We start from the raw sequence: 71,672 nt of genomic DNA on the forward strand, positions 1-71,672 counted from the left end.
GTTATAAATGAGGGACAGAGATTTAGGATACTTGGTGAGACATCCCCCTGACCTCACCCTGCAGGGAAAGTTTAGAGGTGATCAGGAATGGATATTAAGAATTTCAGAAGGGACACTTGCTACAGTGGGGACTGGTGGCTTCTTTACCCTTTAAAAGAAGAAGCGGGGAGACTTTGAGAGGTTGCAGATGACCTATTTATGGGCCCTTGGTCAGGTAAGGTCACCCTGCCAGGACCTATGGCAAAAAGAAGGAAGCATCTGCTCAGCTTTGGCCTCTGTGGCTATGGGAAGGTGGTCCAGGGGGTATGTTCTTTTAATTTTTCAAGAGAAATCAGAAGTATGTGAAATCAGATTTTCAAATACTGGCAACACTTAAGTCATTAAAAATTCATCAAAATCAAAAGCTTCTGCACAGCAAAGGAAACAGTCAAGAAAACAAAGAAGCAACCCACGGAATGGGAGAAGATATTTGCAAATGACAGTACAGACAAAAGGTTGATATCCAGGATCTATAATGAACTCCTCAAACTCAACAGACACAAAACAGACAATCAAATCAAAAAATGGGCAGAAGATATGGACAGACACTTCTCCAATGAAGAGTATATTTTTTAAGATTTTGTTTATTTATTTGACAGACAGAGATCACAAGGTGACAGAAAGGCAGGTAGAGAGAGAGGGGGAAGCAGGCTCCCTGCTGAGCAGAGAGCCCAATGTGGGACTTGATCACAGGACCCTGAGATCATGACCTGAGCTGAAGACAGAGGCTTCAACCCACTGAGCCACCCAGGCGTACCCTGAGCTGAGTATTAAAAAGGAAGAGTCTGCCAATCACAGAAGCTGGGAAAGGGCATCCCAGGCAGAAGCATAGGACAACTCAGGATGATTTGAGGAACATAGAACATAAGCCCCAGAGGGAGGATGTAGCAGAGAGAGACAGAGCGGGAGGGCTAGATCACCAAGGGATACACATGCTTTGCTCAGAAGAATGGATTTTACCCAAAGTGCAATGAGGCACCATCAAGAATTTTAATTAGTATGGGATCTGCATATGTTTTAGGAAAGCTCCTCGGACTGTTACATGAAGAATAAACAATGATGGGCCAGGGGAAGGAGAGGAATAGGGGGCAAGTTCCTGAGAACAAGGAGCAAGTGTAGAAATACCCAGGGGGGAGGTAAATCAGACCTAGAGACCTCTGAATGGGGCCCTGAGAGGGAGGAAGGAGTCAAGGAAAATCATCTGCACAGAGTTGCTGCTGTTCTGCCGGCCCAGCGACCAGGATTTCCCTTGGAAAGCACCTCCTCCCTGAAAACTGGTCCATGACAAACCCCTAATCCTGAAGTGAGACTATGACTCAGACCTGGATGATCAGAAATCTTCTCCTTGGGCAGCCACTGATGCAGGAGTGAGCATGTGACCCAAGACAGACCAATGGACCTCCAGTATGGGATTCTGCCAGAATAGCTGAGTTAGCTACCTTTGCCATTAACCAAGAAGAGGCTTCTGACAGCAGGACCAAGAGATAGGCACAGCCGAAACAAATGGCCCTGGACCCAGCTATACCTGAAGCCACTAGACTTTCAGTAACATGTACCAGGGGATCCTTTCCCTTAGGTCAGTTGGAGCTAAGAGTCTGTTATTGGTGACTAAAATAATTCTGAACAAATCATTAAAGAAGACAAAGGTGAGCAGGACTCAGGCCCGGCCTTCAGTAGTAGTAGTAGTAGTAGCTGTTTGGACCAGAAGTCACAGCTCTGATCACCTAGAACATAGAGCAGTAAGACCCTAGGTTAGTGTCTAAAGGAGGTGCAAATGTGCTACTACACAGACATTCAGAGGAAGGCAGAGAAAGATGGATCCAGAGAGGAGGTGATATCTGGTTAGGCCTTGAATGTGATGTTGGCAGTTGAAGATGGACAGATGTACAAGGCAGAAAAGAAAATAGCAAGAGAATAGATGAAGAGTTAGAATCCCAGAGGAATTTCTGTCCCAAGAAGCACAGGGTTGGTGCAGGGTGGGCTGGAAGACGTGGGCCTTAGGAGAGGCTGTCCTTGCCTGAGTAAACACCTGCCTGCCCTGGCCTCACCTAGTCACAGAGAGAAAATGCCCAAACCCTGCAACTCCAGAGAAGCAGGCACCCCAAGGAGGCTGCTTAGCTCTGACTGGGGCACTATCTCCAGAGGAGGGACCGACTGCCATCTAGATGAGTTGGCAGAGGCTGCAAGCTCCATGCTGGGCCCGACCTCCTCAAATCAGCCTTCCAGGCTGGGAACATGGGCTGTTACAGCCTGGCCTGTCTGTTTCCAGAGATGCTGAGTTTCCCACAGCAACAGCACCTCTTTGGTAAATAGTAATGGGGAACAGAAGCATCCTGGACAGGGAGCCTAGCATGCAGTTTAGAATTGAGGCGTGTTTCTATGAGTCACCTGATCTCAGGAAACTCATCCTTTCTGCCTTTTTCCCCAGTACCACACACTGCAGCTCCCAGGAGCCCTGGCCCAGTCTCCAGCACCAGCTCACTTGAGCAACCTTCACCTCTCAGAGGCCTAAATGTCTTCACCTTACAGCTCTACCCTGGCTGCTTCCTGAGGATCTTATTAGGGCACTGAGTGAAACTTGGTAGGAAATTGCAGGATCTGACCAACTACAAAAATAAGAAAATGATGCCATCAGGTTCTGTGTCATTTGTATCCTTCATGATCTGGGTCTAGGAGGCCTAGTCTGCTGGGGTGAGGCTATGGGAGTTGAAGGCCACCTGCCTTAGAGAGAAGCTTCCACCATGAAACATGGAGACGAACTGCATCAAAACGTCAGAGAGTGACACCCACTAGTCACGCTGGTCAGGCTGTGGAGAAGTCAGCCTCATACACTGCTGACAGGAATAGACAATATTTCAGCAGCTTTGTAAAGCAGTCTGGCAGCACTTCCTATATTAAATATAAACGAACCCAGCATTTTAGCCAGCATCTACCCAAGAGATGAAAGCACATGTCCCCACAAAGACCTGTACACAAATGTGGAAAGTAGCATATTTGTACTAAGAGGTGGAAATGGCCCAAATGTCCCTCTGGACAAGTGGATAAACAAAATTTGCCATCGCCACATAGAGGAATGCTCTTCAGTCATAAAAAGAAATAAAACCACATCGAGATACCACCTTACACCAGTTAGAATGGCCAAAATTAGCAAGACAAGAAACAACATGTGTTGGAGAGGATGTGGAGAAAGGGGAAGTCTCTTCCACTGTTGGTGGGAATGCAAGTTGGTGCAGCCACTTTGGAGAACAATGTGGAGATTCCTCAAGAAATTAAAAATAGAGCTTCCCTATGACCCTGCAATTGCACTCCTGGGTATTTACCCCAAAGATACAGATGTCGTGAAAAGAAGGGCCATCTGTACCCCAATGTTTATAGCAGCAATGGCCACAGTAGCCAAAGTGTGGAAAGAACCAAAATGCCCTTCAACAGATGAATGGATAAGGAAGATGTGGTCCATATACGCTATGGAGTATTATGCCTTCATCAGAAAGGATGAATACCCAACTTTTGAAGCAACATGGACAGGACTGGAAGAGATTATGCTGAGTGAAATAAGTCAAGCAAAGAGAGTCAATTATCATATGGTTTCACTTATTTGTTGCATAACGAATAGCATGGAGTTCAAGGGGAGATGGAGAGGAGAAGGGAGTTGGGGGAAATTGGAAGGGGAGGTGAACCATGAGGGACTATGGACTCTGAAGAACAATCTGAGGGTTTTGAAGGGGCGTGGGGTGGGAGGTTGAGGGATCCAGGTGGTGGGTATTAGCGAGGGCACGGATTACATGGGGAACTGGGTGTGGTGAAAAAATAATGAATACTGTTATGCTGAAGAAATATAAAAATATTAAAAAAAGAAAGAAAAAGAAATGTGACCACGCGAACAAGTTGAAAACATTATGCTAAGAGAAAGAAGCTAGTTACCAAAGACAGAATACCACATGATTCCATTCTATGAAAAGCCAGATTAGGAAAACCCAAAGAGAGAGAAAGTAGATTAGTGGTTCCTTAGGGCTGGGGAGAGGGGCTTAGGAGGATAACAGGAAATGGGTTTTGAGGAAGTGACAATGTCATAGAACCAGCTATGGTGATGGCCACCCATATCTGTGACTGTGTTAAACGTTATGGAATTGTTCACTTTATATGGGAAAACTATAGCTAAATAAGCTAAAAAAAGAAGTAGTTAAAGAATTCCAATCATCAGACAAATCTAGAGTGGACAATGTTCTACAAGACAACTGGCCTGGACTTGTCAAAGAACCAAATCATGAGAAGAAAGGGGGTGGAGATGAGAGGAGTTGGGGATTCTATACAGAAGGAAACCAAAAAGTAGACCCAAGAAGCAAAATCAAGGCAGGGACTTTGATTGGATCCTGACTGAAAACTGGTATCTGGGATAATAGGAAAATTTGACAAGGATTAGATATCAAATGGCATCATCTAATTCTGATGTATCTGGATGGAGGAGAAAGACCATTTATCTTTGCCCCTTTGGCTGGTGGCCTAGAAAGAGCCTACCAAGTCTCAGAGCTGTCAGCTCATGGTCATGGACATTTGGCTATTCCTGCTTTAGGGAAAGGAAGATGTCACGTTAGCACAACCCCAACTGCTGGTTTATAAATGGGTCATGGCTGAGTTAGTGGTATGGACTGTGTTGGACTTGGAGACACACCCCTCAAGGCCCCCTGTAGGAGGTGCTAGTTGCCCCAGTTGTAGGGGTGTCCCCAGCATTCAGCCTCCAGCTACCAGCCTTCCAGGACTTCCTCAGCCTTGCCAGGGCCACATGCTGCTACACAGTAGCTGGTGGAGGCAGAGATAGAAAAGTCTGGTCACTTTAGCCAAAGCAGGACAGCCCTAGGGTCATGATCGCTCCAGGGCCCTCTGGCCACTCCTACTTCTACACTCCCCTGTTCTTAGGTCATGGCTTCTCGGCAGTCCCTCCTCACCTCCCACATGCTCCACTCTGTTTCTGAGGTCCACACACTGCCATGTGCAGTTTCCCACTATTCTAGGAGAAGGCAACAGGCCACTCTCACAACGAAGATGAAAAGCCATGCCACTGCGGGCTACATGGGAATGTGTGTCCTTGCTGGTATGGGCAGCACCACCCTTCCTATGCCAACTGGGGTGAACGACAATCAGGTAGACATTGGAAAGGGCTGGCTAACACCACAAGGCTTCATGCAGTCTATCAAGAAGGATCCTCCTGACGTGCCCCTTGTCCTGTGTGATCCCAGGCAGTGACTTCCTCTCCCTACACTTCCACCTGGCAGGAGAATGCCAGTGATGTGTCACAATGCTTATGACCATGGAGGTGAGGGGACAGGAAAGGAAAATCAGGCCTTCCATGGGGAGTGACACAGATGGGGCTCCTCACCTGCAGAGAGCAGGGAAGCTGTATTTTCACATCTCTGCCCAGTTATACTGCCTTGGTCCTTGTCAGTCACCATGGACCCAAGGTCATGAGTCTGCATTCTCAGCAGGCAATGGGCAGCCCTCCCACACTTATTTGTAAACACATCTGGCCCCTGTGACCACCGCCATCCTGCCCCAACTTTGGCCAATCTGCCATCTTGTGTGGCTTGGGCAACTAGCCTCTAAGACACCAGGATATGCCTGCTTCCCCATCCAAACCTCCCTCAGCAGCAGAGTGATCCATAAACATGTAAATCAGAGGGGCACCTGTGTGGCTCAGTGGGTTAAGCCTCTGCCTTTAGCTCAGGTCATGATCTCAGGGTCCTAGGATCAAGCCCTGCATTGGGTTCTCTGCTAATCAGGGAGCCTGCTTCCCCCACTCTCTCTCTCTCTCTGCCTGCTTCTCTGCCTACTTGTGGTCTCTGTCTGTCAAATAAATAAATAAATAAATAAAAAATAAATAAATAAATAATCTTTAAAAAGGCATATAAATCAGAGTAGTTACTCTTCTACTTCAAACGCTTCAGGTCTTCTAATAGCACCATAGTAAAAGTCAAACTCCCTACAAGTCTGTAAGACCCTGATTCCTCTGTCTCCCAGCTATCTTGTCTTGTCCCACTGTCCCTCTACTCCAGGCTTCTTGCAGTTCCACTAAAGTACTAGTTCATTCCCACCTCAGGGCCTTTGTACATACTGTTCCCTCTGTCTGGGCTGCTTTCTTCACAGCAATTCTTGCTGGATTTTCATCATGCTTCAGAGCTTGGCTCTACTGTCTCCTCCTGAGAAAGGCCTTCCTGAAGCCACCTTATCCTTAGTGACAGGCCTCTGTTTCACTTGCTATCACATTGCCCTGTACTTTCCAGGAATTCTCATAACTAGAGGCAATCATGGTGTCTTTCTCATGTATTTTGCTTACCTATGTCCTGACCCCTTCTCCCTTCTTGAGGACTGACCTCTGCTAGTCTTTGTTTCACTTTCCTGGTGAAGGAACACTTCCTGGCCCATTACAGGAATTCAAAGAATATTTGATGAATGAATGAATGGAATGAATGAATGGATGGATGGAAGCCAGACGGCCTTGGCTGGGACACGCAGGCCGGAGAAGCCCATGGCTCTGGCTTGCAGAGGCAGTTCTCCAGATGAAGGCAGAGATGATGCACTTCTGTTGCCTTCTGATCCATGTTTTTGCCATATGGCTTGCTGCACACTGGGCTGAATCACATATGCTCTAACTTGGAGCTTTCTTGCTTTTGTGTGTTAATAACATAAAGATGGAACATAGCTTACCACACATTTTGTGTTTGCTGACTATCTATATGTGTATAAAACAGATTTCGGTGTTACTAGCCAACCCACTTTTGAAGTGGAAGGAAAACAGAGCAATTAGAGAGGGAGGGAGGAGGTGAGTGCTGCCTGAGACCCTGGCCAAGTCTCCAGAATTATGTGTGCCTCCCGTGGAGGGCAGGCTCTACCCAGGAGAACATGGCAGGGCGGGGCTTGGCACAGAGATTTTACAGCCTTACAGTTCCCATGATAGGGTCCAGCTCCTCATGAAGCATGGCACAGAGTGTGCTCCCTGCACTCCTGCCCAAGTCTTCCTCAGCCTCAGTGTTTTCCTTTCCCACCTCCACTCAGCCCCAGACACACCTGCCGACTGTCACTTCCAGGAGGGACCGCTCTCTCTCTAGCCTCTGAACACCCCACCTCAGACCACAGCCCGCTCACCCCTCCTGGTGTCACTCAGCAATCTTTCACTCAAATGTTTGAGACTGAGTGCCTCCCACGTGCCTTTGTGTAACGACCTTCTGAAGGGGGGAGGGCTCCAAACAAATAAACAAATGCACAAAAACAAAGTGTCTCACATGCAATGAAGAACAAAATATGGGGCTTATTTAAAAAGACAGAATTAAGCATTTGTGCCACCATGGTAGCCACAATGCAGGGCAACCAAATAGCCCTAATTGATATAGAATATTTCTTTGAAGAAGATTCCAGTGAGTAGACTCTGAAGAGTGGTATGTCAAGGCAGGGGTGAAGCAAGGGTCCTGGGGCCCAAGGAGGAGCAGTATTCCATCAAGGATATTGCTTGGAATGGCAAAGCTGTGGGAATGATACAAACAGATGACTCTTAGTCCATTTCTCTTTTTTTAAGTTCTTCACAGACAATGTAAGACAGAAGTAAGAATAATAAAGCCACGAGAGCCAAGAGGAGAGCCTGAGGGGAAAGCCAGGAAAGGGTTTTCACCTCCTGGGGGAGACCGGACTTGAGGTCCAGCCTGTCCTCTCAGGCCCAGCGCCCATTACAGTCACCCCAGAACCCAGCTAGTCCACACTGACTTCACTCAGCAAGATCTGCTCCATCTGACCCAAAACTGCCCAGAAGTTGGGTCAGGGTTTTCCCCAGGAATGAAGGCAGACCGGCCAAGGGAAGGACTTCAGTGGCCATCAGGGCAGGACCACTGACTAGGACCCCATGTTCCCAGGTCTGGGGGAGTTGGACCCAACCCATGAGCAATGAATGGGTGAAGCTTCCCCCACTCCCAATCACCTCTATGAGTTAGGAAAACCATCTTAATGGCCCACCACCCTGTGGAGAATCATCTAAATGAGACCCCTGCTTTCTAGAAATAGTTTTGAAATCAATATACTGGACTTCAGCCTTTGAGGCACTTTTCCAGCATGGCCAGCAGCTGCATCTTCAGGTCCTCACTGCCCATGACCAATGTGGTCAGGTGTTCAGTGTCCCTCCACTCCAGGTCCTTGAGGATGGTCATGGCTTCATTATAGAGCTTTTGCTTCTTATCAGGCGGCAGCTCCATTATGGTCTGAGAAATCGGCTTGAACTCTCCACTTATCATCCATGTACCTAAGAGAGTCCCAATAGCCTCCCCTAGAAAACAAGGAAGGTTCAGTTAGTTGGTTCAATGTGTGCTCTTGCCAGGAGCACGTCCACTGCCTTGACGAGTGAACACATTAACGCACAGGCCAGAATGGGCTTGGCTTCATGCCTGCTCTACCCCTTCGTGAGGGGGCAAGTGTTTCTGGGGTCCTTGTTCCATTTCACTCAGATAACTGACACCCAACATGCCTTTTCCTAAATTGTGCATTCACAGATGCAGCACAAAGTATCTCTCACCGCACAGCTCTGAGAACTGAAATCTTCTCCAGGGCCCACATGTTTCCTGCTTCCTAGAAATATCTCTCATCTTAAAGGACAGAGCTGAGAATCCAGTGCCTTTGCAAGGAGAATCATCTCAGTGGTGAGGATGAGTTTTCTTCACAATATGCACTTTGCCCCTGAACTTTGGAAATTTTCAGTGAAATCCTATGGTTAAAGGACCCTGTGGACAAAAAACGAGACTATATCTCTGGGAGCAACTGTTTTTCATGCCAGCCCTCCAGAGTGGTATGATGATAACTATCAAATAGAGCTTACTCAACTGTACAAGTAAGTGAAACCATATATTAATTGACCCTTTCTGCTTGACTTACTTCACTCAGCATAATCTCCTCTAGTCCCATTCATATTGATGCACAAGTTAGGTGTTCATCCTTTCTTTTTATAAAAATTTCTTTTCAGTGTAGCAGTATTCATTGTTTTTGCACCACACCCCTTGCTCCATGCCATCCGTGACCTCTCTAATACCCACCACCTGATTCCCCCAACCTCCCACTCCCCTTCAAAACCCTCAGATTGTTTTTCAGAGTCCATAGTCTCTCATGGTTCACCTCACCTTCCAATTTCCCTTAACTCCCTTCTACTCTCCATCTCCCCTTGTCCTCCATGATATTTGTTATGCTCCACAAATAAGTGAAACCATATGATAATTGACTCTCTCTGCTTGACTTATTTCACTCAGCATAATCTCTTCAGTCCCATCCATGTGGCTACAAAAGTTGGGTATTCATCCTTTCTGATGGAGGCATAATACTCCATAGTGTATATGGACCACATCTTCCTTATCCACTCGTCCGTTGAAGGGCATCTTGGTTCTTTCCATAGTTTGGCGACCGTGGCCATTGCTGCTATAAACATTGGGGTACAGATGGCCCTTCTTTTCACGCATCTGTATCCTTAGCGTAAATACTCAGGAGTGCAATTGCAGGGTCATAGGTAAGCTCTATTTTTAATTTCTTGAGGGATCTCCACACTGTTCTCCAAAGTGGCTGCACCAATTTGCATTCCCACCAACAGTGGAAGAGACTTCCCCTTTCTCCAAATCCTCTCCAACACATGTTGTTTCCTGTCTTGCTAAATTTGGCCATTCTAACTGGTATAAGGTGATATGTCAATGTGGTTTTAATTTGCATCTCCCTGATGGCTAGTGATAATGAAGATTTTTTCATGTGTCTGCTAGCCATTTGTATGTCTTCATTGGAGAAGTGTCTGTTCTTATCTTCTGCCCATTTTTTGATATGATTATCTGTTTTCTGTGCGTTCAGTTTGAGGAGTTCTTTATAGATCCTGGATATCAACCCTTTTTTTTTTTCTCTCTATTGTCATTTGCAAATATCTTCTCCCATTCCATGGGTTGCCTCTTTGTTTTCTTGAGTGTTTCCTTTGCTGTGCAGAAGCTCTTGATTTTGATGAAGTCCCAAAAGTTTATTTTCGCTTTTGTTTCCTTTGCCTTTGGAGATCTTGAAAGAAGTTGCTGTGGCTGATATCGAAGAGATTACTGCCTATGTTCTCCTCCAGGATTCTGATGGATTCCTGTCTCATGTTGAGACAGAATAGGTCCTAGCAACAGCAATAAGACAACAAAGAGAAATAAAAGGTATCCAAATTGGCAAAGAAGAAGTCAAACTCTCTTCATAGATGACATGATTCTTTATATGGAAAATCCAAAAGACTCTATCCCCAAACTACTAGAACTCATACAGCAATTCAGCAACGTGGCAGGATCAATGTACAGAAGTACAATGTACAAAGTCGATGTACAGAAATCAGTGGCTTTCTTATACACTAACAATGAAAATACAGAAAGGGAAATTAGAGAATCGATTGCATTTACTATAGCACCTAGAACCATAAGATACCTGGGAATAAACCTAACCAAAGAAGTAAAGGATCTGTACACAAGGAACTACAGAACACTCATGAAAGAAATTGAAGAAGACACAAAAAGATTGAAGACCATTCCATGCTCTTGGATCAGAAGAATAAACATTGTTAAAATGTCTATACTTCCTAGAGCAATCTATACTTTAATGCCATTTTGAGCTTATTTTTGTGTATGGTGTAAGAGAATGGTCGAGTTTCATTCTTCTACATATAGCTGCCCAGTTTCCCCAGCACCATTTATTGAAGAGACTGTCTTTTTTCCACTGCATATTTTTTCTTGTTTTGTTGAAGATTATTTGACCATAGAATTGAGGGTCCCTATCTGGGCTCCCTACTCTGTTCCACTGGTCTATGTGTCTGTTTTTATGCCAGTACCATGCTGTCTTGGTGATCACAGCTTTGTAGTAAAGCTTGAAATCAGGTAACGTGATGCCTCCAGTTTTATTTTTGTTTTTCAACATTTCCTTAGTGTTTCCAGGTCTCTTCTGGTTCCATACAAACTTTAGGATTATTTGCTCCAGCTCTTTGAAAAATACCGGTGGAATTTTGATTGGAATAGCTTTAAAAGTATAGATTGCTCTAGGCAGTATAGACATTTTAACAATGTTTATTCTTCTGATCCAAGAGCATGGAATGGTCTTCCATCTTTTTGTGACTTTTTCAATATCTTTCATGAGTGTTCTGTAGTTCCTTGAGTACAGATCCTTTACCTCTTTGTTTAGGTTTATTCCCAGGTATCTTATGGTTCTTGGTGCTATAGTAAATGGAATCGATTCTCTAATTTCCCTTTCTGTATTTTCATTGTTAGTGTATAAGAAAGCCACTGATTTCTGTACATTGACTTTGTATCCTGCCACGTTACTGAATTGCTGTATGAGTTCTAGTAGTTTAGGGGTGGAGTCTGGTGGGCATTAGAGAGGGCACGGATTTCAGGGAGCACTGGGTGTGGTGCAAAAACAAGGAATACTGTTATGCTGAAAATAAAAAAAAAAAACCACATTGAGATACCACCTTACACCAGTTAGAATGGGCAAATTAACAAGACAGGAAACAGCATGTGTTGGAGAGGATGTGGAGAAAGGGGAAGCCTCTTACACTGTTGGTGGAAGTGCAAGTTGGTGCAGCCACTTTGGAAAACAGTGTGCAGATTCCTCAAGAAATTAAAAATAGAGCTTCCCTATGATCCTGCAATTGCACTACTGGGTGTTCATCCTTTCTAATGGCTGTGTAATAGTCTGTTATATATATATATATGGACCACATCTTCTTTATTCATTCGTCTATTGAAGGACATCTTAGCTCTTTCCACAGTCTGGCTCTTGTGGACACTGCTGCTATGAACATTGCGGTACAGATGGCCTTTCTTTTCACTATATCTGTATCTTTGGGGTAAATACCCAGCAGTGCAATTGCAGGGTCATAGGGTAGCTCTAGTTTTTATTTTTTGAGGAAAATTCACACTGTTTTTCAAAGTGGCTGTAATAGCTTGCATTCCCAACAACAGTATAAGAGTGTTCCCCTTTCCCCACATCCTTTCCAACACTTGTTTCCTGTCCTTTTAATTGTTGCCAGTCTAACTCGTGTAAGGTGGCTTTTCAATGTGGTTTTGATTTGAATTTCCTTGATGGCTAATGATATTAAACATTTTTTCATGTCTCTGCTAGCCATTTCTATTCGTTTTCTTCCTTAAATTACTTTTATTTATTTATTTGACAGAGAAAGAAACAGCTAGAGAAGGAACACAGCAAAGGGAGAAGCAGGGCGCCTGCGGAGAAGGGAGCCCAGTGTGGATCTTGATCCCAGGACCCTGGGATCATGACCTGAGCCAAAGGGAGATGCTTAAGGATTGAGACACCCAGGTGCCCCTCTATGTGTTTTCTTTTTTTCTCTCTTTTTTTTTTAATTTTCAGCGTAATGGTATTCATTGTTTTTGCACCACACCCAGTGCTCCATGCAATCTGTGCCCTCTATGTGTTTTCAATACGATGGATTAGGAACACAAAGATCATGTCATGGGAGCAACCACAACTCAGCAAAAAAGTCCCACAGGACAGAGACTTTTGTGAGGTCTCTGTGGTATCAAAATCTAGCTCTCCCTGCAAGGCTTACCAAGAGTAGCTCCATGTGGACCTCCAACCATATGACCGATCATTCCACCCACAGCTGGCTTCAAGCTCCCCTTTTCCCTCTCCTCTGCGATGCGGCACAGCAGCCTCATGATGTCTTCCACCTTGAGAGGTTTCTTGGCGAGCCTTGAAGGAAGCCTTTCAAAGGGAGAGTTATAATGAGTGTCAGAGTATTTGCACCCAAATGTTGCTTTTGCTAGAGTTTGGAGGACAGCCTCACGCAGAGAAGAGGAGCTCTGCTGTATGCGGAACCAACAGCACCCAGCAATGTGATGGGTTCCTTGACACAGAGGAAGTTGGGGAGCCACTAGTTAATAAGCACACAGAACCTGCAGAATGCACGAGAGGCCTTCCTTGCCCTCTGCATAACTTCTCACTTATGAGAGATTACGGAACAGGCCCAGCCACAAGCTGCATCTGTTCATCACAAGTGAGGCAAGCGTGTCCTCTCTCGCATCTGCAGCCTTCATGCCGGCTCAGGCACCCCCAGTGCACAGAGCCTGGGAGAGGGCAGATTGTCCCAACCTTGAGTCCTCTGTCATGTGACAGGGCAATAAAGCTCATGCCAAGCCCAAGAAGGGGGAAAGTACTGGGCTCTGTGACCCCCCTTACCTGTGCCCTCACATGCCTGCCACGTGACCCTGAGCAGATTCCTCACCTGTAAAGGGAGATAAGCCACCTACAAGCTGGATTCTGGAAAGGTCTGGGGGGAATGGATGCAAAGTACCTGTTGTGAGTCTGGAACACACGGACCTGAGACCAGATGCCTCTAAATGAGTCTTCTGTTAATGATACACACCACTGGCTTTTCTGTAAGCAACCTCTCTTAATGCCCATCCAGTTCTGCAAGGGGGATAATAAAGGCAGAGACAGGATGGCCCTAAGGATGACCAGTAAGATGGAACAACCAGAGAATAAAATAAACCAAAAAATTCCAGAGGTTTGCATGTGTTTGCATAGACAGACAGACGGACCTTTCGAACAATGACCTTTGAACAATACTCTGTGGTCAGGAAAGTGTTATCCACACTGGTAGGAAACTGACAGGTACACAGGGCAAAGGCAGGGGGTGCTCTGACCCAGAGTCAGTGGGCATGGAGATCCACAACACTGACAGGACACCTGACAGGACCCGGAACCCAAATCAAAGTGGCCATGAGTTGGTGCTTCTCTTTTTGGCTCCAACCGGACCCAAGGCTGGAAGGGCGCTTTCTTTCCTTCACTCCCCTTTTCATGAAAGTAGTTCCTAAAGTATCTTGACATAGTTTGGGGCAGCCCCTTTGCTCAAGAACTCTTGGTTACCTCTCTTTTGACCCAAGGAAAATCCAGAACCAGACACTCTTGTAGAAATCATCCTCTCAATACTGGGGGAGAATTTTGAGCCCCAAGAACAAGTCTGTAGGTCTACTGGATCACCACAGTCGGGGTTCAGAACATCTTTGCCATTCCAGAAGTGATAAGTTAGTGTCCTGGACTCTGGCCCCTGACATGTTCTAAATCAGCGATTCTCCATAAGTCGACCCCACTTTGGACAGCAAGACTGGAAGAGAGCATGACCCAAACTTCTGACATCGGCTACTTAGTCCTCAAGTTCAGAAAATGCAAACAAGCAAAAAGTGTCTGTTTGACCATGTGGGGTGTGGAGGCCTTGAAGGGGCAGGCCCTGCAGGGGTGCTCAAGTGACTGGAGGAGAAGTCAGGAGGACGTGGGGAGTTAGAAAGGAGAAGGGAGTTGGGGGAAATTGGAAGGGGAGGTGAATCATGAGAGACTATGGACTCTGAAAAACAATGTGAGGGGTTTGAAGTGGCGGGGGGGTGGGAGGTTGGGGAAACAGGTGGTAGGTATTATAGAGGGCACGGATTGCATGGAGCACTGGGTGTGGTGAAAAAATAATGAATACTGTTATCCTGAATTAAATTAAAAAAATAAAGAAAAATAAAAAAGAAAGAAAGGCAAAAATTAACAATGTAAGAAACAACAAAAATTGGCAAGGATGTGGAAACATGGGAATCCCCCTACACTGTTGGTGGGAATCCAGGCTGGTACAGGCACTCTAGAAAACAGTATGGAGGTTCTCCAAGGTGTTAAAAATAGAGGTACCCTAAGACCCAGCAATTGCACTGATAGGTATTTACATAAAAGATACAGATGTAGTGGAAAGAAGGGATATGTTCACCTCAATGTTAATAGCAGCAATGTGCACAATAGCCAAACTGTGGAAGGAGCTGAGTTATCCTTCCACAGATGAAAGGATAAAGAAGATGTGGTCCATATATACAATGGAATGTTACTTGTCCATCAGAAAGGATGAATACCCACATTGCATCTGTATGGATGGAACTGGAGGGGATTATGCCAAGTGAAATAAGTCAAGCAGAGGCAGACAATTGTCATGTGGTTTTACTCATATGTGGAACATAAGGAATAATGTGGGAAGGGAGGGAAAACGGAATGGGAAGAAATCAGAGAGGGAGATGAACCATGAGACTCTCGACTCTGGAATACAAACTGAAAGTTACAGAAGGGAGAGAAAGGTAGGGATGGATTAATTGGGTGATGGCTATTAAGGAGGGAAGATCCTGCAATGAGCACTGGGTGTTATACGCAGCTAATGAATTGTTGAACACTACATCAAAAACTAATGTACAATACATTGGCTAATTGAACATAATAATAACAAATAATAATAAAAAGAAATATCATAGGACCCAGTTTTCCATTTCTGGGTGTTTACCTAAAGAAAACAAAAACAGTAATTGAAAATTAGTGTTGAATATTGCAGCATTATTTACAATAGCTAAGATATGGAAGCAACTCAAATGTCCATCAGTCCATGAATGGATAAAGAGTATGTTCAAGTTGAATTTTGAACAATGCAGAGGTTAGAGATGCTAAATCTCTGCACTGTAGAAAATGTGCACCTGTACTCTTTGCAACCCCAGAACTTAATTACTGAAGTCTCCTGTTTCCCAGGAGCCTTACTGATAACATAAAGTCAATAAACATATTTTGTAAGTTATGTATATTATATACAGTATTCTTACAATAAAGTAAGCCAGAGGAAAGCAAATTACTTAAAAATTAAGGAGTACAAAATACATTTAAAGTACTTCATTGTATTTATTGAAAAAATCAATGTATAAATAAACCTATATAGTTCAAATCTGTGTTGTTCAAGAATCAACCATGATATACAATGGAATATTACTCAGTTATAAAAAAGGATGAAAACTCATGATTCTCAACAAGATGGATGGATCTAGAGGGTACAAGGGTAACTGAAATAATCGAACAGGAAAAGACAAATACCATATGATTTCATTTATATGTGGAATCTAAAAAAAGGCACAGAAAAAACCTGGACTATTAAATATAGAGAACAAAACAGTGGTTCTCAGAGGGGAGGGAATGTGGAGAAATGGGCCAAATAGGTGAAGGAATTAAGAGTTACAGACTTCCAGTTACAGGATGGAAACTACAGAGTAGGAAATATAGCCAATAATGTAACAATTTTGTATGGTTACATATGATGGCTATACTTCCCATGGTGAGCATTTTGTAGTGATTGATGAATCACCATGTTGTACACCTGAAACTAGTATCTTGTAGGTCAACTATACTTCATAAAAAATACGATTGTAAGTACATTGAATAACTTAGAGGAAAAGAGGGACAAAGTGGGTAAAAAGAGGAGGAGTTTCAGCAGAAAATTTCCATAGCTGAAAAATATTTTCAGCATTTCCTGTGATGGCAGGGTCTACTTGTGCAAACTTAACCTTTTCATAACTATTCAGGCTATATCCCTAGACCACACACACTTTCCTTTTTAATCATTTGATAAATAGATATTTGTCTGTTGAGTGCTCTCTGGGCCCCTGTGTCTTGCTTGTTAAATGAAAGGTGCCCTGGGGACACTTACCAGCCCCCCTGAAGCCCCTACTGCCGTACTGGAGAGAAGTCATCTCCCAGGAAATGGTCTCTGTGAGCTCTGGGTCCTGAGAACTGTGTCCCAGAGCCTCAGGCATCTGCAGAGCTGGGATGTGGAGCTTGCCAGCTGGAGAAGAGCTCCAGGGCCAGGCTGGACTCTGAGTCATTTTCTGTCTTCTCAGTAGCCAAGTCTGACCTCATTACTGAGGGTCGTTAGTGTTTGTCCATGAAGTAATAGGAGGACCAGCTCCACTTTATCCCCGGTGCTGGCCTGCAGAGCAGTCAGGACCTGAAAGGGGACAGCAGCCTTCTTTGGGAGCTTGAAGGGGCTCCTCCATTTATCACAGTCCTCTGGACCCAGTGGAGACACCAGGGAGCTGTGAGGGTATTGATGGTAGATTCATCTCTAGCACTCCTGGAGGCCTGCTGGTCTTTGCTTTTGGTGCACTGATGGCTGTGAGGGAGACCCCCACACCTGGCTCATGGCCAAGAGCAGAGCCCAGCCCTTTTGACACAGGGTTGGGTGGTCTGAGGTGCCAATGACAGGACTCACTTCAGATTCTTGACAAACATTGAGTCAGCTGTGAAATCTCTTTTCCTATATAATGAGGTTCTTTGATGCCTGAAGAAGAACTGATTTTAAATCAACCATTTAGACAGGTTATATTGGCATCTGTTATTTATTGGTTTGCATTTTGGGGAGGAGGAAGGTTTTAGAATGTTAGATAGAACACGAATATAACATGCTACCTTGGGTCCTCAGCTGCATACCCCAGTGTGTCACGAGATGGCAGCCTAACGCAAGGATTGAGTCAGTGGCTGGCGGCCTCCTCCAGAGTCTTGGAGTCCTTTTCCTCCTAGCCTGTCAAAAACCCGGTTTACCATCCACTTCAAAGAATTGCAGCCTGGGTACTAAAAACCACGACCATCCAGGAGATGGCGTTATTTCTCTCTAAACAATGTAGCTTGATTCTGATCAACACTTTCCCTGCCAGAACGGATGGTGACCGAGTTAAGTGGTTTAAACAAGATAGAGATTAAAAGGAGAGAAGAATGATGAGATCCTGGGGAAGAGACGTGATTATGGCTGACATTCAGAAATTGATGGCACAGCAGGTGAGGAGCAACTCTGCTCGCTGGATTTCGGGTAGATTGCAGCGAGTTCTAGGTGGGGCTGCTTAGAGGAAGGTGCAGTGGGGTTTGTTTTTTTGGGGAAGTGCCTTTTTTTCTTTTACTGTGGAATGATTTTCTGTCCAGTGTCCTTGTTGTTACCATAGAGAGAAACACTCCTACCCACAGAGTAAGTGATACAATATGGGGTAGTGATGTTTAGATATGGGCTCATGAATTTCATGTGATAATTGTCCTTTTCTTATTTTTTTTTAAAGATTTTATTTATTTATTTGACAGAGAGAGAGATCACAAGTAGGCAGAGAGTCAGGCAGAGAGAGGCGGAGGGGGGAAGCAGGCTCCCTGCCGAGCAGAGAGCCCAATGCAGGGCTTGATCCCAGGACCCTGAGATCATGACCTGAGCCGAAGGCAGCGGCTTAATCCACTGAGCCACCCAGGTGCCCCGACAATTGTCCTTTTCTGTGTTCATTAAGACAAAGGGAGCTCAAGCTACTTAGCAAAATTGCTACCAATTAAGTTTTATTATTTTTATAATTTTTTTGATGTTGGACTATCTGGTGACATTTGTTCATGACATCTGGGTTAGGAAGAATTTGATTGTAGTTTTCTCTCCTCATCAAGGGACATCAAGTGTTTATGGAGGGGAGGCAGAAGGTGGTGAGGGCAGTGGAATGGGATGCTACCCCTTGTTATTGCAGGCTGCCTGTGGGAATTGCGGGATCCACAGTGTGGGAATCCCAAGGACATGCAGAGAGTGTCTTTGAAGAGATGCATGAATGACTGTGTGTCTGCAATCCACTGAGAGGCACAGAGAGGGGCTGCTTCATGCTTAGACAGAAGAGGTTACTTCCTGAGCAGTGGGAATCCAGGGGTACCATAAAATGTCCCTGTGGGTACCCCCACTCATATAGTAACAGGAATATTCCTGCTTGGAATTCCAGTGGGGAGTCATTCCTTCAGGGGAGCATTGCTTTCTCCAGAGTTTTATTTTGAAATGTAAACACTAATTGAGGGTAGTAAAGAAACTCTGCCATGTTACAAGTGAGCCCTCACCTGGCAGCTGAGTCTGGTCTAAGGAGTCAGAATGGGATGGGGGTGGGGACAAGGGAGGAGATAAAAAGTGAGTTGGCTCATTTCACCCTTTTGCCTTCACAGTGAAAACGTACTTAGAATTTTCATCTGATGGAGCACAGTCCTTAGAGCTTGACTTATCTTGGTTGACTGTAACTGGGGAGAAATAAAATGTTTTCCTTCTTTATTATTTCCTGGCCTTGCTTCCACTGAGGATCTTGATAAAACTGTATGCAAAACCACTACAGGTGGAGGTGTGGGTAGCCCTCCTATGCCTGCCTCTTCTTGTAAAGTGGGCCACCTTGCTTCACCTATCTATTCCAGGCACTAAGTTCTGTGTGCCCCAAGGCTGACTGCTTTAGGAGGTGATTTCCCCTCCCTCTTGGAGACACACATGATTTCCTTGAAAGAACAGAGCACAAATTTCTCATTGTGCATGAAAGTTATCTGTTCTTATGCAGAGTCCTGAACAGAGAACCAGTCCTGGGGTATAGGTGTGCTGCATTGGAGGTATATAAGTTCATACAAATGCTGAGGCCCTTCTTTTATTTTTCTTTCATTAGGTAATTGACCAATAGAATTGATCAGGAAAATTATGCCTTGTTAGTTATATTCTCAGATGAAGATCACTTATTCTTAGTACATCAATACCTGCATCAGGCACTAATTGGAAGGGATAAAGCTGTGCAATGTGTTACTGGATGAGACCTGGGAGAGCCACACCTTCAAAAAGTTACCAGGAAATTTGATTTTATCAACTTATAATAAAACGGAAATTGTACCTGGTGGATCGAGGTTTAAAACTGTTCCAGTCCTTTACATGAATTCTAATTGATGTTCCCTAGGCATCCTTTCTGAGAAGGAAAAATGACAGAGCTGGGGGCAACCCCTTCTCCTTGTGTTGTAGATACGAGCCTCCCCTACCATCCCCTCCAGCATACATTTTCTTTTCTAAACCCCATATCTTGTCATCATTGGGGGAAAACTTTATTTTTTTTAAATTTTTATTTCTTTTCAGTGTAACAGTATTCATTGTTTTTGCACCACACCCAGTGCTCCATGCAATCCATGCCCTCTCTAATACCCACCACCTAGTTCCCCCAACCTCCCACCCCCACCCCTTCAAAACCCTCAGATTGTTTTTTCAGAGTCCATAGTCTCTCATGGTTCACCTTCCCTTCCAATTTCCCTAAACTCCCTTCTCCTCTCCCATCTCCCCTTGTCCTCCATGCTATTTGTTATGCTCCACAAATAAGTGAAACCATATGATAATTGACTCTCTCTGCTTGACTTATTTTACTCAGCATAATCTCTTCCAGTCCCGTCCATGTTGCTACAAAAGTTGGGTATTCATCCTTTCTGATGGAAGCATAATACTCCATAGTGTATATGGACCACATTTTCCTTATCCATTTGTCCGTTGAAGGGTATCTTGGTTCTTTCCACAGTTTGGCGACCATGGCCATTGCTGCTATAAACATTGTGGTACAGATGGCCCTTCCTGTCACTACATCTGTATCCTTGGGGTAAATAATAGTGCAATTGCAGGGTCATAGGGAAGCTCTATTTTTAATTTCTTGAGGAATCTCCACACTGTTCTCCGAAGTGGCTGCACCAACTTGCATTCCCAGCAACAGTGGAAGAGGGTTCCCCTTTTCCCACATCCTCTCCAACACATGTTTTTTCCTGTCTTGCTAATTTTGGCCATTCTAACTGGTATAAGGTGGTATTTCAGTGTGGTTTTAATTTGAATCTCCCTGAGAGCTACTGATGATGAACATTTTTTCATGTGTCTGATAGCCATTTGTATGTATTCATTGGAGAAGTGTCTGTTCATATCTTCTGCCCATTTTTTTTTTATAGGATTGTCTGTTTTGTGTGTGTTGAGCTTGAGGAGTTCTTTATAGATTCTGGATATCAACCTTTTGTCTGTACTTTCATTTGCAAATATCTTCTCCCAATCCGTGTCTTGCCTTTTTGTTTTTTCGACTGTTTCCTTTGCTGTGCAGAAGCTTTTGATCATGATGAAGTCCCAAAAGTTTATTTTCACTTTTGTTTCCTTTGCCTTTGGAGACATATCTTGAAAGAAGTTACTATGGCTGATATCGAAGAGATTACTGCCTATGTTCTCCTCTAGGATTCTGATGGATTCCTGTCTCACGTTGAGGTCTTTTATCCATTTTGAGTTTATCTTTGTGTATGGTATAAGAGAATGGTCGAGTTTCATTCTTCTACATATAGCTGTCCAGTTTTCCCAGCACCATTTATTGAAGAGACTGTCTTTTTTTCCACTGTATATTTTTTCCTGTTTTGTCGAGGATTATTTGCCCGTAGAGTTGAGGGTCCATATCTGGGCTCTCTACTCTGTTCCAGTGGTCTATGTGTCTGTTTTTATGCCAGTCTATGCTGTCTTGGTGATCACAGCTTTGTAGTAAAGCTTGAAATCAGGTAATGTGATGCCCCCAGTTTTATTTTTGTTTTTCAACATTTCCTTAGTGATTCAGGGTCTCTTCTGATTCCATGCAAATTTTAGGATTATTTGCTCCAGCTCTTTGAAGAATACAGGTGGAATTTTGATCGGAATGGCATTAAAAGTATAGATTACTCTAGGCAGTATAGACATTTGAACAATATTTATTCTTCCAATCCAAGAACATAGAATAGTCTTCCATCTTTTTGTGTCTTCTTCAATTTCTTTCATGAGTGTTCTGTAGTTCCTCAAGTACAGTTCCTTTACCTCTTTTGTTAGGTTTATTCCCAGGTATCTTATGGTTCTTGGTGTTATAGTAAACAGAATCGATTTTCTAATTTCCCTTTCTGTATTTTCATTGTTAGTGTTTAAGAAAGCCACATATTTATGTATATTGACTTTGTATCCTGCCATGTTGCTGAATTGCTGTATGAGTTCTAGTAGTTTGGGGGTGGAGTCTTATATGGAGTTTTCCATATAAAGAATCATGTCATCTGTGAAGAGAGAGAGAGAGTTTGACTTCTTCATTGCCAATTTGGATACCTTTTATTTCTCCTTGTTGTCTGATTGCTGTTGCTAGGACTTCTAATACTATGTTGAACAAAAGTGGTGAGAGTGGGCATCCTTGTCGTGTTCCTGATCTCAACGGGAAGGATGCAAGCTTTTTCCCATTGAGGATGATAATTGCTGTGGGTCTTTCATAGATAGATTTATGAAGTTCAAGAATGTTCCTTCTATCCGTATACTTTGAAGCGTTTTAATCAGGAACGGATGCTGGATTTTGTCAAATCCTTTTCCTGCATCAATTGAGAGGACCAAGTGATTCTTCTCTCTTCTCTAATTGATTTGTTCTATCACATTGATTGATTTGAGAATGTTGAACCATCCTTGTAGCCCAGGGATGAATCCCACCTGGTCATGGTGGATAATATTTTTAGTTTGCTGTTGGATCCTGTTTGCTAGGATCTTGTTGAGAATCTTAGCATCCATATTCATCAGTGATATTGGTCTGAAATTCTCCTTTTTGGTAGGGTCTTTGTTTTGTTTGGGGATCAGGGTAATGCTGGCTTCATAGAAACTGTCTGGAAGTTTTCCTTTGGCTTCAATTTTTTGAAAGAGTCAGGAGAATAGATGTTATTTCTTCTTTGAAAGTTTGGTAGAATTCCCCAGGGAATCCGTCAGGTCCTGGGCTCTTGTTTTTTGGGAGGTTTTTGATCACTGCTTCAATCTTGTTACTAGAAATCTTGGTCTATTCAGGTTGTTGATTTCTTCCTGGTTCAATTTTGGGAGTTTATAGTTTTCCAGGAATGCATCCATTTCATCTAGGTTGCTAAGCTTATTGGCATATAACTGTTGATAATAATTTCTGAAGATTGTTTCTACTTCCTTTGTGTTAGTTGTGACCTCTCCCTTTTCATTCATAATTTTATGAATTTGGCCTTTTTTCTCTTTTCTTTTGGATTAGTGTGGCCAATGGTTTATTGATCTTATTGATTCTTTCAAAAAACCAGCTTCTAGTTTCATTGATACATTCTACTGTATCTCTGGTTTCTACCTCATTGATGTCTGCTCTAATCTTGATTATTTCCCTTTTTATGTGTGGAGTTGGTTTGATTTGATGTTGATTCTCCAGTTCTTTTTTTTTTTAACTTTTTTTTTTTTTAAGATTTTATTTGTTCATTTGACAGACAGAGATCACAAGTAGGCAGAGAGGCAGGCAGAGAGAGAGAGAGAGGGAAGCAGGCCCCTTGCTGAGTAGAGAGCCCAATGTGGGACTCAATCCTAGGACCCCGAGATTATGACCTGAGCTGAAGGCAGCGGCTTAGCCCACTGAGCCACCCAGGTGCCCTGATTCTCCAGTTCTTTCAGGTGTAGAGACAGCTGGTGTGTTCTGGATTTTTCAATTTTTTGAGGGGGGCTTGGATGGCTATGTATTTCCCCCTTAGGACTGCCTTTGCTATATATCATAGGTTTTGGACTGAAGTGTCTTCATTCTCATTGGTTTCCATGAATTGTTTAAGTTCTTCTTTGATCTCCTGGTTGATCCAAGCATTCTTAAGCAAGGTGGTCTTTAGCTTGCAGGGGAAAACTTTAAGTTGAGAAATGACAATTAGCTGTGTCAATTGCAGAGAAAGCCAGAAATCATCTACCAGCAAAGGCTTTCAGGGTCAGAGTATAACATATGGTCTTTTTTAGTGACTTTTTTGCGTGTAGTTTTTGGACAGCTGACCAGGACGTGGATCAGAGAAGATTTGGCTCCTAGATTCTGGGAATCTGGAGTGTAAGAGCTGGGGCTGCAGTTGCTGCCTTGACCTGTGATGGATGAAGTGATGCAGAGGAGAAGGAACCAACACAAGTAGAAGGCCCAATTGGGTCATAGACTCAAGTCTGGTCTGGATTCTCAGGCACTGAACAGGAGAGATTCCTTACCTGTGACCTCTTTATAGCACTTGCCTGATATTGAATTGTAATGGCAGAATGTTTTATTATTGGGCTTGGGGCACCTTAACATTTCCTTTTTCCAACTGTCTATTTGACTTTAAAACAATTCAGGTGGTTTTCAGCACAAATTATTGTTATGATAACCAAGTGTCATTTAATGGAACCAAATGGTCAAGAAATTAGGTTTAAAAGTAATTCAAAGGGAATATAGTCAGATGATTTGACCAATTTGACCATCAGGGTACATTCGGTTTTTAAGAGGAGTAAGGAGGGTACCTGCTTCCTTGAGATTTTATAAATGAAGTAGCCAGCTACCTACTCTAGATGATGTTGGTATTCCCCACCCAGGGGCAAGAGGCTGAACTAGTTGGTGTTCAAGGTTCTCTTGCCTTGAGGACTTGAGTTGTCCATGAGTGTTGTATGATAAATTAGTAGGTGTTGTGTGTACTGGGAATTTGGAGGTCAAGACCCCAGACTAAATTTTGTCTCTCCCACCCAAGATTCATATGTTGAAGCAACATATGAATGAAAAACTGTCTCCCAACATCTCCACAACCCATGTCCCAATTTATCTTACACTGCACGCTCAGTCATGACAAGCTGCTTGTCTCCCTGCCTCATGGGGCTGCTAGTTTGAGATGCTCTCTTCCACCCCAGATACTTCTTGCTCATGCTTTAGGGTTCAGCATGAGTGCATTGTCTATGCACTGAGTTAGAAACCCTCCCTGGAAAGCTTTCTATGGAAGACCATGAATTCCTTGACGAGGAATATAGGGTGTGGCACACTTTTCCAGAGTTTAGAGCCTTTCCTTGGTTTACCATCATTGCCACTCTAAAGGATTGAAGGCAAATTCAGATGGAAGTGTGGCTCATCCTTCCTAGGGCAGGAACCCTGCCCTAGCCAACTGCAAGCTCCCTGAGGATGGAGCTCTGTGTTGGGCACCTTGGCAGAATAGCCAGCAGGTACTGGGAACAGGTTAGTTCTCCATGATGGGTGGGCTGTTCGATGCTGTGACTTGGCAGGGACACTGCTGGTGGAGCAGACATGCTGCTGATCTGTGCTGCAGTGAGGTCCTTTCTCAGACATTGAGGTTGCCTGTTGGACACAATTCTCTGAAATTGTATTGGCCTGTGGACTCTTGCAAGTAGCTATAATCTCTGCAATAAGCAGCCCCTACAATACACCAAATTTGTTGATATCTGGGTTTAGATGTTTTCTATTAATTAAAAAGCTGCATTTTCTCATTTTGAATTATGGAAGGTAATTTTTGGGAGAAGGAAACAACAGGTGTTCATAGATCATCTGCTCTATGGAGGACAGAAATTCAAGTTCATCTGGCAAATGTTTATTGAGCATTTATAGTATGTGGGGAAATTAGGAGGTAGGAAGTGGGTGTTAATGACAATCTGGTCCCTGACACCTGAAAGCTTCTATCCGACAGGATGGATTATGGCACTGAGAACAAGTCCTGCAAATACTGGATAACCAGGAAATAAGTCTTGTTTGCCTGCATCTGGAAGTGGAGCTATATTATTTATTTTACTGCATAACAGATGACTCCAAAACTGTCTTTTAAGAGAATATTTATTATCTCAGTTTTTGTGACTCAGGAATTTGGGAGTCGGTTAACTGAGGAATTCTGGCTCTGGGTCCATCATCTTGTAGCCCAGACACCAGTCACAGCTTTAGTCAATTGAAGGATTGCCTTGGGCTGGAGGGTCTGCTCCCAAGAATGGCTTGTCCACATGGATATGGTCAGGGGATTTTGGTTCCTTGCTGTGTGTGTCCTTCCATGGGACTATTTCACTATCTTTCACAAAATATCAGCTGCATTCTCCCAGAGTCAGTGAGAAAGCAAATGAGAAGCTACAGTATCTTTTATGATATACCCACCAGAGACATTATCATGTCTGCAATATGCTATTTTTTAAATATACCCAAGCTATTTTATTCCATTTTCAAAATTTTTCAAATTTTCTAAAAAGGCATGATTTCCCATCATAAGAAGAAAAAACTAAAACAGTACATGTAATAAGATTAAATATCAGTAATAAGAAAAGGAAGTCGAAATGTTGCAGTTTATAATTATGTATAGATTGGGTCTTTTTTTTAAATTTATTTTTTTATTTATTTTCAGCATAAGAGTATTCATTATTTTTTCACCACACCCAGTGCTCCACGCAATCCGTGCCCTCTTTTTGGTCGCACAGGTCAGTCCTCCTCAATGTGGGAGAGACAACACCAGAAGACAGAGATCATTGGGGGCCATTTTGGAGGCTGGCTATCAGGGTTATCTCCTGCTAGCAAAGGGACCCAGGAGTCACAAATGTCCCTGTGTCTGTTCTCACTCCTGAACAAACTGACAACTTCTTTGGAGACTACTGGAACTTCTGCCTCAGGCTGCAGGCAGCAGTGGGAGCTCGGAGTCTGCTCTGGAGATATTGCTTATGTCTGCTTGTGATCACAGAGATGCTTCTGTTCCAAAGAATTTTCCTGGCTGGGCAATGAGAGAAGCAGCAGGTGGCTGTGCACTCTGTTCACCCTCTGAACTGGCTTTTTTGTGATGGCTCTCTTTTCTCCACTTTGCACCTTCAGTACAAAAGCTTCCTCAGCCCTTCATCCAAGGGATGGTGGTTCACCTCTCTCAAAAGGAAGCTTTTGCACTGCTGACCTGGATTGTTCTCAGCAAAAGTAAGATGTGTTTTCCTCCATGACACAAGACAGTCAGCCCTTAAATGAAGTTTATTTAATAAAGGAGTTAGTTCCAGTCAAGTTCTTGAGATGGAATTATGGGTTCATTTGAAGCAAAACTGAAGAGGCAGTAAGATCAAAGGTCAAGCAGAAGTAAATGAACCCTGTTTTCTAAGCAGATGTTGCACCATCTAAAAGACGCAGCTTCTAGAATGACAGTTTCATTTTCCAAGCTTGCAGCTCACTGTCTCTCTCCTTCTCACACATACTATGTAGGACTACCTTCCATCACACACAGATGCACACACAGGCCATGGCTCTTTGTGTCTGTGTTCCATTTCTGGAGCAGACCCTCCCAGAACTGATGCCCTGAGAGATTTATGTAGGGAACACTAATTGTTGGTCCCTCCCAGCATGCATTTATCTCCCCCCTCCCTCCCAGGAATAAGGTGACTGTTCTTCACTTCTAGCCCATTTGCATTCTGTGAAGGTGAGGCCATCCTGGCTCACACAGTCAGCATAGTGAGTCCCCCTGGACCTGGCGATTGGTTCCAAATGAGCCTATGATTCAGGCCAGATCACATAGAACCAGGAGTCAACTCCAGAACTTTTGTTCAGCTTGTGAACTTGCTGCCATTAACTTACCACAGGTAACCTGTCCACCAGGTAACCTGGGAGGACTCTGGAATGAGATGCAGCCAAAGCCAGCCCTATAAATTCTCTTTTGGTTTTAACCAATTTAGATTGCCAAATATTCTATCAATATGATACACTTCTGAAATGTAGAAATCAGGTGGTTGTACCTCTTCTATGTGAAACTTAATGCTTCAGTGCAGATGCTATGGAAGGTGGATTTCATTAGTATATTGTCTGTGTCACACCATTTGGGTGATCCAAGGCAGTCCTGAACTGTGGCCTTGAGCACCACGTTCTGATGTCCACTATTTCTGCATTGATAGGACTTACTGCCACTACTGCAGAGGATAGGTCTCAGAGTTGCCATCTTGGGCTGCTAGAAACAAATTTAAGGTTTCTTTTCAGGCTATCATAGGCTGACATGTAACCTGCCCATGTGTTGTCAACCTCTCTTGGTGAAGAGGGAGACCAGTACCTAGATTTCAGACTTGCTCTCTCTAATCTGCTATTTTCCTGCTTTGGCACTCATTCTCTTTGCACAGAGCCAAACCCTTCCTGCTTCCCATCTCTGGGGATCTTGCTCCATCAATTATCCTCCTCCTTCCATATCTCGGGCTCTACCTGTCCACTTCATTTTCTTCCTCAGACTCTGCACAGATTGAAGACTTAGATACTGAACAGAAAGTGTCCCCTCCCCTCTTAACACCTTGTTCCTGCCTTCCACTAGCAACTAGTATTCTTCCCTTTTCAGCCAATCTTCTTGAAAGCATGGCCTGTACCACTTCTGCCTACCTCATTCACTCATCTGCACTTCAGTCTTCTCTGAAGTCTGGATCAGTTTTCCATATTGGCAAAACCAATGAAACAAGCATATACAAAGTCACAGCACAGGACGTGTTCATTGCATGGGTGGCATTTTGCCTGTGTAAGCCCTTCTGACATTGATGCTCTGGGCCACTGGAGCAAGGACACTTGGACCCCTTCAGTTTCTTGAAACTCTTCAAGCCCTGAGTTCCAAAACTTCATTCTTTGCTGAACTTCTTTCCACTTATATCTTTCTTCTACTCCTACATCATAGTCTCTTTTGTGCCTACCCCGCCCCTGTGGGTTTTGTATTTAAGATACTATCCTTCCTCCACTACAAGTGCTCTCCAGTTGCACTTATGGTCTTATTTACTAGCTGTATGCGCTTGCTCCCAAATAATTATCTCTGGCCCCAACCTGTCCCATAAGGTGAGTGAGTTTCAGGAAAGGAAAGTCCAAACAGGGCCCAGTGGTTTTCCCATGATGAGGAGACTGGAAGATTCGGGGGGGGGGGGGCAAAGTAGCTAGCGTTTCCAGGTAGACTACCAGAACAGGGTGAAGAGAGAACTGTATGAAGTGATGGAGGAGAGAGAGAGAGAGAGAGGGGTGGAGTGAAAAGATAGGAAAAGAGGGAGAAGAGAAAGAGAGAAAACACTCTGGACTCCTTCAGTTTCCACTCAAGTCTTCAGCTGATTGCCAGTCAGTGCATGAATGTGAGGAAACTACTTGAGGAAACTGAAGGAACCACTGGAAATAAGCAAGTAGATCAATGTGTCCAGAACTCATACAGGGCTGGAATAAGTTTTGTTCCCAACACCAAAAGTGGAAAAGTCTTGCAATACACAGAACATCAGGAAAAATAATAATTACTCCACAGTTTTAGATAAAATGTAAAAATTTATTGGAAGACACAAATTACTAAACCTTACTCATGAAAAAAGAAGATAACTCAAATAGTCCAATATCTATTAAAGAAATTAAACATATAGTCAAAAACCTTCCCACAGGGGGATCTGGCTGGTTCAGTCAGTAGAGCGTGCTACTCTTGATCCTGGGGTCATGACTTCAAGCTCTACGATGGGTGTGGAACCTATTAAAAACAAAACACAAAAAAACAACCAACACAACAACCATGACAAACTTTCCATAAAAAATCCTCCATGCTCTGGTGGCTTTAGTATAGAATTCTACCAATCATTTAAGGAAGAATAGTGCCACTTCAATCCAAAGTGTTTTAGAAAATTGAAGATGAAGGAAGACATCCTAACTTATTCTATGAAGGCAGAATTGCCATTAACTTCAAACAGATAAGGACATTATAAGAAAAGAGGACTTCAAATTAAGATTTCTCATAAACATAGAAATATGAATATTCTTAACAAGATTTTAGCAAATTGGATCCGACAAAACATAAAATAAAACTCCCAAACTCATTCTATGAGGCCAGGATTATGTTGATCCCCAAACCAGACAAAGACTCACTCAAAAAGGAGAATTACAAACCAATATCCTTGATGAACACAGACGCCAAAGTATTCGCCAAGATACCACTGAATAGGATCCAACAGTACATTAAAAAGATTATTCACCATGACCTTGGGTGGGATTTACTCCTGGGCTGTAAGTGTGCTTCAACATTCACAAGTCAATCAACAAGATACATCACATTAACAAAAGGACAAGGGGGAGTTAGAGAGGAGAAGGGAGTTGGGGGAAATTGGAAGGGGAAGTGAACCATGAGAAGCTATGGACTCTGTAAAACAATCTGAGGGGTTTGAAGCGGCGGGGGGTAGTGGTTGGGGGATCCAGGGGGTGGGTATTTGAGAGGGCACGGATTGCATGGAGCACTGGGTGTGGTGCAAAAACAATGAATACTGTTATGCTGAAAATAAATAAATTTTTAAAAAAGACTAGAACCATATGATCCTCTCAATTGACATAGAAAAAGCATTTGACAAAATATAGTACACTTTTTATTTTATTTTTATTTTTATTTTTTTAATTTTTAATTTTTTATAAACATATATTTTTATCCCCAGGGGTACAGGTCTGTGAATCACCAGGTTTACACACTTCACAGCACTCACCAAATCACATACCCTCCCCAATGTCCATAATCCCACCCCCTTCTCCCAAACCCCCTCCCCCCAGCAATCCTCAGTTTGTTTTGTGAGATTAAGAGTCACTTATGGTTTGTCTCCCTCCCAATCCCATCTTGTTTCATTTATTCTTCTTCTACCCACTTAAGCCTCCATGTTGCATCACCACTTCCTCATATCAGGGAGATCATATGATAGTTGTCTTTCTCTGCTTGACTTATTTCGCTAAGCATGATACGCTCTAGTTCCATCCATGTTGTTGCAAATGGCAAGATTTCATTTCTTTTGATGGCTGCATAGTATTCCATTGTGTATATATACCACATCTTCTTGATCCATTCATCTGTTGATGGACATCTAGGTTCTTTCCATAGTTTGGCTATTGTGGACATTGCTGCTATAAACATTCGGGTGCATGTGCCCCTTTGGATCACTACATTTGTATCTTTAGGATAAATACCCAATAGTGCAATTGCTGGGTCATAGGGCAGTTCTATTTTCAACATTTTGAGGAACCTCCATGCTGTTTTCCAGAGTGGCTGCACCAGCTTGCATTCCCACCAACAGTGTAGGAGGGTTCCCCTTTCTCCGCATCCTCGCCAGCATCTGTCATTTCCTGACTTGTTGATTTTAGCCATTCTGACTGGTGTGAGGTGGTATCTCATTGTGGTTTTGATTTGTATTTCCCTGATGCCGAGTGATATGGAGCACTTTTTCATGTGTCTGTTGGCCATCTGGATGTCTTCTTTGCAGAAATGTCTGTTCATGTCCTCTGCCCATTTCTTGATTGGATTATTTGTTCTTTGGGTGTTGAGTTTGCTAAGTTCTTTATAGATTCTGGACACTAGTCCTTTATCTGATATGTCGTTTGCAAATATCTTCTCTCATTCTGTCAGTTGTCTTTTGATTTTGTTAACTGTTTCCTTTGCTGTGCAAAAGCTTTTGATCTTGATGAAATCCCAATAGTTCATTTTTTCCCTTGCTTCCCTTGCCTTTTGCGTTGTTCCTAGGAAGATGTTGCTGCGGCAGAGGTCGAAGAGGTTGCTGCCCGTGTTCTCCTCAAGGATTTTGATGGATTCCTTTCGTACATTGAGGTCCTTCATCCATTTTGAGTCTATTTTTGTGTGTGGTGTAAGGAAATGGTCCAATTTCATTTTTCTGCATGTGGCTGTCCAATTTTCCCAGCACCATTTATTGAAGAGGCTGTCTTTTTTTCCATTGGACATTCTTTCCTGCTTTGTCGAAGATTAGTTGATCATAGATTTGAGGGTCTATTTCTGGGCTCTCTATTCTGTTCCATTGATCTATGTGTCTGTTTTTGTGCCAGTACCATGCTGTCTTGATGATGACAGCTTTGTAATAGAGCTTGAAGTCCGGAATTGTGATGCCACCAACGTTGGCTTTCTTTTTCAATATCCCTTTGGCTATTCGAGGTCTTTTATGGTTCCATATAAATTTTAGCATTATTTGTTCCATTTCTTTGAAAAAGATGGATGGTACTTTGATAGGAATTGCATTAAATGTGTAGATTGCTTTAGGTAGCATAGACATTTTCACAATATTTATTCTTCCAATCCAGGAGCATGGAACATTTTTCCATTTCTTTGTGTCTTCCTCAATTTCTTTCATGAGTACTTTATAGTTTTCTGAGTATAGATTCTTAGCCTCTTTGGTTAGGTTTATTCCTAGGTATCTTATGGTTTGGGGTGCAATTGTAAATGGGATTGACTCCTTAATTTCTCTTTCTTCTGTCTTGCTGTTGGTGTAGAGAAATGCAACTGATTTCTGTGCATTGATTTTATATCCTGACACTTTACTGAATTCCTGTACAAGTTCTAGCAGTTTTGGAGTGGAGTCTTTTGGGTTTTCCACATATAGTATCATATCATCTGCGAAGAGTGATAATTTGACTTCTTTGCCGATTTGGATGCCTTTAATTTCCTTTTGTTGTCTGATTGCTGAGGCTAGGACCTCTAGTACTATGCTGAATAGCAGTGGTGATAATGGACATCCCTGCCGTGTTCCTGACCTTAGCGGAAAAGCTTTCAGTTTTTCTCCATTGAGAATGATATTTGCGGTGGGTTTTTCATAGATGGCTTTGATGATATTGAGGTATGTGCCCTCTATCCCTACACTTTGAAGAGTTTTGATCAGGAAGGGATGCTGTACTTTGTCAAATGCTTTTTCAGCATCTATTGAGAGTATCATATGGTTCTTGTTCTTTCTTTTATTGATGTGTTGTATCACATTGACTGATTTGCGGATGTTGAACCAACCTTGCAGCCCTGGAATAAATCCCACTTGGTCATGGTAAATAATCCTTTTAATGTACTGTTGGATCCTATTGGCTAGTATTTTGTTGAGTATTTTCGCATCTGTGTTCATCAAGGATATAGGTCTATAGCTCTCTTTTTTGATGGGATCCTTGTCTGGTTTTGGGATCAAGGTGATGCTGGCCTCATAAAATGAGTTTAGAAGTTTTCCTTCCATTTCTATTTTTTGGAACAGTTTCAGGAGAATAGGAATTAGTTCTTCTTTATATGTTTGGTAGAATTCCCCTGGGAAGCCGTCTGGCCCTGGGCTTTTGTTTGTTTGGAGATTTTTAATGACTGTTTCAATCTCCTTACTGGTTATGGGTCTGTTCAGGCTTTCTATTTCTTCCTGGTTCAGTTGTGGTAGTTTATATGTTTCTAGGAATGCATACATTTCTTCCAGATTGTCAAATTTGTTGGCATAGAGTTGCTCATAGTATGTTCTCATAATTGTTTGTATTTCTTTGGTGTTAGTTGTGATCTCTCCTCTTTCATTTATGATTTTATTTATTTGGGTCCTTTCTCTTTTCTTTTTGATAAGTCGGGCTAGGGGTTTATCAATTTTGTTAATTCTTTCAAAGAACCAGCTCCTACTTTCGTTGATTTGTTCTATTGTTCTTTTGGTTTCTATTTCATTGATTTCTGCTCTGATCTTTATGATTTCTCTTCTCCTGCTTGGCTTAGGGTTTCTTTCTTGTTCTTTCTCCAGCTCCTTTAGGTGTAGGGTTAGGTTGTGAACCTGAGACCTTTCTTGTTTCTTGAGAAAGGCTTGTACCGCTATATATTTTCCTCTCAGGACTGCCTTTGTTGTGTCCCACAGATTTTGAACCATTGTATTTTCATTATCATTCGTTTCCATGATTTTTTTCAATTCTTCTTTAATTTCCCGGTTGACCCATTCATTCTTTAGAAGGATGCTGTTTAGTCTCCATGTATTTGGGTTCTTTTTGAACTTCCTTTTGTGGTTGAGTTCTAGTTTTAGAGCATTGTGGTCTAAAATGCAGGGAATGATCCCAATCTTTTGATACTGGTTGAGTCCTGATTTAGGACCGAGGATGTGATCTATTCTGGAGAATGTTCCATGTGCACTAGAGAAGAATGTGTATTCTGTTGCTTTGGGATGAAATGTTCTGAATATATCTGTGATGTCCATCTGGTCCAGTGTGTCATTTAAGGCCTTTATTTCCTTGCTAATCTTTGCTTGGATGATCTGTCCACTTCAGTGAGGGGAGTGTTAAAGTCCCCTACTATTATTGTATTATTGTTTATGTGTTTCTTTGATTTTTTTATTAATTGGTTTATATAGTTGGCTGCTCCCACGTTGGGGGCATAGATATTTAAAATTGTTAAATCTTCTTGTTGGACAGACCCTTTGAGTATGATATAGTGTCCTTCCTCATCTCTTATTATAGTTTTTGGCTTAAAATCTAATTGATCTGATATAAGGATTGCCACTCCTGCTTTCTCCTGGTATCCATTAGCATGGTAAATTCTTTTCCACCCCCTCACTTTAAATCTGGAGGTGTCTTCGGGCTTAAAATGAGTTTCTTGGAGGCAACATATAGATGGGTTTTGTTTTTTTATCCATTCTGATACCCTGTGTCTTTTGACAGGGGCATTTAGCCCATTAACATTCAGGGTAACTATTGAGAGATATGAATTTAGTGCCATTGTATTGCCTGTAAGGTGACTGTTACTGTATATGGTCTCTGTTCCTTTCTGATCTACCACTTGTAGGCTATCTCTTTGCTTAGAGGACCCCTTTCAAGATTTCATGTAGAGCTGGTTTGGTGTTTGCAAATTCTTTCAGTTTTTGTTTGTCCTGGAAGCTTTTAATCTCTCCTTCTATTTTCAATGATAGCCTAGCTGGATATAGTATTCTTGGCTTCATGTTTTTCTCGTTTAGTGCTCTGAAAATATCATGCCAGCTCTTTCTGGCCTGCCAGGTCTCTGTGGATAAGTCAGCTGCCAATCTAATATTTTTACCATTGTATGTTACAGACTTCTTTTCCCGGGCTGCTTTCAGGATTTTCTCTTTGCCACTGAGACTTGTAAATTTTACTATTAGGTGACGGGGTGTGGGCCTATTCTTATTGATTTTGAGGGGCGTTCTCTGAACCTCCTGAATTTTGATGCTCGTTCCCTTTGCCATATTTGGGAAATTCTCCCCAATAATTCTCTCCAGTATACCTTCTGCTCCCCTCTCTCTTTCTTCTTCTTCTGGAATCCCAATTATTCTAATGTCGTTTCGTCTTATGGTGTCACTTATCTCTCGAGTTCTCCCCTCGTGGTCCAGTAGCTGTTTGTCCCTCTTTTGCTCAGCTTCTTTATTCTCTGTCATTGGGTCTTCTATATCACTAATTCTTTCTTCTGCCTCATTTATCCTAGCAGTGAGAGCCTCCATTTTTTATTGCACCTCATTAATAGCTTTTTTTATTTCAACTTGGTTAGATTTTATTTCTTTTATTTCTCCAGAAAGAGCTTTTATATCTCTCGAGAGGGTTTCTCTAATATCTTCCATGCCTTTTTCGAGCCCGGCTAGAACCTTGAGAATTGTCATTCTGAACTCTAGATCTGACATATTACCAATGTCTGTATTGATTAGGTCCCTAGCCTTCAGTACTGCCTCTTGTTCTTTTTTTGTGTGTTGAATTTTTCCGTCTTGTCACTTTGTCCAGATAAGAGTATATGAAGGAGCAAGTAAAATACTAAAAGGGTGGCAACAATCCCAGGAAAATATGCTTTAACCAAATTAGAAGAGATCCCAAATCGTGAGGGGGGAGAAAGGGGATAAAAAGAGGTTCAAAACGGAAGAAAGAAAAAAAAAAGAAAAAAGAAAAAGAAAAGAAAAGAATTTAAAAAAGAAAACATATAAAGAAAATATAAAAAAGAAAAAATATATATATTAGATAAACTAGTTAAAAAACGTTAAAAAAGAAAAAGGTAAAAGTTAAAAAAAATTTTACCAGAAGGCGAGAAAAAAAAACAAAAATGAAAAAGAAAAAAATTAAATTAACTGCAATACTAAAAAAAAATCACAGGGAAAAAGCCATGAGTTCCGTGCTTTGCTTTCTCCTCCTCTGGAATTCTGCTGCTCTCCTTGGTATTGAAACCGCACTCCTTGGTAGGTGAACTTGGTCTCGGCTGGATTTCTTGTTGATCTTCTGGGGGAGGGGCCTGTTGTAGTGATTCTCAAGTGTCTTTGCCCCAGGCAGAATTGCACCGCCCTTACCAGGGGCCTGGGTGAGTAATCTGCTCGGGTTTGCTTTCAGGAGCTTTTGTTCCCTGAGCGCTTTCCGTAGAGTTCCAGAGGACGGGAATACAAATGGCGGCCTCCTGGTCTCTGGCCCGGAGGAGCCAAGAGCCCAGGGCCCCACTCCTCAGTGCGCCCTCAGAGAACAGCGCCCAGTTACTCCCGTCTGCCTGACCTCCGGCCGCTCTCCGAGCTCACCGAGCCTGCAACCGGTTCAAGGTAACCCCGAGCTGCGAGCTTACTGTCGGCTCTGTCACTGTAGCTGGCTTTCCTGTTCCAATACCCGCAAGCTCTGCGACACTCAGACACCCCCGATCCTTCTGTGACCCTGCGGGACCTGAGGCCACGCTAACCCCGCGTGGGCTTTGCCCCGGTTTAGCCTCTGGAGCGATGTCCCTCAGCAGAACAGACTTTTAAAAGTCCCGATTTTGTGCTCCGTTGCTCCGCCGCTTGCCGGGAGCCGGCCCCTCCCCCCGGGGTCTATCGTCCCGTCACTTTGAATTCACTTCTCCGCCGGTCCTACGTCTCAGAAGGTGGTTGTTTTTCTGTTTCCAGAATTGCTGTTCTTCTTCTCTTCGATCTGCCAATGGATTTTCAGGTGTTTGCAATCTTTATATAAGCTATCTAGCTGATCTCCGGCTAGCTGAAGTAGTCTCAGCCTGCTACTTCTCCGCCATCTTGACTCCTCCCCCTCTAATTTCCCTTTCTATATTTTCATTCTTAGTGTATAAGAAAGCCACTGATTTCTGCACATTGACTTTGTATCCTGCCACGTTGCTGAATTGTTGTATGAGTTCTAGTAGTTTGGGGGTGGAGTCTTTGGGTTTTCCATACAAAGAATCATGTCATCTGCGAAGAGAGAGAGTTTGACTTCTTCATTGCCAATTTGGATACCTTTTATTTCTCTTTGTTGTCTTATTGCTGTTGCTAGGACCTAATCTGTCTCAACATGAGACAGGAATCCATCAGAATCCTGGAGGAGAACATAGGCAGTAATCTCTTCGATATCAGCCACAGCAACTTCTTTCAAGATATGTCTCCAAAGGCAAAGGAAACAAAAGCGAAAATAAACTTTTGGGACTTCATCAAAATCAAGAGCTTCTGCACAGCAAAGGAAACACTCAAGAAAACAAAGAGGCAACCCATGGAATGGGAGAAGATATTTGCAAATGACAGTAGAGGAAAAAAAGGGGGGGTTGATATCCAGGATCTATAAAGAACTCCTCAAACTGAACGCACAGAAAACAGATAATCATATCAAAAAATGGGCAGAAGATAAGAACAGACACTTCTCCAATGAAGACATACAAATGGCTAGCAGACACATGAAAAAATCTTCATTATCACTAGCCATCAGGGAGATGCAAATTAAAACCAAATTGAGATATCACCTTATACCAGTTAGAATGGCCAAATTTAGCAAGACAGGAAACAACATGTGTTGGAGAGGATGTGGAGAAAGGGGAAGTCTCTTCCACTGTTGGTGGGAATGCAAATTGGTGCAGCCACTTTGGAGAACAGTGTGGAGATCCCTCAAGAAATTAAAAATAGAGCTTACCTATGACCCTGCAATTGCACTCCTGAGTATTTACGCTAAGGATACAGATGCGTGAAAAGAAGGGCCATCTGTACCCCAATGTTTATAGCAGCAATGGCCACGGTCACCAAACTATGGAAAGAACCAAGATGCCCTTCAATGGACGAATGGATAAGGAAGATGTGGTCCATATACACTATGGAGTATTTATTATGCCTCCATCAGAAAGGATGAATACCCAACTTTTGTAGCAACATGGATGGGACTGGAAGAGATTATGCTGAGTGAAATAAGTCAAGCAGAGAGAGTAAATTATCATATGGTTTCACTTATTTGTGGAGCATAACAAATATCATGGAGGACAAGGGGTGTTAGAGAGGAGAAGGGAGTTGGGGGAAATTGGAAGGGGAAGTGAATCACGAGAGACTATGGACTCTCGAAAACAATCTGAGGGGTTTGAAGTGGCGGAGGTGTGGGAGGTTGGGGTACCAGGTCGTGGGTATTATAGAGGGCACGGATTGCATGGAGCACTGGGTGTGGTGAAAAAATAATGAATACTGTTTTTCTGAAAATAAATAAATTGAAAAAAATTTTTTAAAAATAATAATAATTTAAAAATTTTTTTAAAAAGACAAAAAAAATTTTATTGGGGCATGTATATACTATAATATATATATGTGTATAAATATATGGTATATGCATGTATATATGTGTGTATATACACGTTACATATATGTGTGTATATATATATATGGTGTGTGTGTGTGTGTGTGTACACACACATACTCCCAAAGTACCTTCCCATTAAAAAGAGGAAAAGAAAAAAAAATAAAATGACTTTGGCATTGTGAAAGAGGCCCATCCTCTGGGTGTATAAGGCATCCAGGAAAGCCAGGCAGAGTGCTGGTTTGAGCCAGGTGGACTCAAGTCAGAGTCTGGGCCCTGACACTCTCTACCTGGGTGGCCTTGGGCAGACCAGCCTCTCTGTACCTCACTTCTCTTATCTGTAATATGACAGTGGTGACCATGCCTAGGTGGGAGGCCTCCTGTGGCCTAGTGGGCTAGTCCATGGAAAGCTCTCAGAGTCTTTTACAGATGCAAGATGGTCGGAGGCCAGCTGTGTGTGTGTGTGTGTGTGTGCGCGTGCGCATGCACGCACATAATGTGGCGGGGGCGTGGGTGAGAATCTTTTCCATACTTCCTGTAAAATATTCCCTGCATGAGCCTCCTGAATCTCTGCACACTCTGAAGATGCCCCGTAACCTCAGTTTTGTCCTGGAATCTGGACCTCCCCATTTCCTTGGAACCCTAGGAATAAAGCCAGTATTCAGCCTTTTAAAATCCCTGACCTGGAGATCCAGGTGCAGACACCTGGAGTGGGGGAGATGCTTATGTTGGACTTTGACCCATACGTTCAGCAAACATTAACTTAGCACCTTGGGCTTCCCCAGGTTTCTGAGCTCTCTCCTGCCCCCACCAATGGCAAGGAGGAGCCTACTTAAGCCTAAGAGTCAGAGATCCTGAATCAAAGGCCAAAGGGAGAGGCCTCTTTAAGTTTGAGGAAGGTACAAGGGCAGCCCATCTAAAACGTGCTCAGGGTGCAGTAGAAGACTGGTGACAGACTTGAAGGAGTGCAGTCCAGGGTCTATGGTGACCCTCTAGATGCCAGATCCAGGCTTAGACTCCAATTTGAAGGAGGAGGAGCACCTGCAGAGCTCTGTGGCTCAAGGACATAGGTGAGCCCAGGACAGGACACGAAAGCCACCACAGCAGATCATGGTGGTGGTGGTGGTGAAAATGTTGACCATGGTGGGGCAGAGCAAGCTGTGGCCATCCCCAGTGGTGGCTGGGGCAAGTGGTGAGTGACAACCTGAAGGCCCCCCACTGCGGCTGAGCCAGAAGGCAGCAAGGCAGTCCCTGCACACTAGGGCAGCCATGGGCCCAGAGTTCCTTAGGCCTGGGTCTCCCTACCTTGCTGGGCTGCATCCCAAGAGGTGAGGGGCCTCTGTGCATGGGAGGGGCCTCTGTGCATGGGAGGGTGAGGCCGGGCACCCAACACCATGCCAGGAGACCTTTGGGCTGCCCAGCTGGCCTCATGTTAATAAGATATCCATTTACCTTATGAAGACACTGAGGCATGGAGAGGCCGACCTCACTCCAGAAAGCCTAAGTGGCTGAGCTGGGGTTAGAACCCAGACACATGGATTCAGGGTGCTGGCATCCAGCGGTTCACCATGCAGTGATCTGGATGTGTGTATGACCTTCCCAGTTATCTACATGTACATGTCCTCCTCAGTAACCCTAGGTGTGTGTCACCCTCCTCTGTTTCCCAGGTGCATGGGTGGGGTGGCAGGTGTTATAAATGAGGGACAGAGATTTAGGATACTTGGTGAGACATCCCCCTGACCTCACCCTGCAGGGAAAGTTTAGAGGTGATCAGGAATGGATATTAAGAATTTCAGAAGGGACACTTGCTACAGTGGGGACTGGTGGCTTCTTTACCCTTTAAAAGAAGAAGCGGGGAGACTTTGAGAGGTTGCAGATGACCTATTTATGGGCCCTTGGTCAGGTAAGGTCACCCTGCCAGGACCTATGGCAAAAAGAAGGAAGCATCTGCTCAGCTTTGGCCTCTGTGGCTATGGGAAGGTGGTCCAGGGGGTATGTTCTTTTAATTTTTCAAGAGAAATCAGAAGTATGTGAAATCAGATTTTCAAATACTGGCAACACTTAAGTCATTAAAAATTCATCAAAATCAAAAGCTTCTGCACAGCAAAGGAAACAGTCAAGAAAACAAAGAAGCAACCCACGGAATGGGAGAAGATATTTGCAAATGACAGTACAGACAAAAGGTTGATATCCAGGATCTATAATGAACTCCTCAAACTCAACAGACACAAAACAGACAATCAAATCAAAAAATGGGCAGAAGATATGGACAGACACTTCTCCAATGAAGAGTATATTTTTTAAGATTTTGTTTATTTATTTGACAGACAGAGATCACAAGGTGACAGAAAGGCAGGTAGAGAGAGAGGGGGAAGCAGGCTCCCTGCTGAGCAGAGAGCCCAATGTGGGACTTGATCACAGGACCCTGAGATCATGACCTGAGCTGAAGACAGAGGCTTCAACCCACTGAGCCACCCAGGCGTACCCTGAGCTGAGTATTAAAAAGGAAGAGTCTGCCAATCACAGAAGCTGGGAAAGGGCATCCCAGGCAGAAGCATAGGACAACTCAGGATGATTTGAGGAACATAGAACATAAGCCCCAGAGGGAGGATGTAGCAGAGAGAGACAGAGCGGGAGGGCTAGATCACCAAGGGATACACATGCTTTGCTCAGAAGAATGGATTTTACCCAAAGTGCAATGAGGCACCATCAAGAATTTTAATTAGTATGGGATCTGCATATGTTTTAGGAAAGCTCCTCGGACTGTTACATGAAGAATAAACAATGATGGGCCAGGGGAAGGAGAGGAATAGGGGGCAAGTTCCTGAGAACAAGGAGCAAGTGTAGAAATACCCAGGGGGGAGGTAAATCAGACCTAGAGACCTCTGAATGGGGCCCTGAGAGGGAGGAAGGAGTCAAGGAAAATCATCTGCACAGAGTTGCTGCTGTTCTGCCGGCCCAGCGACCAGGATTTCCCTTGGAAAGCACCTCCTCCCTGAAAACTGGTCCATGACAAACCCCTAATCCTGAAGTGAGACTATGACTCAGACCTGGATGATCAGAAATCTTCTCCTTGGGCAGCCACTGATGCAGGAGTGAGCATGTGACCCAAGACAGACCAATGGACCTCCAGTATGGGATTCTGCCAGAATAGCTGAGTTAGCTACCTTTGCCATTAACCAAGAAGAGGCTTCTGACAGCAGGACCAAGAGATAGGCACAGCCGAAACAAATGGCCCTGGACCCAGCTATACCTGAAGCCACTAGACTTTCAGTAACATGTACCAGGGGATCCTTTCCCTTAGGTCAGTTGGAGCTAAGAGTCTGTTATTGGTGACTAAAATAATTCTGAACAAATCATTAAAGAAGACAAAGGTGAGCAGGACTCAGGCCCGGCCTTCAGTAGTAGTAGTAGTAGTAGCTGTTTGGACCAGAAGTCACAGCTCTGATCACCTAGAACATAGAGCAGTAAGACCCTAGGTTAGTGTCTAAAGGAGGTGCAAATGTGCTACTACACAGACATTCAGAGGAAGGCAGAGAAAGATGGATCCAGAGAGGAGGTGATATCTGGTTAGGCCTTGAATGTGATGTTGGCAGTTGAAGATGGACAGATGTACAAGGCAGAAAAGAAAATAGCAAGAGAATAGATGAAGAGTTAGAATCCCAGAGGAATTTCTGTCCCAAGAAGCACAGGGTTGGTGCAGGGTGGGCTGGAAGACGTGGGCCTTAGGAGAGGCTGTCCTTGCCTGAGTAAACACCTGCCTGCCCTGGCCTCACCTAGTCACAGAGAGAAAATGCCCAAACCCTGCAACTCCAGAGAAGCAGGCACCCCAAGGAGGCTGCTTAGCTCTGACTGGGGCACTATCTCCAGAGGAGGGACCGACTGCCATCTAGATGAGTTGGCAGAGGCTGCAAGCTCCATGCTGGGCCCGACCTCCTCAAATCAGCCTTCCAGGCTGGGAACATGGGCTGTTACAGCCTGGCCTGTCTGTTTCCAGAGATGCTGAGTTTCCCACAGCAACAGCACCTCTTTGGTAAATAGTAATGGGGAACAGAAGCATCCTGGACAGGGAGCCTAGCATGCAGTTTAGAATTGAGGCGTGTTTCTATGAGTCACCTGATCTCAGGAAACTCATCCTTTCTGCCTTTTTCCCCAGTACCACACACTGCAGCTCCCAGGAGCCCTGGCCCAGTCTCCAGCACCAGCTCACTTGAGCAACCTTCACCTCTCAGAGGCCTAAATGTCTTCACCTTACAGCTCTACCCTGGCTGCTTCCTGAGGATCTTATTAGGGCACTGAGTGAAACTTGGTAGGAAATTGCAGGATCTGACCAACTACAAAAATAAGAAAATGATGCCATCAGGTTCTGTGTCATTTGTATCCTTCATGATCTGGGTCTAGGAGGCCTAGTCTGCTGGGGTGAGGCTATGGGAGTTGAAGGCCACCTGCCTTAGAGAGAAGCTTCCACCATGAAACATGGAGACGAACTGCATCAAAACGTCAGAGAGTGACACCCACTAGTCACGCTGGTCAGGCTGTGGAGAAGTCAGCCTCATACACTGCTGACAGGAATAGACAATATTTCAGCAGCTTTGTAAAGCAGTCTGGCAGCACTTCCTATATTAAATATAAACGAACCCAGCATTTTAGCCAGCATCTACCCAAGAGATGAAAGCACATGTCCCCACAAAGACCTGTACACAAATGTGGAAAGTAGCATATTTGTACTAAGAGGTGGAAATGGCCCAAATGTCCCTCTGGACAAGTGGATAAACAAAATTTGCCATCGCCACATAGAGGAATGCTCTTCAGTCATAAAAAGAAATAAAACCACATCGAGATACCACCTTACACCAGTTAGAATGGCCAAAATTAGCAAGACAAGAAACAACATGTGTTGGAGAGGATGTGGAGAAAGGGGAAGTCTCTTCCACTGTTGGTGGGAATGCAAGTTGGTGCAGCCACTTTGGAGAACAATGTGGAGATTCCTCAAGAAATTAAAAATAGAGCTTCCCTATGACCCTGCAATTGCACTCCTGGGTATTTACCCCAAAGATACAGATGTCGTGAAAAGAAGGGCCATCTGTACCCCAATGTTTATAGCAGCAATGGCCACAGTAGCCAAAGTGTGGAAAGAACCAAAATGCCCTTCAACAGATGAATGGATAAGGAAGATGTGGTCCATATACGCTATGGAGTATTATGCCTTCATCAGAAAGGATGAATACCCAACTTTTGAAGCAACATGGACAGGACTGGAAGAGATTATGCTGAGTGAAATAAGTCAAGCAAAGAGAGTCAATTATCATATGGTTTCACTTATTTGTTGCATAACGAATAGCATGGAGTTCAAGGGGAGATGGAGAGGAGAAGGGAGTTGGGGGAAATTGGAAGGGGAGGTGAACCATGAGGGACTATGGACTCTGAAGAACAATCTGAGGGTTTTGAAGGGGCGTGGGGTGGGAGGTTGAGGGATCCAGGTGGTGGGTATTAGCGAGGGCACGGATTACATGGGGAACTGGGTGTGGTGAAAAAATAATGAATACTGTTATGCTGAAGAAATATAAAAATATTAAAAAAAGAAAGAAAAAGAAATGTGACCACGCGAACAAGTTGAAAACATTATGCTAAGAGAAAGAAGCTAGTTACCAAAGACAGAATACCACATGATTCCATTCTATGAAAAGCCAGATTAGGAAAACCCAAAGAGAGAGAAAGTAGATTAGTGGTTCCTTAGGGCTGGGGAGAGGGGCTTAGGAGGATAACAGGAAATGGGTTTTGAGGAAGTGACAATGTCATAGAACCAGCTATGGTGATGGCCACCCATATCTGTGACTGTGTTAAACGTTATGGAATTGTTCACTTTATATGGGAAAACTATAGCTAAATAAGCTAAAAAAAGAAGTAGTTAAAGAATTCCAATCATCAGACAAATCTAGAGTGGACAATGTTCTACAAGACAACTGGCCTGGACTTGTCAAAGAACCAAATCATGAGAAGAAAGGGGGTGGAGATGAGAGGAGTTGGGGATTCTATACAGAAGGAAACCAAAAAGTAGACCCAAGAAGCAAAATCAAGGCAGGGACTTTGATTGGATCCTGACTGAAAACTGGTATCTGGGATAATAGGAAAATTTGACAAGGATTAGATATCAAATGGCATCATCTAATTCTGATGTATCTGGATGGAGGAGAAAGACCATTTATCTTTGCCCCTTTGGCTGGTGGCCTAGAAAGAGCCTACCAAGTCTCAGAGCTGTCAGCTCATGGTCATGGACATTTGGCTATTCCTGCTTTAGGGAAAGGAAGATGTCACGTTAGCACAACCCCAACTGCTGGTTTATAAATGGGTCATGGCTGAGTTAGTGGTATGGACTGTGTTGGACTTGGAGACACACCCCTCAAGGCCCCCTGTAGGAGGTGCTAGTTGCCCCAGTTGTAGGGGTGTCCCCAGCATTCAGCCTCCAGCTACCAGCCTTCCAGGACTTCCTCAGCCTTGCCAGGGCCACATGCTGCTACACAGTAGCTGGTGGAGGCAGAGATAGAAAAGTCTGGTCACTTTAGCCAAAGCAGGACAGCCCTAGGGTCATGATCGCTCCAGGGCCCTCTGGCCACTCCTACTTCTACACTCCCCTGTTCTTAGGTCATGGCTTCTCGGCAGTCCCTCCTCACCTCCCACATGCTCCACTCTGTTTCTGAGGTCCACACACTGCCATGTGCAGTTTCCCACTATTCTAGGAGAAGGCAACAGGCCACTCTCACAACGAAGATGAAAAGCCATGCCACTGCGGGCTACATGGGAATGTGTGTCCTTGCTGGTATGGGCAGCACCACCCTTCCTATGCCAACTGGGGTGAACGACAATCAGGTAGACATTGGAAAGGGCTGGCTAACACCACAAGGCTTCATGCAGTCTATCAAGAAGGATCCTCCTGACGTGCCCCTTGTCCTGTGTGATCCCAGGCAGTGACTTCCTCTCCCTACACTTCCACCTGGCAGGAGAATGCCAGTGATGTGTCACAATGCTTATGACCATGGAGGTGAGGGGACAGGAAAGGAAAATCAGGCCTTCCATGGGGAGTGACACAGATGGGGCTCCTCACCTGCAGAGAGCAGGGAAGCTGTATTTTCACATCTCTGCCCAGTTATACTGCCTTGGTCCTTGTCAGTCACCATGGACCCAAGGTCATGAGTCTGCATTCTCAGCAGGCAATGGGCAGCCCTCCCACACTTATTTGTAAACACATCTGGCCCCTGTGACCACCGCCATCCTGCCCCAACTTTGGCCAATCTGCCATCTTGTGTGGCTTGGGCAACTAGCCTCTAAGACACCAGGATATGCCTGCTTCCCCATCCAAACCTCCCTCAGCAGCAGAGTGATCCATAAACATGTAAATCAGAGGGGCACCTGTGTGGCTCAGTGGGTTAAGCCTCTGCCTTTAGCTCAGGTCATGATCTCAGGGTCCTAGGATCAAGCCCTGCATTGGGTTCTCTGCTAATCAGGGAGCCTGCTTCCCCCACTCTCTCTCTCTCTCTGCCTGCTTCTCTGCCTACTTGTGGTCTCTGTCTGTCAAATAAATAAATAAATAAATAAAAAATAAATAAATAAATAATCTTTAAAAAGGCATATAAATCAGAGTAGTTACTCTTCTACTTCAAACGCTTCAGGTCTTCTAATAGCACCATAGTAAAAGTCAAACTCCCTACAAGTCTGTAAGACCCTGATTCCTCTGTCTCCCAGCTATCTTGTCTTGTCCCACTGTCCCTCTACTCCAGGCTTCTTGCAGTTCCACTAAAGTACTAGTTCATTCCCACCTCAGGGCCTTTGTACATACTGTTCCCTCTGTCTGGGCTGCTTTCTTCACAGCAATTCTTGCTGGATTTTCATCATGCTTCAGAGCTTGGCTCTACTGTCTCCTCCTGAGAAAGGCCTTCCTGAAGCCACCTTATCCTTAGTGACAGGCCTCTGTTTCACTTGCTATCACATTGCCCTGTACTTTCCAGGAATTCTCATAACTAGAGGCAATCATGGTGTCTTTCTCATGTATTTTGCTTACCTATGTCCTGACCCCTTCTCCCTTCTTGAGGACTGACCTCTGCTAGTCTTTGTTTCACTTTCCTGGTGAAGGAACACTTCCTGGCCCATTACAGGAATTCAAAGAATATTTGATGAATGAATGAATGGAATGAATGAATGGATGGATGGAAGCCAGACGGCCTTGGCTGGGACACGCAGGCCGGAGAAGCCCATGGCTCTGGCTTGCAGAGGCAGTTCTCCAGATGAAGGCAGAGATGATGCACTTCTGTTGCCTTCTGATCCATGTTTTTGCCATATGGCTTGCTGCACACTGGGCTGAATCACATATGCTCTAACTTGGAGCTTTCTTGCTTTTGTGTGTTAATAACATAAAGATGGAACATAGCTTACCACACATTTTGTGTTTGCTGACTATCTATATGTGTATAAAACAGATTTCGGTGTTACTAGCCAACCCACTTTTGAAGTGGAAGGAAAACAGAGCAATTAGAGAGGGAGGGAGGAGGTGAGTGCTGCCTGAGACCCTGGCCAAGTCTCCAGAATTATGTGTGCCTCCCGTGGAGGGCAGGCTCTACCCAGGAGAACATGGCAGGGCGGGGCTTGGCACAGAGATTTTACAGCCTTACAGTTCCCATGATAGGGTCCAGCTCCTCATGAAGCATGGCACAGAGTGTGCTCCCTGCACTCCTGCCCAAGTCTTCCTCAGCCTCAGTGTTTTCCTTTCCCACCTCCACTCAGCCCCAGACACACCTGCCGACTGTCACTTCCAGGAGGGACCGCTCTCTCTCTAGCCTCTGAACACCCCACCTCAGACCACAGCCCGCTCACCCCTCCTGGTGTCACTCAGCAATCTTTCACTCAAATGTTTGAGACTGAGTGCCTCCCACGTGCCTTTGTGTAACGACCTTCTGAAGGGGGGAGGGCTCCAAACAAATAAACAAATGCACAAAAACAAAGTGTCTCACATGCAATGAAGAACAAAATATGGGGCTTATTTAAAAAGACAGAATTAAGCATTTGTGCCACCATGGTAGCCACAATGCAGGGCAACCAAATAGCCCTAATTGATATAGAATATTTCTTTGAAGAAGATTCCAGTGAGTAGACTCTGAAGAGTGGTATGTCAAGGCAGGGGTGAAGCAAGGGTCCTGGGGCCCAAGGAGGAGCAGTATTCCATCAAGGATATTGCTTGGAATGGCAAAGCTGTGGGAATGATACAAACAGATGACTCTTAGTCCATTTCTCTTTTTTTAAGTTCTTCACAGACAATGTAAGACAGAAGTAAGAATAATAAAGCCACGAGAGCCAAGAGGAGAGCCTGAGGGGAAAGCCAGGAAAGGGTTTTCACCTCCTGGGGGAGACCGGACTTGAGGTCCAGCCTGTCCTCTCAGGCCCAGCGCCCATTACAGTCACCCCAGAACCCAGCTAGTCCACACTGACTTCACTCAGCAAGATCTGCTCCATCTGACCCAAAACTGCCCAGAAGTTGGGTCAGGGTTTTCCCCAGGAATGAAGGCAGACCGGCCAAGGGAAGGACTTCAGTGGCCATCAGGGCAGGACCACTGACTAGGACCCCATGTTCCCAGGTCTGGGGGAGTTGGACCCAACCCATGAGCAATGAATGGGTGAAGCTTCCCCCACTCCCAATCACCTCTATGAGTTAGGAAAACCATCTTAATGGCCCACCACCCTGTGGAGAATCATCTAAATGAGACCCCTGCTTTCTAGAAATAGTTTTGAAATCAATATACTGGACTTCAGCCTTTGAGGCACTTTTCCAGCATGGCCAGCAGCTGCATCTTCAGGTCCTCACTGCCCATGACCAATGTGGTCAGGTGTTCAGTGTCCCTCCACTCCAGGTCCTTGAGGATGGTCATGGCTTCATTATAGAGCTTTTGCTTCTTATCAGGCGGCAGCTCCATTATGGTCTGAGAAATCGGCTTGAACTCTCCACTTATCATCCATGTACCTAAGAGAGTCCCAATAGCCTCCCCTAGAAAACAAGGAAGGTTCAGTTAGTTGGTTCAATGTGTGCTCTTGCCAGGAGCACGTCCACTGCCTTGACGAGTGAACACATTAACGCACAGGCCAGAATGGGCTTGGCTTCATGCCTGCTCTACCCCTTCGTGAGGGGGCAAGTGTTTCTGGGGTCCTTGTTCCATTTCACTCAGATAACTGACACCCAACATGCCTTTTCCTAAATTGTGCATTCACAGATGCAGCACAAAGTATCTCTCACCGCACAGCTCTGAGAACTGAAATCTTCTCCAGGGCCCACATGTTTCCTGCTTCCTAGAAATATCTCTCATCTTAAAGGACAGAGCTGAGAATCCAGTGCCTTTGCAAGGAGAATCATCTCAGTGGTGAGGATGAGTTTTCTTCACAATATGCACTTTGCCCCTGAACTTTGGAAATTTTCAGTGAAATCCTATGGTTAAAGGACCCTGTGGACAAAAAACGAGACTATATCTCTGGGAGCAACTGTTTTTCATGCCAGCCCTCCAGAGTGGTATGATGATAACTATCAAATAGAGCTTACTCAACTGTACAAGTAAGTGAAACCATATATTAATTGACCCTTTCTGCTTGACTTACTTCACTCAGCATAATCTCCTCTAGTCCCATTCATATTGATGCACAAGTTAGGTGTTCATCCTTTCTTTTTATAAAAATTTCTTTTCAGTGTAGCAGTATTCATTGTTTTTGCACCACACCCCTTGCTCCATGCCATCCGTGACCTCTCTAATACCCACCACCTGATTCCCCCAACCTCCCACTCCCCTTCAAAACCCTCAGATTGTTTTTCAGAGTCCATAGTCTCTCATGGTTCACCTCACCTTCCAATTTCCCTTAACTCCCTTCTACTCTCCATCTCCCCTTGTCCTCCATGATATTTGTTATGCTCCACAAATAAGTGAAACCATATGATAATTGACTCTCTCTGCTTGACTTATTTCACTCAGCATAATCTCTTCAGTCCCATCCATGTGGCTACAAAAGTTGGGTATTCATCCTTTCTGATGGAGGCATAATACTCCATAGTGTATATGGACCACATCTTCCTTATCCACTCGTCCGTTGAAGGGCATCTTGGTTCTTTCCATAGTTTGGCGACCGTGGCCATTGCTGCTATAAACATTGGGGTACAGATGGCCCTTCTTTTCACGCATCTGTATCCTTAGCGTAAATACTCAGGAGTGCAATTGCAGGGTCATAGGTAAGCTCTATTTTTAATTTCTTGAGGGATCTCCACACTGTTCTCCAAAGTGGCTGCACCAATTTGCATTCCCACCAACAGTGGAAGAGACTTCCCCTTTCTCCAAATCCTCTCCAACACATGTTGTTTCCTGTCTTGCTAAATTTGGCCATTCTAACTGGTATAAGGTGATATGTCAATGTGGTTTTAATTTGCATCTCCCTGATGGCTAGTGATAATGAAGATTTTTTCATGTGTCTGCTAGCCATTTGTATGTCTTCATTGGAGAAGTGTCTGTTCTTATCTTCTGCCCATTTTTTGATATGATTATCTGTTTTCTGTGCGTTCAGTTTGAGGAGTTCTTTATAGATCCTGGATATCAACCCTTTTTTTTTTTCTCTCTATTGTCATTTGCAAATATCTTCTCCCATTCCATGGGTTGCCTCTTTGTTTTCTTGAGTGTTTCCTTTGCTGTGCAGAAGCTCTTGATTTTGATGAAGTCCCAAAAGTTTATTTTCGCTTTTGTTTCCTTTGCCTTTGGAGATCTTGAAAGAAGTTGCTGTGGCTGATATCGAAGAGATTACTGCCTATGTTCTCCTCCAGGATTCTGATGGATTCCTGTCTCATGTTGAGACAGAATAGGTCCTAGCAACAGCAATAAGACAACAAAGAGAAATAAAAGGTATCCAAATTGGCAAAGAAGAAGTCAAACTCTCTTCATAGATGACATGATTCTTTATATGGAAAATCCAAAAGACTCTATCCCCAAACTACTAGAACTCATACAGCAATTCAGCAACGTGGCAGGATCAATGTACAGAAGTACAATGTACAAAGTCGATGTACAGAAATCAGTGGCTTTCTTATACACTAACAATGAAAATACAGAAAGGGAAATTAGAGAATCGATTGCATTTACTATAGCACCTAGAACCATAAGATACCTGGGAATAAACCTAACCAAAGAAGTAAAGGATCTGTACACAAGGAACTACAGAACACTCATGAAAGAAATTGAAGAAGACACAAAAAGATTGAAGACCATTCCATGCTCTTGGATCAGAAGAATAAACATTGTTAAAATGTCTATACTTCCTAGAGCAATCTATACTTTAATGCCATTTTGAGCTTATTTTTGTGTATGGTGTAAGAGAATGGTCGAGTTTCATTCTTCTACATATAGCTGCCCAGTTTCCCCAGCACCATTTATTGAAGAGACTGTCTTTTTTCCACTGCATATTTTTTCTTGTTTTGTTGAAGATTATTTGACCATAGAATTGAGGGTCCCTATCTGGGCTCCCTACTCTGTTCCACTGGTCTATGTGTCTGTTTTTATGCCAGTACCATGCTGTCTTGGTGATCACAGCTTTGTAGTAAAGCTTGAAATCAGGTAACGTGATGCCTCCAGTTTTATTTTTGTTTTTCAACATTTCCTTAGTGTTTCCAGGTCTCTTCTGGTTCCATACAAACTTTAGGATTATTTGCTCCAGCTCTTTGAAAAATACCGGTGGAATTTTGATTGGAATAGCTTTAAAAGTATAGATTGCTCTAGGCAGTATAGACATTTTAACAATGTTTATTCTTCTGATCCAAGAGCATGGAATGGTCTTCCATCTTTTTGTGACTTTTTCAATATCTTTCATGAGTGTTCTGTAGTTCCTTGAGTACAGATCCTTTACCTCTTTGTTTAGGTTTATTCCCAGGTATCTTATGGTTCTTGGTGCTATAGTAAATGGAATCGATTCTCTAATTTCCCTTTCTGTATTTTCATTGTTAGTGTATAAGAAAGCCACTGATTTCTGTACATTGACTTTGTATCCTGCCACGTTACTGAATTGCTGTATGAGTTCTAGTAGTTTAGGGGTGGAGTCTGGTGGGCATTAGAGAGGGCACGGATTTCAGGGAGCACTGGGTGTGGTGCAAAAACAAGGAATACTGTTATGCTGAAAATAAAAAAAAAAAACCACATTGAGATACCACCTTACACCAGTTAGAATGGGCAAATTAACAAGACAGGAAACAGCATGTGTTGGAGAGGATGTGGAGAAAGGGGAAGCCTCTTACACTGTTGGTGGAAGTGCAAGTTGGTGCAGCCACTTTGGAAAACAGTGTGCAGATTCCTCAAGAAATTAAAAATAGAGCTTCCCTATGATCCTGCAATTGCACTACTGGGTGTTCATCCTTTCTAATGGCTGTGTAATAGTCTGTTATATATATATATATGGACCACATCTTCTTTATTCATTCGTCTATTGAAGGACATCTTAGCTCTTTCCACAGTCTGGCTCTTGTGGACACTGCTGCTATGAACATTGCGGTACAGATGGCCTTTCTTTTCACTATATCTGTATCTTTGGGGTAAATACCCAGCAGTGCAATTGCAGGGTCATAGGGTAGCTCTAGTTTTTATTTTTTGAGGAAAATTCACACTGTTTTTCAAAGTGGCTGTAATAGCTTGCATTCCCAACAACAGTATAAGAGTGTTCCCCTTTCCCCACATCCTTTCCAACACTTGTTTCCTGTCCTTTTAATTGTTGCCAGTCTAACTCGTGTAAGGTGGCTTTTCAATGTGGTTTTGATTTGAATTTCCTTGATGGCTAATGATATTAAACATTTTTTCATGTCTCTGCTAGCCATTTCTATTCGTTTTCTTCCTTAAATTACTTTTATTTATTTATTTGACAGAGAAAGAAACAGCTAGAGAAGGAACACAGCAAAGGGAGAAGCAGGGCGCCTGCGGAGAAGGGAGCCCAGTGTGGATCTTGATCCCAGGACCCTGGGATCATGACCTGAGCCAAAGGGAGATGCTTAAGGATTGAGACACCCAGGTGCCCCTCTATGTGTTTTCTTTTTTTCTCTCTTTTTTTTTTAATTTTCAGCGTAATGGTATTCATTGTTTTTGCACCACACCCAGTGCTCCATGCAATCTGTGCCCTCTATGTGTTTTCAATACGATGGATTAGGAACACAAAGATCATGTCATGGGAGCAACCACAACTCAGCAAAAAAGTCCCACAGGACAGAGACTTTTGTGAGGTCTCTGTGGTATCAAAATCTAGCTCTCCCTGCAAGGCTTACCAAGAGTAGCTCCATGTGGACCTCCAACCATATGACCGATCATTCCACCCACAGCTGGCTTCAAGCTCCCCTTTTCCCTCTCCTCTGCGATGCGGCACAGCAGCCTCATGATGTCTTCCACCTTGAGAGGTTTCTTGGCGAGCCTTGAAGGAAGCCTTTCAAAGGGAGAGTTATAATGAGTGTCAGAGTATTTGCACCCAAATGTTGCTTTTGCTAGAGTTTGGAGGACAGCCTCACGCAGAGAAGAGGAGCTCTGCTGTATGCGGAACCAACAGCACCCAGCAATGTGATGGGTTCCTTGACACAGAGGAAGTTGGGGAGCCACTAGTTAATAAGCACACAGAACCTGCAGAATGCACGAGAGGCCTTCCTTGCCCTCTGCATAACTTCTCACTTATGAGAGATTACGGAACAGGCCCAGCCACAAGCTGCATCTGTTCATCACAAGTGAGGCAAGCGTGTCCTCTCTCGCATCTGCAGCCTTCATGCCGGCTCAGGCACCCCCAGTGCACAGAGCCTGGGAGAGGGCAGATTGTCCCAACCTTGAGTCCTCTGTCATGTGACAGGGCAATAAAGCTCATGCCAAGCCCAAGAAGGGGGAAAGTACTGGGCTCTGTGACCCCCCTTACCTGTGCCCTCACATGCCTGCCACGTGACCCTGAGCAGATTCCTCACCTGTAAAGGGAGATAAGCCACCTACAAGCTGGATTCTGGAAAGGTCTGGGGGGAATGGATGCAAAGTACCTGTTGTGAGTCTGGAACACACGGACCTGAGACCAGATGCCTCTAAATGAGTCTTCTGTTAATGATACACACCACTGGCTTTTCTGTAAGCAACCTCTCTTAATGCCCATCCAGTTCTGCAAGGGGGATAATAAAGGCAGAGACAGGATGGCCCTAAGGATGACCAGTAAGATGGAACAACCAGAGAATAAAATAAACCAAAAAATTCCAGAGGTTTGCATGTGTTTGCATAGACAGACAGACGGACCTTTCGAACAATGACCTTTGAACAATACTCTGTGGTCAGGAAAGTGTTATCCACACTGGTAGGAAACTGACAGGTACACAGGGCAAAGGCAGGGGGTGCTCTGACCCAGAGTCAGTGGGCATGGAGATCCACAACACTGACAGGACACCTGACAGGACCCGGAACCCAAATCAAAGTGGCCATGAGTTGGTGCTTCTCTTTTTGGCTCCAACCGGACCCAAGGCTGGAAGGGCGCTTTCTTTCCTTCACTCCCCTTTTCATGAAAGTAGTTCCTAAAGTATCTTGACATAGTTTGGGGCAGCCCCTTTGCTCAAGAACTCTTGGTTACCTCTCTTTTGACCCAAGGAAAATCCAGAACCAGACACTCTTGTAGAAATCATCCTCTCAATACTGGGGGAGAATTTTGAGCCCCAAGAACAAGTCTGTAGGTCTACTGGATCACCACAGTCGGGGTTCAGAACATCTTTGCCATTCCAGAAGTGATAAGTTAGTGTCCTGGACTCTGGCCCCTGACATGTTCTAAATCAGCGATTCTCCATAAGTCGACCCCACTTTGGACAGCAAGACTGGAAGAGAGCATGACCCAAACTTCTGACATCGGCTACTTAGTCCTCAAGTTCAGAAAATGCAAACAAGCAAAAAGTGTCTGTTTGACCATGTGGGGTGTGGAGGCCTTGAAGGGGCAGGCCCTGCAGGGGTGCTCAAGTGACTGGAGGAGAAGTCAGGAGTGTGTGCCCTCGCTCTGGCACCATGTGTCCTGGAACTGCCAGCACATCTCTGAACTTCCTGCCCCTTTGCTCACTACTGGCAACCCCTTGCAGGGAATGGAATATCTGTCCTTTATCCTGGGGAAAAGGGAGATGAAACTTGGACCTGGGAAGGTGCTTCTGGGGCTGCAGTGAGCTTCCCATTTCCAGGCACAGGAAGACCCCAAGCATGGTCTTTAAGGCTGGCTCCCTGGCCAGGACACTCTGCCCAGACACCACTCCTAAAACAGGGTTTCTTCACAATTATTGACCTGCATGTGGGAACACTTCTGCAGGGCAAGAAAATGTGTGGAAAGGAAGCAGGAAACAGCCACTTCACCCTCTGGCCAATCTAAAAACCTAGCTTCCCACCTGCTCTGAATGACTTCATACAAACCCAGAGGGGCTAATACAACATGATCATGCAAAGACCACTCACTTCCAACCTCCTCTCAGCACAGGCAGACCAGCCCAAGGCAGGAGCCCAGGGCTCTGTGGACCAAGAGGTCTAGCAGGTGTCCCGGTGTGTGGGAGGGCACGAGAAGATGTGGCTCACCTTTGGCTGGGTTCAACAGCTTCACATCACAGCAAGACATAGCACTACAGTTGCCTCAATGCAAGACAGAACCGGTTTAATTTCCGTGTGAGAATCATTTTAGACTTTAGAGCATCAATAGAATCTTGTGGAAGAAAGGTTTGTCACCCCATCTCTTCATTCTTACTGGAAAGCCCACCCTCCTGACTTCTCAGAGATTGCCAGACTGAGGAAGGAAGCCAGTCCTGTTCACCCTCCCACTCCAAGATTGCCTTTGTCTTTGAGCAGCAAGGAAACCAGGAAGGAGGGAGGAGGGAGGAAGAGTATTCTGATGGGGACACACCTCAGAGGGTGGGAATGGGGTCTCCCCTCCCCATTTCACACCTATTTAAGAATCAGATTTGTTCATAACACAGGCTCTGGTCACAGAAAGCCCATCTGCCAGCCACAGGGAAAGCAAATGCCAACTTGAAGCCCTGGTTTCTTGCAAGCACCAGGCTGGTCTGCTGGTGACAGCAAGGTTCTGGGGAAGAGTTAAATGAACCCATCCCTGGGACTGCATCCTGCCTTTTTGACATGAACCAGATTGTGAGAGAGCAGGGAGAAAAAGGCCTCAGAGCTAACACGGACTTCTGTGCACCGTGTTAAAAAAAAAAAAAAATTAGAAAAGCAGTGCCCCTTAAGGAGTCAGAGTGATCTTGCTCACCTGCCATCCTCAGTACTTTCTACTTCCTCTGCATGGCCTGGTTCTTGCAAGCCTTGTGTCTGCACTTCTGTAGGTCTGCTCCAAATATCCCATGTGGGACCCCACTAGCACTTTCGGATATGCCCACAGACTTTTTAATGACTGAAGTGTTGCCAGTATTTAAAAACCAGATTTAACATATATCAGAGTTCTGATTTCTCTTGAAAAATCAAGAGAACACCTTCCCATAGACACAGAGGCCAAAGCCGAACAGGTCCTGGCTGGGTGACCTTACCTGAGCAGAGGCCCATAAACAGGTCATCTGCAAAGTCTCAAATCTCCCTGCTTCCTCTTTTAAAGGCTACAGAAGCCACCAGTCCCCACCACAGGAATTGTCCCCTCTGAGATCTCGAACATCCATTCCTGATCATCTCTAAACTTTATCTGCAGGGCGAGATCAGGGGTGCTGACTCATCAAGTATCCTTCTAGGACTCTGTCCCACAGTTCTAACACCTGCCACCCCACCCATGCACCTGGGACGCATAGGAAGGTGATGCACACGCCGGGCTACTGCAGATGGCACATACATGCAGGTAACTCAAGAGGTCATACACACACTGGGATCACTCTGCTGGGAGCCAAGGCCCTGAGCCCACTGCCTGGGTTGTAACCCCAGCTCGGCTGCTTCTGCTTACTTCTGGTATGACATCAACCTCTCTCTTTCTCAGTGTCTTCATACCTTAGCAACCGTGGATAGGGCTCTGTGCCACACCTCACCTGCACCACATCTGTGCACCCAGCCCTTTACCTGCTGGGACGCGGCCACTGGTGCCACAGAGACCTAAGGACCAGCTTCTCCAGCCCCACCCAGGGTCTCCTAGCCCCGCAGCTGCCCCAGCACGCAGACCCCCTCTCTGACACCTTCCGGCTCGCCCACGCAGGAGAGCCTTCTGGTTCCCACTCACCATGGCACCGATGCCGCCACTACTATCACCACCACTGCCACTGCCACCACCACATTCACCTCAGCCTTCCTCGTCCTCTCTGCCGTTGCCTCCGCTACCATGGTCCTCCTGGTGGCTGCCACTACGGTCACCACTATGGCCACCAGCACCACTGGCCTCACCAACTGGCTGTGCTGCTCTGGTGCCTTCACCTTCACTTGATGCCTCTCTGGCTTTGGCTTGCTGGCCAGGTGTTGCCTAGAACTCGGAGACTGAAGGATCCTGGGGAGATTCTCCTGAGTGTCCTTCTCCAGCCCTCTACCACACACATTTTATATGTGATTTGGTATCTCTGACCCTTGGGCCTAAGGAAGCTCCTCCCCTGCTTCACCGGTCTTGAGGGAGATCCCAGTAACCCAGGGAAACTCAAGGTGCTAAATTAATGTTTGCTGAATGTATGGGCCGAAGTCCAACATAGGCTGTCCCCCATCCACTGCAGCAGCACAGGCCTCTGCGTCAGGGGTTTGAAAGGCTAAGCATTGGCTTCACTCCTAAGGTTCCAACAGAACAGGGAGTCCAGCTTCCAGGACAAAGTTGAGGTCGGGGAACTTCTTGGGTGGGGGCAGATCTGAATATGGTGGGCTTGCAGGGAATCCTTCAGAGGGAGCCTGGATATTTCCCCCACACCCCCCCCCCCCACACACAGGCTGGCCTTGAACCATCTGAAATCTGAAAAAGGGCTCTGGGGGCTTTCTATGAACTAGCCCACTTAATCCTGACACTGTCTTCCAACCTAGGCATGGTTGCCACTGCTCTATTACAGATAGCTACAAGAGGTTGGTCTGCCCAAGGCCACCCAGGTAGGGAGTATCAAGGTCCACACTCTAACCTGGGTCCACCTGGCTCAAAGCCCTCACTGGGCCTCTTTCATTCAAAGTCTTTTTGTTTCATTTTCTTCTCTTTCCTCTCCTTTGAATGGGAAAGTATTTTGGAAGTATATACGCCATATATACACACATATATATAAACCATAATATTCAACATACAAATATGCACATGCATTGCTGAATTCCTGTATCAGTTCTAACAGTTTTGGAGTAGAGTCTTTTGGGTTTTCTACATACATATCATGTATTTGTGAAGAGTGAGAGTTTGACTTCTTTGCTTATTTGGATGCATTTTATTGCTTTTTGTTATCTGATTGCTGAGGATAGAATTTTTGGTACTAAGTTGAACAACAGTAGTGAAGGTGAACATCTGTAGTATTCTTTTTTCCTACGATTTTTTAAATTCTTTATTGTTTTATGTTAGTCACCATACATCATTAGATTTTGATGTAATGTTCTAAGAGTCATTGTTTATGTATAATACCCATTCCTCCAAGCAATTTGTGCCCTCCTTAATACCCACCACCAGACTCACCCATTCCCCCCACCCCCTCCCCTCTAAAATGCTCAGTTTGTTTCTGGAGTCCACAATCTCTCATGGTTCATCTCCCCTCCAGTTCTCCCCCTTCACTTTTCCTTTCCTTCTCCTAATGTCCTCCATGTTCTTCCTTATGTTCTACAAGTAAGTGAAACCATATGATAATTGACTTTTTCTGCGTGACTTATTTCACTCAGTATAATCTCCCCCAGTCCCATCCATACTGATGCAAGAGTTGGGTATTCATCCTTTCTGGAGGCTGAGTAATATTGCTTTGTATATATGAACCACATCTTCTTATCCATTCATCTGTTAAAGGGCATCTCATCTCCTTCCACAGTTTGGCTATTGTGGACATTGCTTCTATGAACATTGGGATGTGGTTAAAACCCAGTAGTGCAATTGCAGGGCCATAGGGTAGCTTTAATTCTCTGTGGAATTTCCACACTGTTTTCCGAAATGGCTGCACTAACTTGCATTCCCACCAACAGTGTAAGAGGGTTCCCCTTTTCCCACATCCTCTCCAACATTTGTTCTTTCCTGCCTTGTTAATTTCTGCCATTCTAACTGGTATAAGGTAATATCTCATTGTTGTTTTTTTAAATTTTTTTCAATTTATTTATTTTCAGAAAAACAGTATTCATTATTTTTTCACCACACCCAGTGCTCCATGCAATCCGTGCCCTCTATAATACCCACTACCTGGTACCCCAACCTCCCACACCCCCGCCACTTCAAACCCCTCACATTGTTTTTCAGAGTCCATAGACTCTCGTGATTCACCTCCCCCTCCAATTTACCCCAACTCCCTTCTCCTCTCTAACACCCCTTGTCCTCCATGATATTTGTTATGCTCCACAAATAAGTGAAGCCATATGATAATTGACTCTCTCTGCTTGACTTATTTCACTCAGCATAATCTCTTCCAGTCCCGTCCATGTTGCTACAAAAGTTGGGTATTCATCCTTTCTGATGGAGGCATAATACTCCATAGTGTATATGGACCACATCTTCATTATCCATTCATCTGTTGAAGGGCATCTTGGTTCTTTCCACAGTTTGGTGACCGTGGCCATTGCTGCTATAAACATTGGGGTACAGATGGCCCTTCTTTTCACGACATCTGTATCCTTGTGGTAAATACCTAGGAGTACAATTGCAGGGTCCTAGGGAAGCTCTATTTTTAATTTCTTGAGGAATCTCCACACTGTTCTCCAAAGAGGCTCCACCAGCTTGCACTCCCACCAACAGTGGAAGAGGGTTCCCCTTTGTCCACATCCTCTCCAACACATGTTGTTTCCTGTTTTGTTAATTTTGGCCATTCTAACTGGTGTAAGGTGATATCTCAATGTGGTTTTAATTTGAATTTCCCTGAGGGCTAATGATGATGAACATTTTTTCATTTGTCTGATAGCCATTTGTATGTCTTGATTGGAGAAGTGTCTGTTCATATCTTCTTCCCATTTTTTGATATGTTTGCCTGTTTCATGTGTGTTAAGTTTGAGGAGTTCATTATAGATCCTGGATATCAACCTTTTGTCTGTGTTGTTTTGATTTTAATTTCCCTGATGGCTAATGATGATGAATATTTTTTCACATGTCTGCTAGTCATTTGTATGTCTTCATTGGAGTAGTGTCTGTTCATGTCTCCTGTCCATTTTTTGACTTGATTATCTGTCTTTTGGGTGCTGGTTCAAGGAGTTCTTTCTAGATCTATCAGCGCTTTGTCTGTAGTGTCATTTGCAAAATTTTTCTCTCATTCTGTGACTGCCTCTTTGTTTTGTTGAATGTTTCCTTTGTTGTGCAGAAGCTTTTGATCTTGAAGAAGTCCCGAATGTTCATTTTTGCTTTTGATTTCCTTGCCTTTGGAAACGTGTCTTGAAAGGAGTTGTTGTGACAAATGTCAAAGAGGTTACCGCCTATGTTCTTCTCTAGAATTCCTATCTAATATTGAGATATTTCATCCATTGTGAGTTTATCTTTGTGTATGGTGTAAGGGAATGGTCGAGATTCATTCTTCTCTATGTAGCTGTCCAATTTTCCCTGCACCATACATCGAAGAGATTGTCTTTTTTCCATTGGCTAATTTTTCCTTCCTTAATTGAAGATTATTTGACCATAGAATTGAGGGTCCATATCTGGGCCCTTTATGCTATTCCATTGGTCTGTGCATCTGTTTTTGCACCAGTACAATGCTGACTTGATTTTCATAGCTTTGTAATAAAGTTTGAAATCAGGCGATGTGATGCCCCCAATTTTGTTTTTCTTTTTCAACATTTCCTTGGTGATTTGGGGTCTTTTCAGGTTCCATACAAATTTTAGGATTGTTTGTTCCAGCACTTAGGAAAATGTCATTGGCATTTTGATTGGGATGGCATTGAAAGATAGATTGCCCTGGGCAGCATAGACATTTTAACAATGTTCATTCTGCTGATCCATGAGCATGGAATGTTTTTCCATCTTTTTGTGTCTTCTTCAGTTTCTTTCATGAGTGTTCTATAGTTTCTTGAGTTTAAATTCTTTACCTCTTTGGTAAGGTTTATTCCGAGGTATTTAAGGGATTTTGATGCTTTAGTAATTCAGATCGATTCCCTAATTTCTCTTTCTACAGTTACATTGTTAGTGAATGGGAAAGCAACTGATTTCTATGCATTGATTTTGTGTCCTGCCACATTACTGAATTGCTGTATGAGTTCGAGTAATCAGGGGTTGGAGTCTTTTAGGTTTTCCACATAAAATACCATGTCATCTGTGGAGAGAGAGAAATTGATTTCTTCCTTGCCAATTTGAATACCTTTTCTTTCTTTTTGGTGTCTGATTGCTGTTATCAGGACTTCTAGTACTATGCTGAACAACAGTGGTGGGAGTGGACATTCTTGTAGTTTTCCTGATCTTATGGAAAAGGCTTTACCCCAAAGATATGGATGTCATGAAGAGAAGCGCCATTTGTACCCCAATGTTTATAGCAGCAATGACCATGGTCGCCAAACTGTGGAAAGAACCAAGATGTCCTTCAACGGATGAATGGATAATGAAGATGTGGTCCATATACACTATGGAGTATTATGCCTCCATTAGAAAGGACGAATACCCAACTTTTGTAGCAACATGGACGGGACTGGAAGAGATTATGCTGAGTGAAATAAGTCAAGTAGAGAGAGTCAACTATCATATGGTTTCACTTATTTGTGGAACATAACAAATAGCATGGAGGACATGGGGAGTTAGAGAGGAGAAGGGAGTTGGGGGAAATTGGAAGGGGGAGGTGAACCATGAGAGACTATGGACTCTGAAAAACAATCTGAGGGGTTTGAAGTGGGGGGGGGGTTTGGGGTACCAGATGGTGGGTATTATAGAGGGCACGGATTGTATGGAGCACTGGGTGTGGTGCAAAAATAATGAATACTGTTATGCTGAAAATAAATAAAAAATAAATTAAAAAAAGAAAAGGCTTATATGTTAATAAAAATAGAAGGAAGGAAGGAAGGAAGGAAGGAAGGAAGGAAGGAAGAAAGAAAGAAAGAAAGAAAGAAAGAAAGAAAGAAAAGTCTCTCAGCTTTTCCCCATTGAGAATGATATTTCCTGTGGGCTTTTCATAGATGGTTTTTATGAAATTGTGGAATGTTCCCTAAATCCCTACAATCTGGAGAGTTTTAATATTGAAGGAATGCTGTGTTTTGGAGCTCCTTGGTGGATCAGTCATTATGTGTCTGCATTCTGCTCAGGTCATGATCCCTGGGTCTGGGGTGAAGCCCCATATTGCGCTCCTTGCTGGGAGGGAGGCCTGCTTCCCCCTCTCCCACTCTCCCTGCTTGTGTTTCTTCTCTTACTGTGTCTCTCTATGAAATAAATAAATAAATAAATAAAATCTTTAAAAGAAAAAGAATGCTGTGTTTTGTCAAATGCTTTTTCTGCATCAGTTGAGAGAATCTTATGGTTCTTTTCTCTTCTCTTATTAATGTCCGTGTGTGTGTGTGTGTGTGTGTGTGTGTGTGTGTGTGTCCCACAGCCATGACTAGGACCCAGCCTCCTGTAGCAGCACGCAGCAACAAGATGCAATGGAAGCAACAACACACCCATCCCATCCCTGCCTCCACCACAGATGGCAAGAAGCCCAGAGCCAGGCAGGCAGACAGGACCTGCCAAAAATGAGCACTGCTTAGGTCAGCCTGGGTGCAGAACAGCAGGAATGGCTTAGTTAGTGGAATGGGCCTGGGTGGACCCCCACCCTGCCCACAGGCTGTATGGCCTCTGCTGCCGTGGACAGGCCTCAGATCCTCTCTAGCCCACCAGGAGGCTGGGACAGTACAATGAGCCAATGACCGAGCCAATGAATTCACACTTCTGAGAGTTATTTTCTCTTGCTGGGCACAAGCAAGTGCATCATAAAGCCCTGATTTCTCTCCTGGGTTCCATCCTGCTCTCTGTCCTCCAATCACTTAGCAGCCCCTGCTGCAGAGCCCAGGCCAGGTCTGTGTGGCCCATGACCCACCAACAATCTGGCAAGGAGGCCACCAACTCCGGCTGTTTACATTTCTCTCTCTCCTCTGCAGCTCCAAGAAGTTTCCTTGCAATCAAATGTAGGTAATCAAAGACTTCCCAGCCCCAACAGCTCTGCTCCTGAAGGCTTCTGCAGAGCCTGCTCCCTCTGTTGGCCTTGTGGCTCCAAAAGGCTCTTAAACCAGCCCTCAAATCTCTCCCCAGGAAGGAAGACCCCTCCTCACCCGCAGATCCGCAGACATTTGTAGAGAATTTTATGGTCAGTAATAATACTAATAACACCTTCAGTGTCCCTGGGTCCTTTTCCAAGGAGGCTCAGAGCACATGGTGTGGGCCCCCACAGCACTGAGCTGCTGTTGCATTCCCAGTGTGCGGGTGGAAAGGAGGGATCACCCTAAGTGTCGTGTCCCCCAGAGGCTAAACACTCCAGGAGAAAGGTGGGTCTTCTCCCCTTCCTAGTGTGGGTGTACTCCTTAAGTGGTGTGCCTTAATCAAGGGCAATGATGAGCTGCTCAGCCTGGAGCCTGGAGAACAGTGAAGGGTGAGGAGGCGGATCTGGGACCCTAAGTGTGATGCTGATTGGACCCCAGGACCTCAGACAATCTCACGGCTCCAAAGCCTGGGCCCAATCCCCAGGTGGTACACGTTTTATATGTTTTAAGATAGGCTGGAGTCGGTTACTATCAGCTGCCACCTAACCTTGGCCCAGTATGTGCCACGCTCCATCACACCTGATGAAGACCAGAACTAATGTGTGGGGAATACCTGCTACATCCCAGGCACCTTCTGAGTTACTTTAGTTAGCCTTCACAGAAGCCCTATCAGTAGCCGCACTTCACTGATGAGGATACTGTGGCACAGAAAGGTCAAGGAACCCATCCAAGGTCACACAGCAAGCACCTCAGGCCATCTGTCCCCAGACCCTGCATTCTAGATGAGCATGCTGGTCTGACTCAAAAGAGCACAGTGACTTCTGGCATCTTGAGAGCAGAAGTAGGACAGAGGCTAGGGTATGTGGAGGATAAAGTGACTTCCCCACATTACACCTCCTCTACTATGGGACTATGAGGGCCTTGACACAATCTTGGTCCCCAGTGAGGCAGGAGCATGTCATGTTCTCAGGGTGGGCTCCCTAGGCAAGGTTTGTGTGTGTGATGCCGAGAAGCCACTCTGGCCAGGCCCTCAGTGTGGCTGGGGGTTCTGAGCAAGGGTCTGTAAGGTCATTGCAGAAAGAACCAGAATAGACAGGGGTACTGCTGGGTGTGGGGGGAAGCAGGGGCTGCAGGTATGGTCGCCAGAGCTCTGTCAGAAGCTACTGCCAAGTCTCAAGGAAAGAGGACAGTGAGCAGAAGGGACTTCCCCAACTTCAGCCACGGCACCTCCTTCTTGGTCTGGCTTACCTCTGGGACTCCCACAAGGAGTCTCATTTGGGCAAAGACCTTTCCTCAGCTGACAGGAGGTTCAGTCTAAAAGTGCTGACGGCATCTCCTCCACCACATGGGGACCTTCTGCCTGAGAATGAAGTCAACAGAGAGGAAAGTAGAGACAAAGCAAGAACGATTCCTGTCGATATTGTTTAAGCCCCTGGATCCAGCTATGACTGAAAACCCTAGACTTTTTGACAGCCAGGGCCAGTTATTAGTTGATACTCTTTCAAATTTCACTTGAGCCTGTTGACTCAGGTTTCCACCATTTTCATTTGAATGAATCTGGACAAATATGGGTCCACAGTAGAATAAGTCCCCTGCTTTCCCCTGCCTTCAGGAGGCTCTAGCCATCACGCTGGAGTGAGCAGCCTTAGCTATTTTGGAAGGACTATCCTTCCTTGTGTTCCATCAGGAGGAGAAGTGGCAGCTGGCACAGAGCCACCCATTCTCCCTGAGGACTTGGAGGCCGGGATGAAGGACCAGCAAGTGTGGTGATTCCCAGACGCTCCCTCTCCTAGCATGGCACCTCGGACAGGTTCTCTACATGTAGCCTGAGGAAGCTTCTAGCAACAACCAGTAACTTCTCTCCCTCACTCAAAACTATCCAGTTCTCATGCATTTCGATTGCCCCCAACCCATCCCAGCCTCTCCATTCACCCTTCCTCCCTGGGCCCCAGGTTTCCTGGCCTATTGTTTCATAAGAACAAGCCTGGCTTGCTCAACCTCCAGGCCTCATACTCACAGTGGCTTAGCACAGTGGGAGGGCCACTCATCCATCACATCTGGTTCCTCCTGTTTGTGTGACTTAGCCCCATGGTCATCTACCCCCCCCCCCGGGGCCTTCTCTGATGAGCCCAAACCAGTCACTCTGCCTTCCTTTGTAGCTAAGATGGATGCTTGTCACAGTCCTTTTTGATTAGCTGCTTCTCTCCACTGGAACTTAGCATTGCTGTGACCCCATAGCTTGGAAGAGGGCCCCACCCCTAGGGCACTCAGTAAACTCTTGTTAAATGAATGAATGAATGAAGAACACAACCTCCAAGGCCTTGCCAACAACCTCCCTGTCTCCTGGTTACCTGCATCTCATCTTCACCCCACACATCCAGAGCAGCCCATCCTCATTATCCATCCTCATTCCAGAGCAGTCCAGGGTCCATGGGCAAGAGTCTTTATTCTTCCCCCTAAAAGCCACCTCAGCAACCTATGTCAGCTCTCTGGTCACCCCGGGAGTGAAAGGCCTCCTGCAGTGTCTCTGACAGCAGCCACTCTGGAACACGGCTTCACCCATCCTGCCATCCCCAAGGGAGGTGGGCTGGCAGAGCCCGTTCTAAAGAGCAGTGGCCAAGGAAGTGGTGTTTTTTTTTTTTTCTTCTATATGAGGGAAACAATTCATCATCCTTACCAAACAAGAATGACAATTTACAGAAAGTTATGCCCTGAATTCATAATGTGGAATGAGCAGAAATAGTACTATAGTAATCCATCCCCACTGACTCGTTATTTTATATGCACATGCTAACATTTTTTTTCTGCCCAGTTTTAAATATTTTTATTGAAGCGTAGTTGACACACAATGTTACATTAGTTTCAGGTGTACCACATAGTATTTGACAATTCTATACATTATGCTTTGCTCCCAAGTGTAGCTACCATCTGACACCATATACTGCTCTTATAATAACATTGATTTAGTCCCTATGCTGTATTATCTGCCCAATTTTTAAATTTTATTTTATTTTTTCAGTGTTCCAAGATTCATTGTTTATGCACCACACCCAGTGCTCCATGCAATACGTGCCCTCCATAATACCTACCACCAGGCTCACCCAACTTCCCACACCCCTCCCCTCCAAAACCCTCAGTTTGTGTCTTAGAGTCCACAGCCTCTCATGGCTCATCTCACCCACCCACCCCCCGATTTCCCCCAACTCACTTCTCCTCTCCTTCTTTCAATGTCCTCTGTGCTATTCCTTATGCTCCACAAGTAAGTGAAACCATATGATAATGGACTCTCTCTGCTTGACTTATTTCACTCAGCATAATCTCCTCTAATCCCATCCATGTTAAGCCAGGACTTTAGAGAAAGGACATTTTGATCACTTCTGAAGTTTGCCGAGCAAACCCCTCACTCTCAGGCATGCGGTCTTTGTACTAGATATTTCCATCATGGCTTCCCACAGGCTCCAGAAGCCAGCACATGGACATGCACAGGGACACACACACACAGCCACAGCCCCCTCTTGTTGGCATGACTCTGATTGAGGAGTTTTGTAGGTGCCAAGCTGTGGAAATGGAAGCTGGTAGAATGCACTAATAGTTGGCACCTGTGCCCAGTTTGCCTGAGGATGAGCTGCAGACTGTGGTGCCCACTGGGATTAGAGATGCTTTCTGGCCCTGGAGGAGAGGAGGGGCAGAGGAGAGCAGAGGCATGGAGGGCCAAGCCGGGCTGCCTCCAAGCCATGCAGAGGTGAGCTCATCAGAGCTGGCCATGGGCTGTAGTGATGCTGCACAGGAGGGAGCCAGTGATATCAATATCCTCATGCCCTAGGTCTCTGTGCTCCTGTAGAAGCCACTCATTCCAGGACCCTGTTGGCAGCCACCCTACCTCATCCTTCTCTCAGACCTCCAGCACAGAACAGATACAAACACATGGTAGACTGAGAGCCTCCTGAGATAGGAATGAGGCCACCAACATGCTCTCTTGCTTACCCTGGGCCTGGCACATCGTGGTTACTGGGGAAGTACCTCAAGTCTGAGTTAACGCCAGGTCAGAGGACTCCTTCTCTTGGGAGTGGGCCCTTCCCACTTTCCCACTGACACTTGGGTTGTGTGTGGCCTCCTCAGTATCCAGTGCTGCAAGCTGTAGGCAAGGAGGTGGTGTTCTTTCCACTGGGATCATCAGGAAAGGGACAATTATGCTAAACTAGGACTGGGCAATGATACAGGGACATGAGAAGCTGCATCCAAAAACACTCACTGAAGTGCACTCTCTCTCTCTGAACAAATATTTCAGAATATCCCAAACTTATGGGAAAAAATGACCTATGGACCCTCACAAGAGGGCCACAAGAGCAGCAAGGAAAAAGAGTGAGATGTACTCTTTTATGGAAGAAGCTCCAGGAAATGTTATTCTGGGAAAAGAAAGTAAGTTGAAAATAAAATAAGATTCAAATAATGCTTGCAACGTAATTTCACTTTTTAAAATCTTTTTTAAATATTTATTTATTTATGTATTTATTTAAGAGAGAGAGATTCTGAGGGAAGGGGCAAAGGGAGAGAAACAGACTCCCCTCTGAGCACAGAGCCAAACGCAGGGCTGAATTTCACAAACCTGAGATCATGACCTGAGCTGAAATCAGGAGATGGATGCTTAACCAACTGAGCCACCAAGATGCCTCAACTTCTTTTTGAATCTTACAAGAGGTTGCTGTATACTGTGATTGGGTGCATCCACACATATGCACACACACATATATGTGAAACGCACAGAGAAACCTGTGGAAGGGAACAACTCACAGCACCAACGATGTCCACCTCTGGGGTGAGAAGAGGAGCTAGTGAAAAATGGGTGTGTTAGCCTTATCTGTAATGTTTGCATTACTCTTATCATGATGAGATGTACTCATCCATGCTTCTATAAAATTATTAATCAGTATAAAAGGAATGAAATGCAAACTAAACTGGTCTCTGCCATCACATTCCTGATCATAGTCCAAGGTTGGACAGTCCACCCAACCCAAACCATTTTGAAGTTCTTTATATCTATACCATTCATTCATTCATTCATGCATGCATGCATTCAATATGTACCATTTTCCTGTCATTTATTCATCCCAACAAGTATTTACTGAGCACCCACTTTAGGTTCTGGGCTGCAACAGAGAACAAAATAGATAAGGTCCCCACCCCAGGATTTCATATCCATGTGCATATATGCACATACACATTTGCATATGTGTGTCTCCTCCATAGTCCCACTGGCCACCTGGAGAGAAGGGAAAGGAACAATGGCAGTTGTTGTCCCTCACCTTTGAATGGAAGGACAGGTGAAGAAGAAAAGGAACAGCATTAGGCTGTCCCAAAGCATATGAAAATCACATATTGGCCAGGAAATAAGATGACATCAGGCCTTTTTTCTTATGTAATTGGCTGCTCCCATATTGGGGGCATAGATATTTACAATTGTTAGATCATCTTGGTGGATAGTCTCTTTAAGAATGATGTAGTGTAAGAGGTTTCCCCTTTCTCCACATCCCCTCCAACACATGTTGTTTCCTGCCTTGTTAATTTTGGCCATTCTAACGTGTAATGTGATATCTCAATGTGCTTTTAATTTGAATCTCCCTGATAGCTAGTGATGATGAACATTTTTTCATGTGTCTGATAGCCATTTGTATGGTGCAACCTCTTTGGAGAACAGTGTGGAGATTCCTCAAGAAATTAAAAATAGAACTTCCCTATGACTCTGCAATTGCACTCCTGGGTATTTACCCCAAGGATACAGATGTCCTGAAAAGAAGGGCCATCTGTACCCCAATGTTTACAGCAGCGATGGCCACGGTCGCCAAACTGTGGAAAGAACCAAGATGCCCTTCAATGGATGAATGGATAAGGAAGATGTGGTCCGTATACACTATGGAGTATTATGCCTCCATCAGAAAGGATGAATACCCAACTTTTGTAGCAATGTGGACGGGACTGGAAGAGATTATGCTGAGTGAAATAAGTCAAGCAGAGAGAGTCCATTATCATATGTTTTCACTTATTTGTGGAGCATAACAAATAGCATGGAGGACAAGGGGAGTTAGAGAGGAGAAGGGATTTGGGGGATATTGGAAGGGGAGGTGAACCATGAGAGACTATGGACTCTGAAAAACAATCTGAGGGGTTTGAAGTGGGGGGGGGGTGGGAGGTAGGGTACCAGGTAGTGGGTATTATAGAGGGCACGGATTGCATGGAGCACTGGGTGTGGTGCAAAAATAATGAATACTGTTATGCTGAAAATAAATAAAAAATAAATTTTAAAAAGGGAATAAACTAAACTAAAATTTAAAAAAAAAAGAAATTCAAAAAACAGAAATGCAAAAGAAAAACATAGGTATATGTATCAAAAAGTTCAGGTTAGAAGGTTATTATGGAATTTGATGTACTGACAGTTCACTGTGATGGTAAATAGGTTAAAAAAATTATCTATAAAAAAATGAAGCAGAGTAGTGGGAACGAGTAAAAAATAAAAGCTTTCCTATGAAATAGTGGTGGTTGTTCTCTTGTTCTTTTTTTTTTTTTTTTCTTTCTTGGTTTGTTTTCTGGGGGAGGGGCCTGCCACGTGGGTTTTCAGTCAATGATGTTCCCTGAGTTAAGTCCTCCCGCCCCCCTCAAGGGGGAGGGCTCTGAGGAAACTGGTTTTTGTTTGTTTTTTTTTTTTTCAGGCTTTTGTTCTCTGGCGGTTTTTATGTTTGTTCACTCCCCCCCCCTCACCTTGACTGCTTTTGATGGTTTTTGTAGTTTTAGAGGAAAACAAACTGCACCCTGACCTCCCTCTCAGAGAGAAGCCTCAGTCTGGCTGCAGAGCCTAAATAAGTTCCCCCTTGGCTGCTGGCAGAGCAGGTTCTGAGTCGCGATCCCTGGAGATGCAGGATCTTTTTGCTTGTACCCAAAACCAAGGCAGCAGTGGCTGGAAGCTCCAGACCACCAGAGAGGTTCCAAGCAGCGATCGCACACTGAGATTTTCCCACTGGCCCGGGCTGGGATGCCTGGTCTTTCTGGGTCTAAGAGTGCCAGGCTTGCATGCACCTCTTTCAGGGGAGGCTGTGGGTCGCCCATGCATTTCAGGCTCTGAGAACAGGGCGCAGGTCCGAGAGCACCAGGCTGGGCCTTTGCGCACCTCTCTCAGGGGAGCTTGGGGTGCACGTCTTAGGCTCTGAAACAATGGCGCGGGTCAAAGAGCGCCGGCTGGGCCTTTGTACCTCTCTCAGGGGAGGATGAGGGGCACGCGTATCTCAGGCTCTGCAGCAGGGCTCGAGCGTTCTGCCATCTGGCGTGGCTCCCATCCCCTCACAGGAGCCAGAACCCACGCATTCTCGGGCGTGCTGGTGGCTTAGGGACCAAGACCTGGTTTCTCTGCCACACTCTCTCTGGCTCAGCGCCAGGGGAGACTGTCCTGGGACCAGGAACTTAAGCCCCTGTCCCTAGCCTCCCTGATTCCCACAATTTCCCCCCTGTGACCCTTTGCTCTTTTTGAGTGCTTTCAACCATGTCTCCAAGTTAATGCTGATCCCCAGACACAGGGCACTCTCGGATTGGGGTATTACTTTCCAACTGGTCGCCTCTGGTGGCTCCCTCCCTCTTTATTTTATCTTCAGATTTCAGTCCGCCTTTCCCACTCCGCTTTACCTGCCCACTGGTGTCTTCTGCCCCTGTAGAGACCCAGACGTGTATAATTCTGATCACAGGCAGATTTCTTGGATGATCAGAGTTCTTTGGTAGGTAATCAGCTCACTTTAGGGTACAGGTTGAAAAGGTGCCTCCTCCTACTTCCCTGCCACCTTGCCCCCCACCCGAAAAAAACTTTTGAGATTTCATCAAAATTAAAAAGTTTCTGTCATATACTTTTATCAGTCTTTTTGTTTGTATTTTTGTTTGTATACTTCCTAAATCTTACCTTAGGGCCCATTTTGGGCTGAACCTTCTCTTTTACCTTCCCTTTTCTCTCTCTCTCTCTCTCTCTCTCTCTCGCGCGCGCGCGCGCGCGCACGTGCGCGCTTTTTCTTTTTCTTTTCTTTTGTCTCTCCTTTGGGTGGGGAATCCTGATCGCTCAGAAGTGTTCCAGGGTGCACCTTGAATGCAACATGGTCAATACATCCAACTACATCCGTTCAGTCATCTCTCACCAAAATGACTAGGAAGAGGAATGCCCAACAGAAGAAAAATACAGAGGATGGGCATTCTGCAACAGAGTTAATGGGTATCAACATAGACAATATGTCAGAAAGAGAATTCAGGCTAACAATTATCCAGGCAATAGCTAGGTTGGAAAAAGCCATGCTGAGCTGAAAGCGACGAGAGATGATGTTCACAATGTTAGGACAGAGCTAAAAGCAACCAGGGCTGAGGTTCACAATGCTCTCGATGAGTTCCAATCTAATCTAAGTTCTCTCAAAGCTAGGGTAACTGAGACAGAAGATAGAATCAGTGATCTGGAGGACAAACAAATAGAGATAAAGGATCACGAGGAAGCCTGGAAGAAACAGCTTAGAAGCCACAAAAACAGAATCAGGGAAATAAATGATGCCATGAAACATTCCAACGTCAGAATTATTGGAATCCCTGAAGGGGAGGAGAAAGAAAGAAGTCTAGAAGACATAGTGAAACAAATTCTTCATGAAAATTTTCCCAATACCACGAATGGAACCAGCATTCATGTACTAGAGGCCGAATGGTCTCTGCACAAGATTATAGATTCCAGAAAAACATCAAGGCACCTGATAGCCAAATTGAGGAATCATAATTGTAGATATAACCTCTTGAAAGCTGGTAGGACAAAGAGGCTCCTTACTTACAGAGGAAAGCCCATCAGAATAAAGTCAGACCTGTCCACAGAGACCTGGCAAGCCAGAAAGGGCTGGCAAGATATATTCAGGGCACTAAATGAGAAGAACATGCAGCCAAGAATACTTTATCCAGCAACACTGACATTCAAAATGGATGGAGAGATAAAGAGTTTCCAAGATCGGCAAGGCTTAAAAGACTATGTAACCACCAAGCCAACAACGCAGGAAATATTAAGGGGGGGGGGGTACTATAAAAGAGGAAAAATCTTAAGAATAGCATTGAACAGAAATATAGAGACAATCCACAGAAGGAAAGACTTCAAAGGTAACACGATGTCAATAAAAACGTTTCTATCAATAATCACTCTCAATGTGAATGGCCTAAATGCACCCATAAAATGGCACAGGGTTGCAGATTCGATAAAACGCCAGTACCCATTCATATGTTGTCTACAAGAGACCCATTTTGAACTTAAAGATACACCCAGACTGAAAGTGAAGGGATGGAGAAGCATCTTTCATGCCAATGGGCCTCAAAAGAAGGCCGGGGTAGTGATTCTCATATCAGATAAATTAGATTTTAAACTAAAAACTATAGTCAGAGATACAGAAGGACATTACATAATTCTTAAAGGGAATATCCACCAAGAAGATCTAACAATTGTAAACATCTATGCCCCCAATATGGAAGCAGCCAATTACATAAAAAAACTGTTAATCAACATAAAGAGTCATATTGATATGAATACAGGAATCCTAGGAGATCTTAACACGCCTCTCTCAGAAATAGATCATCAAAGCAGAAAAATAAATAAACAAGAGCACTGAATGACACTTTGAACCAGATGGACCTCATAGATATATACAGAACATTCCAC

General features: G+C 44.4%; 2 protein-coding genes across 3 annotated transcripts; both read right to left on the reverse strand.

The window, feature by feature from the left end:
• Positions 1-7,577: 7,577 nt before the first annotated feature.
• On the reverse strand, positions 7,578-12,801 carry LOC131818783 (protein C19orf12 homolog). The gene is made up of 2 exons (XM_059153441.1): positions 12,623-12,801; positions 7,578-8,341 (listed from the first exon to the last, which is right to left on the reverse strand). Exons 1-2 carry the CDS (start codon positions 12,729-12,731, stop codon positions 8,106-8,108), a joined length of 345 nt encoding a protein of 114 aa, XP_059009424.1. The 5' UTR covers positions 12,732-12,801; the 3' UTR covers positions 7,578-8,105.
• A 33,886-nt stretch (positions 12,802-46,687) lies between these two features.
• On the reverse strand, positions 46,688-56,228 carry LOC131818781 (protein C19orf12 homolog). Of its 2 annotated transcripts, XM_059153438.1 has the most exons (4): positions 55,914-56,228; positions 51,991-52,145; positions 47,468-47,709; positions 46,688-46,919 (listed from the first exon to the last, which is right to left on the reverse strand). In XM_059153438.1, the coding sequence occupies exons 1-3, from the start codon at positions 56,012-56,014 to the stop codon at positions 47,474-47,476; spliced, it is 492 nt and encodes a 163-aa protein (XP_059009421.1). In that variant the 5' UTR covers positions 56,015-56,228; the 3' UTR covers positions 46,688-46,919; positions 47,468-47,473. The 2 variants fall into 2 exon arrangements, with proteins under 2 accessions (XP_059009421.1, XP_059009420.1); XM_059153437.1 differs by lacking the exon at positions 46,688-46,919 and having other exon boundaries at positions 46,946-47,709; positions 55,914-56,227.
• Positions 56,229-71,672: the final 15,444 nt, after the last annotated feature.

This window comes from Mustela lutreola, chromosome 16 (assembly GCF_030435805.1).
Source record: "Mustela lutreola isolate mMusLut2 chromosome 16, mMusLut2.pri, whole genome shotgun sequence".
In the NCBI taxonomy this organism is placed as follows: domain Eukaryota; kingdom Metazoa; phylum Chordata; class Mammalia; order Carnivora; family Mustelidae; genus Mustela; species Mustela lutreola.

Bases quoted from the DNA above. Each gene is read 5' to 3' on its own strand.
- LOC131818783 (XM_059153441.1), bottom strand. From the start codon at position 12,731: ATGAGGCTGCTGTGCCGCATCGCAGAGGAGAGGGAAAAGGGGAGCTTG. The intron at 8,342-12,622 runs GTAAGCCTTGCA...CTTGTTTTCTAG, and splicing joins TCCACATGGAGCTACTCTTG to GGGAGGCTATTGGGACTCTC.
- LOC131818781 (XM_059153438.1), bottom strand. From the start codon at position 56,014: ATGGTAGCGGAGGCAACGGCAGAGAGGACGAGGAAGGCTGAGGTGAAT. The intron at 52,146-55,913 runs GTGAGTGGGAAC...TCCCTTTGAAAG, and splicing joins GTGGCGGCATCGGTGCCATG to GCTTCCTTCAAGGCTCGCCA. The intron at 47,710-51,990 runs GTAAGCCTTGCA...CTTGTTTTCTAG, and splicing joins TCCACATGGAGCTACTCTTG to GGGAGGCTATTGGGACTCTC.